Source organism: Mauremys reevesii, unplaced genomic scaffold (assembly GCF_016161935.1).
Source record: "Mauremys reevesii isolate NIE-2019 unplaced genomic scaffold, ASM1616193v1 Contig88, whole genome shotgun sequence".
NCBI lineage: Eukaryota > Metazoa > Chordata > Testudines > Geoemydidae > Mauremys > Mauremys reevesii.
In genome coordinates, this window is record NW_024100904.1 from 217661 (window position 1) to 288328 (window position 70668).

At 51.7% G+C, this 70668-nt stretch overlaps 1 protein-coding gene and 1 long non-coding RNA gene across 2 annotated transcripts; one reads left to right on the top strand and one right to left on the bottom strand.

The window, feature by feature from the left end:
- Nucleotides 1–4755: 4755 nt before the first annotated feature.
- On the bottom strand, nt 4756–36302 carry LOC120394990 (C-type lectin domain family 4 member F-like). Its single transcript, XM_039519166.1, has 5 exons — nt 36199–36302; nt 35146–35328; nt 34217–34368; nt 33227–33345; nt 4756–4951 (listed from the first exon to the last, which is right to left on the bottom strand). The coding sequence occupies exons 3-5, from the start codon at nt 34361–34363 to the stop codon at nt 4801–4803; spliced, it is 417 nt and encodes a 138-aa protein (XP_039375100.1). The 5' UTR covers nt 34364–34368; nt 35146–35328; nt 36199–36302; the 3' UTR covers nt 4756–4800.
- Nucleotides 36303–60013: 23711 nt separating this feature from the next.
- On the top strand, nt 60014–63101 carry LOC120394988. Its single transcript, XR_005592453.1, has 2 exons — nt 60014–60051; nt 62913–63101. It is a non-coding gene; the product is annotated as an uncharacterized LOC120394988 (long non-coding RNA).
- The last annotated feature ends 7567 nt before the right edge of the window (nt 63102–70668 follow it).

The window sequence follows — 70668 nt, forward strand, 5'->3', positions numbered from 1 at the left end:
CCCATGTCCCTTGGCTAGCAAGTACTATTTAATGTAGGTTGAGTCATTTTTGTCATAAAGCAGTCTCATAGTTCCTCATTCACATAATTAAGGTAACAGCCCCTTTTTTTCCTTCCTGCCCCAATAACAAAGAAATTGGGGATTCCACAGTGTGAAAATAACCATCCCATGCTGCTGTGTGTTATGCTAAGTGGAGTGGGTTTTCCAATGCAAATGCACATTCCTAAAATTCCTTTGCCCACTCCTTATAATGTACCACCAGATGTCAGGGTAGAGCTCATCCTGACTCTGCTTACATAGACTAACGGATGTATTGGAGCATGAGCTTTTGTGGGTGAATACTCACTTTGTCAGACACATGTAATGGAAATTTCCAGAGGCAGGTATAAATATGGAGGCAAGAATCAGTCTGGAGATAACGAAGTTGTTAGTTCAATCAGGGAGGGTGAGAACACCAAGGCAGCAGAAACTGCTTTTGTAGTTGGCTGGCCATTCACAGTCTTTGTTTAATCCTGAGCTGATGGTGTCAAATTTGCAGATGAACTGAAGCTCAGCAGTTTCTCTTTGAAGTCTGGTCCTGAAGTTTTTTTTGCTGCAGGATGGCTACCTTTAAATCTGCTATAGTGTGTCCAGGGAGGTTGAAGTGTCTCCTACAGGTTTTTGTATATTGCCATTCCTAATATCTGACTTGTGTCCATTTATCCTTTTATGTAGGGATTGTCCAGCTTGGCTGATGTACATAGCAGAGGGGCATTGCTGGCATATGATGGCGTATATTACATTGGTGGACGTGCAGGTGAATGAACTGGTGATGGTGTGGCTGATCTGGTTAGGTCCTGTGATGGTGTCGCTGGTGTAGATATGTGGGCAGAGTTGGCATCGAGGTTTGTTGCATGGATTGGTTCCTGAGTTAGAGTTACTATGGTGCGGTGTGTGGTTGCTGGTGAGAATATGCTACAGGTTGGCAGGTTGTCTGTGGGCGAGGACTGGCCTGCCACCCAAGGCCTGTGAAAGTGTGGGATCATTGTCCAGGATGGGTTGTAGATCCCTGATGATGCGTTGGAGGGGTTTGAGCTGGGGACTGTATGTGATGGCCACTGGAGTTCTGTTGGTTTCTTTCTTGGGTTTGTCTTGCAGCAGGAGGCTTCTGGGTACACGTCTGGCTCTGTTGATCTGTTTCCTTATTTCCTCGTGCGGGTATCGTAGTTTTGAGAACGTTTGGTGAAGATCTTGTAGGTGCTGGTCTCTGTCTGAGGGGTTGGAGCAGATACGGTTGTACCTCAGTGCTTGGCTGTAGACCAGGGGTCGGCAACCCACGGCACACGTGCCGAACACGGCACACAAGCAGATTTTGAGGGGCACGCAGCTGCCTGCCGCTATCCCGGCCCCCCGCCCCACTCAGCCCCCCGCCCACCACTCTCCCCAGCGGGGGCAGGAGGCAGAAGATTGGTTCTGCGGCAGCCAAGCTTCCCCCTCCCCCGCTTCTTCCCCCAGCGTGGTGCTTTCCTGCCCCCCCCGTCCCTGCGCCGATCAGCTGATGGCCCTAGCGAGGGGGGGGGGAAGAGCGGCAGCGTGTACACAGCTCGGTAGGGACGCAGCCTGGGGGAAGGGGGTGGAACAGGGCACATCCCTTCCAGCCCCCTGCCATGAGCCGCTCAGGACAGGGGGCTGGGAGCACCCCCACAAGCCGAGAACCCCAGCCCTCTGCCCTGACCCCCCCACACCCAGCCCTCTGCCCTGCACCCCCACAGCCCCATCCCTCTGCCCTGAACCCCCCAGCCTTCTGCCCTGCACCCCCCCACACGACCCAGCCCTCTGCCCTAAACCCCCCCAGCCTTCTGCCCTGCACCCCCCCACCCCAACACACACCCAGCCTTCTGCCCTGCACCCCCACTGCCCCCATCCCTCTGTTCTGACCCCTGAATCCCCCCCCCACAGCCTAGCCTTCTGCCCTGAACTCCCCCAGGTCTGGGGTCCCGGCCGCAGGCCCTGCTCAGCCTGCTGCCGGCCTAGGTGAACAGAACCCCAGGCTGGCAGCGAGCTGAGCAGGCTGGCGGCATAAGAGCAGCATTTTAATTTAATTTTAAATGACGCTTCTTAAACATTTTGAAAACCTTGTTTACTTTACATACAATACAATAGTTTAGTTATATAGTATAGACTTATAGAAAGAGACCGTCTAAAAATATTAAAATGTATTATTGGTGTGCGAAACCTTCAATTAGAGTGAATAAATGAAGACTCGGCACACCACTTCTGAAAGGTTGCCGACCTCTGCTGTAGACGATGGATCGTGTGGTGTGCCCGGTGTGGATGCTGGAGGCATGAAGGTAGGCATAGCGGTCGGTGGGTTTTCGGTATAGGGTGGTGTTAATGTGACCGTCCCTTATTTGCATAGTGGTGTCTAGAAAGTGGACCTCCCGTGTAGATTGGTCCAGGCTGGGGTGGATGGTGGGGTGGAAGCTGTTGAAATCGTGGTGGAATTTTTCCAGAGTCTTCTTCCCATGGGTTCAGTTGATGAAGATGTCATCAGTGTAGTGTAGGTAGAGAAGGGACATGAGTGGATGAGAGCTGAGGAAGTGTTGTTCCAGGTCAGCCATAAAAATGTTGGCATATTGTGGGGCCATGCGGGTACCCATAGTGGTGACACTGGTCTGGAGGTATATATTGTCACCAAATTTGAAATAATTGTGTGTGAGGATAAAGTGACAGAGCTCAGCAACCAGTTGTGCTGTGGCATCATCAGGGATACTGTTCCTGACAGCTTGTATTCCATCTGTGTGTGGGATGTTTGTGTAGAGAGCCTCCACATCCATGGTGGCCAGGATGGTGTTTTCTGGGAGATCACCAATGCATTGTAGTTTTCTCAGGAAATCAGTGGTGTCACAGAGATAGCTGGGAGTGCTGGTGGCATGGGGTCTGAGTAGAGAGTCCACATATCCAGACAGTCCTTCAGTGAGAGTGCCAATGCCCGAGATGATGGGGCGTCCAGGATTTCCAGGTTTGTGGATCTTGGGTAGCAGATAGAATAACCCCGGTCGGGGCTCTAAGGGTGTGTTGATTTGTTCCGGTGTTAGTGTAGGGAGTGTCCTGAGTAGATGGTGCAGTTTCTTAGTATATTCCTCAGTGGGATCTGAGGAAAGTGGCCTGTAGAATTTGGTTTTGGAGAGTTGTCTGTCAGCCTCCTTCTGGTAGACTCCTGAGGGTCACAATGACAGTCTGGACCTATACATAGAATGCTTCTGCCGACATGCACAGGCAGAAATTGTGGAAAAACAACATTGCTTGCCTCATAACCTAAGTTGCGCAGAACGCAGTGCCACCCACAGCCTCTGAAATAACCCTGACATTACAATTAAAGAGACTGATAATGGAGGTGCTGTTGTCATCATGAACAGGTGTGACGTTATTGATATAAATGGGGACCATATAGAACATGGGTTGCAACCAAGGTCCTGTAGTGGCACCAAATCCTAAGTAAAGGGGGTCATATAAGGTGTCTAAGACCAGGTTCCGGGTTGCTGGTTATAATTATGCTGTCTGTATGTCTGTGTATCATTTTTAGTTGAAGTTATGAATGTTGGCTCTATGCTGTCAGTATTTCAAGTTTGTGCTGTGCTTCTGGGGGAAGCCTCCCAGACAAGCTGGTGTTAGCTCTGCCTAGCCTGTTTGATGGCCCATTAAGGACCATTAAGGACACAATGGACCCATGGAGAGAAGGCAGACACGCCTTGTGACTCAGCAAAGTATGCAGGGACTGGCCCATGTGACTCCAGGCTCCATGTTGCTGTGATTTTCCACAGTGAGAACAAAGAGATTCTTACACCTGGAAAAGCCTATATAAGCCTAATGCCTCATCTCCATCTTGTCTTCAATCCTGCTTCTGACCTCTGGAGGAACTTTGCTACAAACTGAAGCTCTACACCAGGGACTGAGGACCCATCCCAGCGGGGGATGCATTCCAGAGACTTAAATTGAACCTGCAGTTTACTCCAGCACTGCTGCAAGCCTGAACTAAGAACTTTGCCATTACTGTATGTAATTGATTCAATTTAACCAATTCTACCTCTCATCTCTACCTTTTTCCCTTTGTAAATAAACCTTTAGATTTTAGATTCTAAAGGATTGGCAACAGCATGATTTGTGGGTAAGATCTGATGTGTATATTGACCTGGGTCTGGGGCTTGGTCCTTTGAGATCGAGGGAACCTTTTTCTTTTATTGGGGTGTTGGTTTTCATAACCATTTATCCCCAGGACGAGTGCACTGGTGGTGATACTGGGAGACTGGAGTGTCTAAGGAAATTGCTTGTGTGACTTGTGGTAAGCCAGTGGGGTGAGACCAAAGTCCTTTTTGTCTGGCTGGTTTGGTTTGCCTTAGAGGTGGAAAAACCCCAGCCTAGGGCTGTAACTGCCCTGTTTGAGCAATTGGTCCTGATTTGGCACTCTCAGTTGGGTCCCGCCAGAATCGCTCCGTAACAACAGGTCTGACTACCAAAAGTCAAGAAAATCATTATTTATTGGGTGATTGTGAAACAATAACTCCACGATCCAAGGATTTTATTCAGTGACAGACCTGAAAACATACAAATTACAGAGCCAGCCACACTGAGCGGCATAAGGGCAGCTGTCGCTGCTAAAGCCAGAAACATCACACCAAGAGAAAGCATCCCTGCGATGCACATCCCATGCGGCCCCCTCCAGTGCCCAGGGCTCCTCATCAGCAGGTGGCTGGGAAATATTCTAGCTTGGAAATTAAGACGGCTTTCTGAGGTGCTGGGACCTGCATGTCACAGCCCAGCCTATCCATGGGCCTCCTTACAAATCCACCTCAAAGGCTCAGTGCACTTGTAATCATTCCACAAATTCCGGAATCTTGGCTCGGTGTGAACACAGTCTTCTCCACCATCTATCTCCGGATTGTAATTGTTTGGCTCATTCTCCCCCCAGAACCTACGGATCAGAGTGTTAATGTCTCAGGGGAGAACCACAGCCAATTCCTGAGCTCAGTTCTGCTCTGTGGACTCTGCTGTTGGCAGGGGACCAAGACACCCAGCAATGACGCGGTGAAGTGATGCACCCCCCGGCCACCCCTCACAGTTCTCCACAGCTCTTGTGGCCATGGTAACGAAGGGCTTCTGACGGCCGGGGGTAGCACCTGCCCTGCGCCTGACAGGCCAGCAAAGAGCCAAAGTCAGTGTGTGGCTCCAAATGCTGAGCAGCAGCAACTCGGATCTCAGTGCCCAGCACCAGAGCAGGTGGCACAGCACGTCCCAGGCACCCCCGAGATGGGAACGCAGGAACGGGAAGAGAGGGCAGCGGGGGCCAGTCATTAACTTCTCCCTGGCCCTGCTTATGGGCCCCGCCCACAGCCCCCTGAGGTCACTGCACCGACTGCAGCTGGCTCCTGCCATGCCCCCGGCCCCACAGCCTCCCCGTGCCCAGCCTGACCGAGGGGAGAGCGCAGCGCAATCCCAAGGAGAGCGGGAACCTGCCGCTCACTCCAGACTCCCCTGGCTGCACTGAGTCGACTTGGGGCCAGACCCTCAGCTGGTGTAAATCCCTGTGGTTCATTCAAGTCAATACCGAGTTACCCAGGGGAGGCTCTGGCCCTGGGTCTCAGCGGGCACTGAACACACACTCCGTGTTGAGGCTCCTGCTCTAAGCAAAGGGGCATTAGCAGGAATTCCTGAGGGGATTCACTACTATCGTGGCAGCACCCGGGGGCCTCCCTCAGGATCGGGCCCGCTGTGCCGGGTGCTGCATAGACACCAGGGGCCGCACAGACACTGCCCGAAAGAGCTTGTGACCAATCGTGTAATAAATAATCACGTCTCTCAAGCTTTACTCACTCCCTGCTTGCGTCTGCTCTGTATTCTGTGCCATCCACCCAGCGCCAGCTGCCTTCTGTCTCCCGGTCGGTGAGTCCAATCCAGTGAGCTTCTCCCTGGGTCTCCTTGGAGAGAAACTCCTGCACAACACAGTTTGCAGCATGTGCAGGTCACCCAAGAGAGGCTGCAGGATGCAGCCGCAGCTGCCTGGGCTGAACAGATTTTGGGGGAGAGGAAAGGGCGTCTGGTGGTGTGAGCAGGGCACTGGGCAGCGGGAGACGCGGTGTCCTGCCCCCAATGCTGACAGTGACTAGCTGGGAGACCCTGAGGGAGCCCTGGAGCAGCTCTGTGTCTGTGTCTGCATCTGTATCTGCCTGGGGCTAACAGCAGGGACCTGTCTCAGAACACTTCCCCCATTGCCCCCTCAGAGCTGGGCTGCGGCAGGTACTGACGGGCACCTCAGAGTTCACACCAGCCCCTGCCCTTGCAGGAGGCAAAGCTCGGAGCAAAGAACTGTGTGCAAAGTCTGGCCCTGTCGGAGGGTGGCATTTTCCGCCTCCGAAAGTGCCACAGAGGCCTGGGGTGAGGGCTGCAGTGGGCACGTGGGGAGCGAGGATTCTCTGAGAGGTGCATGGCCCCTTGCACAACAGCCTTCCAGATACAGGCTTCTAGATTGTCCAGCAGGAGCTCAGACCTGGGGAGAGGGATCAAAGGGGCCCTCACTGGGAAAGGCCATTGGTTTGCAGGAAATGCTACATTGGAAGTAGTGAAAATCAGAAATGAGCCTGACCCCAAATCTCCCTACCTCCCCTCGGCACCCCAGATCCTGGCTCTGTTCCTCTGCCCATCTCTGCTTTTAAACTGATGGGTGAACACCCTGAGTCAGGTATCCTCTCCGATAGTTCACCAAAAGGCACATCGCAGAATTGGAACCTCAGCTGATCCCTCCCAGCTCCTTCTGGTATGAAACAAGGCACTGACCCATTATCCAAGCCCCTTGGAGCTTCCTGCGCTCACCTGTTCCGCCTGGGAGGAGACAGAGGTCAGGTGCGAGTCCTGAGACACACAGAACTGCTCGGCCTCGTCCCACGGCTTTTTTTCATGTGAAAAGTAATAGAGGTTCCCATTGAAAAACGTCCAGCCCCTGGAGAGCTTTGTCAGCACATCACCTAGGAGCAGAGACTGAGGTGAGAAGCCCAGGCTAACGTCACAGGGACACACACAGGGAGTCCAGAGATTCTAGTGCTGCATTTCCCCTGCCCTTCAGCTGCCCCAAGGCCAGGGAACTTCTGAGTGGGTGCTCGCATTAGGCTAACGAGGCCTAGGGTGTAATTTAACTCCACACAGATCACCATGGTATGGGCGCAGGTGCAGCCACTGGTGATTTTCAATGGAAGAGAACTCGGTGCTGGAGAAAGTTGCTGCGCTGTCAGCCTGGGAGCCTGAAATCCTCCGTTCATCCTCAGCACCAGTAGAAATGGCACCAGCCAGCACTGCAGCTAGTACTTACTGTAGCGACCTTGCACTGCTGCTCGCGCTGCACTGACGTTGTCCAGTCGGAACTGGATTTCTCCATACGCTGCACTGATGTTACCCAGCTGGGCTTTCAGCAGCCGGACTCCTGCCTGCGCTTCATCCAATAGCTGCAGACCTAGAAGAAAGTCACAGCGACATCAGTGGAGATGCAGAACACTTGATTATCAGCACGTGCAGTAGAGCAGCACCTGTCGGCCCCTGTGTGCCAGGCGCTGTACGGACAGGAGGGGACAGTTCCTGCTCTCAACAGCTCACAGCCAAAATAGGCGAGGTGGGAGAAATAAAGGATGATTTTCCTGCAGGGGAACTGAGGTGCAGGGAGAGGTGCCCAAGATCACACAGGAAGTTTGCAGCAGAGCTGGGAATTGACCCCAGCTCTCCTGAATTCTAGCCCTGTGCCCCCAATCTCCCCAGCCACCTCTTCCCAATCGCTTCCCCCTTGTGAGCAGTGATTGGGTCCCCTGCAGCCTGGGGCAGAGCTGGGGCTGCAAGAACATCCATGGCCCCAAGCCCTGGCCCCGGGCTCCAGGCCGGGATTTTGAACAGCCCAGCGTTCAGGCGAGTTCTGTGCTGGGGTTTAGTTCAGGCCCATTTTCTGACTGGACTCTGAATAACCTGATCCATGGACGGGTTTGTATATGCAGCCCTGAGCCAGACAGACAGACAGTTGTGAGACGTGGCCACAAGGGGGCGCTCTGCCTCCAGCAATGGGACTGTGGCAGGTACCCAAATTATTGGAGCTGCACAGGGAGGGCTCAGGGACTGGGGGGCAAATGGAGACCCACGAGTGCAGCTCCACTGACGTCCTGCTTACACCAGGGTCTGAATTCGGCCCCTGTGTGTCTCATGAGCTGCATCCGTCTTTCCCGCCAATGCAACCCTGACAATACAGGGGCCAAGGTGAAAACTATGGAGCGAAGGGAGCAACAGTGAAAGGACGGAAGATGGTGACCACTAGGCATCCTGCGCAGGAGCCTGGGGCGGATGCAGCCAGCCTGCCACTGCCAGGAAGGGAGCTAGGAGCAGGGGTGAAAGGAACTTACAGGACTTACCGGTACTGATTTACCAGGGTCTCCCAGCTGCAGAGGTAGCTGGGAGCCCCCCGGGGCTCATGGGCAAATTAAAGGGCCCGGGGCTCCGGCTACCAGGGGGAAGCCTGAGCTTTGCGGGGATGCACAGAGATTTAAAGGGCCTAGAGCTCCTGCCCCTGAGGGGAGCCCCGAGCCCTTTAAATCCTGGCTCCAGCCCAGCCCCCGGAGCCGCGGCTGGGATTCAAAGGGCTCTGGGCTGCCTGCAGCCACGGGGAGCCCAGAGTCCTTTCAATCCCCGCCGTGGAAGCCGGTGCGGTCCGGCACGGCGTACTGGCTCTTGCCGATATGCCGGACCGGACCGGACTGGCTTACTTTCACCTCTGGCTAGGAGGGAGCCTGGAGCAGCCACCCATCCCTGGGAACAGAGCCTCCGCTGACAGAGGAAGGTGCAGAGCAGCAGCTCGTTAGATGGGGGATGGGACCTCCTGGCAGTGAAGTGTATGGAGGGGAGCAGGAGGATGCCAGGCACCCACCATCCCTGTAGGCAGGAGAGTGCTCAGCGTCCAGGCCAAGGGACGGGAGCTGACCCACCCTGATGCCTAAGACCCTCGTCCTACAACTTACTGTCCGATCCCTTTGCTGATGCGTCTGAAGCGTTGTCAGGCTGCAGAGAGACTTGGAGCTTCTGCACCGCTTCTTCAACCGCTTGCAGCTTGCTCTGTGCCCGGAGATCTAGAAATCACACATCTGCAGGTCAGCGACCGAACCGAACTGCAGCTGGAGACCAGCCGCGCCCAGAGAAGGAACATGCCCCGAGCGTGAGGCTGTTCTGTATGACGTCTTTTATTTTAATCTTGGACAGCTTCCCTCCCGAGGAGGGACACCGGCACAGCCAAGGCCCCGTTCGGGGCTGTCTCCTGGTGTATGTTACACCGTCTTAACGTAGGGCATCAGCTCCTTGGAGCAGGGAGCTACAAACTCCAGCAGAGCCGACTGAGAGTAAATCTCAGGAACAGATGCCTCGGGAGGTTGTGGAAGCTCTTTCATGGGAGGTTTTCAAAAGGAGGCTGGAGCCGTCTGTCTGGGATGGGTCAGACACAACAAATCCTGCATCTTGGCAGGGGTTAGACTAGATGCCCCTGCGGTCCCTTCTCACCCGATGGTTCTGGGATTCTGTGACCTCATTTTACTGTGTGTTTGTGCATCACCTAGCACTATGGAAAGCAGGACCTGGGTGCAGCTTCTGGGCACTATGGCCGGCCAGGTGCCGATCCTGACAGCTCCACTCCTGGTGTGTCTCAGGGGCATGTCTGCTAACTGGAGGCCCAGACCCTTAGAAGTGTTCAGGCACCAAACTACCAGTGATTTCAATGGAAACCAGGAGCCCAAATGCCTCTGAGGATCTGGGTTTGCAGACTAATGTCCAGCTGCTCAGATAGTGTCAATCTGACTTCAGAGGAGCTACTTCAATTTACACCTGCAGAGCATCTGTCCCTAAAAATCAGCCTTTCACTCCCTTAGCACTGCAGGGCCAACACAGCGATGCCCCAGGGAGCCAGCTTCTCTTCCAGCTTGTGCACCATCAACAGACTTGTGATCTAGCTGCTGCCTGTGGAATCTTTCCCACAATCCATCGTATGTCTCTGGCTCCTTCCACGGCAGGATCTGAGCAGCTCACAGTCTTTAATATATTATTTAATGTCGCACGACACCCTTGTGAAGTAGGGAAGTCTCCTCCCCCCGTTTTACAGGTGGAGAACTGAGGCAGAGACAGGTCTCATAGACCTTACAGCCAGAAGGGCCCATCATGATCATAATCTGACCTCCTGCAGGCCACAGAACCTCACCCACCCAGTCCTGTAATAGTCCCATAACCTTTGGCTGAGCTACTGAACTCCTCAAACCATGATCTAAAGACTTAAAGTTACAGAGAATCCACCATTTACACTAGTTCAAACCTGCAAGTGACCCATGCCCCAGGCTGCAGAGGACGACAAAAAAACTCAGAGACTCTGCCAATCTGATTTGGGGGAAAATTCCTTCCTGACCCCATTGAAAGGTGGATAAGGATCCAGTTAAATGGGAGACTACAACCGATCAAGCTCAAAGGTGAACTGTCAGGGTGGAGGGAGGTTACTCATGGAGTCCGTCGGGGATCACTCTTGGGACAAATCTTAGGCCTGGTCTACACTAGGCGTTTAAATCGGTTTTAGGAGCGTAAAACCGATTTAACGCCAAAACCGTCCACACTAGGAGGCACCTTATATCGATTTTAATGGCTCTTTAAACCGGTTTCTGTACTCCTCCCTAACGAGAGAATGCGCTAGTATCGGTATTAACATATCGGATTAGGGTTAGTGTGGACGCTGATCGACGGTATTGGCCTCCGGGAGCTATCCCACAGTGCACCAGTGACCGCTCTGGACCGCAATCTGAACTCGGATGCATTGGTCAGGTAAACAGGAAAAGCCCCGCGAACTTTTGAATATTTCCTGTTTGCCCAGCGTGGAGCTCCGATCAGCACGGGTGGCGATGCAGTCCGAAATCAAATTAAAAAAAGAGCTCCCGCATGGACCATGCGGATGTGATCGCTGTAAGGGCAGGCAAATCCGTTCTATCAGCGCTCCGTTACAGAAGATGAAATTCAGAATCCTTTTTTAAAAATCTCCAGACAGACGCCATAGCAGGGACTCAGCGCACTGCAGCGTGACAAGCGTAACGGAAAGCCAAAGAATCAAATGGATGCGCATGGACTGGAGGACTGAAGCTATCCCACAGTTCCTGCAGCCTCCGAAAATTATTTGCATTCTTGGCTGAGCTCCAAATGCTTCTAGGGTCAAACACAGTGTCCGCGGGTCAGGGCATAGCTTGGCAATCTACTCACCCACCCCCCACACCCCCCCAGAAGCGAAAGGTAAAACAATCCACAGGCTCTTTTACATGTCACCCTATCATTACTGAATGCAGCAGAAAGGCGCGGTCGTGCAGCCCACAACACCAACATCCTTGCTCCCCCCCCCCCGCCATGGGCGGCTGATGGTACAATATGATGGAAATCCATCCTCATCATCAGCATAAGCTGATTGTACAAAAAGCTGGAAATCCATCCTCATCATCAGCCTCAGCTGATGGTACAAAAGGACTGGTAACCGTCCTCGTCATCAGCCTATTGGCCCTAATTTTTTCTGGTGGATGGATGGTGCAATATGGCTGGTAACCATCCTCATCATAGCAACAGGGGGCTGAGCTCCATCAGCCCCCACCCTTCATGTGTAAAGAAAAGATTCAGTTGCCCCTGGACTAGCAGTGAGATGCTGGGCTTCTCTCCTACACACTGCTTAATGTCCTGTCTGGACTATCATAGCAGCTGGAGGCTGCCTTCCACTCATTTCTCACTAACAAGTCAGTGTGTCTTATTCCTGCATTCTTTATTAATTCATCACACAAGTGGGGACAATGCTACAGTAGCCAAGAAAGGCTGGGGAAGAACGGAATCAACAGGTGGGGTTGTTACAGGAGCACCCCCTGTGAATAGCATACAGATAATAATTTCTGCAGGCTCTGACACAGAGCAGCTGTGCTCTCTGGTTCTATGATACGGTGGTTCTCTAGTACACTTGCCTATATTAGGCAGCACTGATTCTATTTTTAGATACCAAAAAGGAGGAATTGACTCAGGGAGTCATTCCCAATTTTTGCTTTTGCGCCCCTGGCTGATCGGCCAGGGGCACATATGACAGCAGCTAATGGTACAAAACGATGGAAGGTGCAATATGGCTAGTAACCAATCTTGGCTTTGCGCTGGCTGATTGGCCAGGGCACTAGCAGCAAATGGTACAAAAGGACTGGTAGCCATGATCATCCTCAGTTCCAATTTATGGAAGGGTTTGGATGGTGCAATATGGCTAGTAGCCATCTCTGCTGTCATGCAAAAGCAAAAGCATGCTTCTGTGTAGCGCTGCTGAACCGCCTCTGTGAGCGGCATCTAGTACACATACGGTGAGAGTCACAAATGGCAAAACAAGCTCCATGATTGCCATGCTATGGCATCTGCCAGGGCAATCCAGGGGAAAAAGGCGCGAAATGCTTGTCTGCCGTTGCTTTCCCAGACGAAGGAGTGACTGATGACATTTACCCAGAACCACCCGCGACAATGATTTTTGCCCCATCAGGCACTGGGATCTCAACCCGGAAGTTCCAAGGGGCGGGGGAGGCTGCGGGAACTATGGGATAGCTACCCACAGTGCAACGCTCCAGAAATCGACGCTAGCCACGGACCATGGACGCACACCACCGATTTAATGTGCTTAGTATGGCCGCGCTCCACCCGATTTTATAAATTCTGTTTTACAAAACCGGTTTATGCAAATTCGGAATAATCCCGTAGTGTAGACGTACCCTTATTTAACGTTTTCATTAAAGACCTTGGCACAAAAAGAAGAGTGTACTAATGAAATCAAGAGATGACACAGAGTTGAGAGGTATTGCCAGCATGGAGGAGAACCGGAATATCATACGAATAGAGCTGGACGACCTTGAAATCTGGAGTATTAGAAATGGGATGAAATTCAGTAGTGCAAAGTGCAAGGTCATTCACATAGGGATTAACAGCAATATTAATCCCCAATTTCTCCAAATTGACTAATAATTTCCCTTGTGGAACTGTATCAAATGTCACTGCAATCCAGAGAGAGGAGATCTACTGCATTTCCTGTCTCTAAAAGATGAGTTATCAGTTATCTTCTCAAAGAAAAGGAAGGTTGGTCTGGCACGATCTACCTTTTGTAAAACCATGTCATCTTTTATCCTTATTACCCTGAACCTCTATGCCCCTAATTATTTTCTCCTTCCAAATTTGTTTGAAGACCTAGCATACAATTGAGGTCAAATTAGTCATAGGGTCTGACCCCTGAGTTTTTGGATTCATTAAAAATCCTTGCTGGTGGGCTTGCAACTTCACATACCAGTTCCTTTAATATTCTTGGATGGAGATTATCCAGGCCCCCCAGTTTGGTCCTATTAAGTTGTTTGAGTTTGACTTCCACCTCAGATGTGGTAATTTCTACTTCCTTATCCTCGTTCCCATTAGCCAGCCTGCCACAAGCCCAAAACTCCCAATTCCCTTTAATAAGATCGGAGGCAAAATATTTGTTTAGGCATTTGCCCATGCCTAGATTATCTTCAATCTCCACACACCCTCCGTGTCGGGCAGTCCCTTTGTGTTTATATGGCTATAGAACCCTTTACTGTTGGTTTTAATTCCCTTTGCAAGGTCCAGCTCTGCTTGGCTCTCAGCAGTTCTCACTTTTCCCTGCACCTTCTGACCTCCAAGAGGTGGCTTTTCTTCCTGATCCATCCCATCTTCCATTCCTTGTAGGATTTCTGCTGTCTCCTAATCACCTGTGTGAGACACTTGTTCATCCAGCCTGGCCATAGCGCTTCCTAGGAAGGATTTCCCCTTGCTTGGGATACAGGCTTCAGAGAGCTTCTGCAACTTTGACAAAGTAATTCCAAGCCATTCTCCGGCCTTCCTCCCATTCCTTCTGCATGAAACTCCTCTTGTCTTTTGTTCTCCCTTGCGATCTACTGCAAGTCATCCTCTGTCCTCCCGGGGCTCCGAACTCTGGGTATGTACATTGACTCTTCCCCTCTTCTTGTAGGACTAGCTGCTCTTCTCTTCTCCCTGGCCCTCCCACCTTCTGCTACTCCCTGCTGCAGCCTTCTTCACTTTCCAACTCAGCAAACCTGTTCCTGAGCTCTACTTCTCCTTCTCTAGCTGGTCTTTTCCTCTGCCTGGTTCTCATCATCACGTTTCCACTGGCCACTTTACTCAACCAGCAGTCTCCCCTCCACGTTCTCCAGTCCAGCTTGGATCTGCCAGTCTTGAGTTTTCCCCTCAGCCTCCTCTCGCCTTCCCTCCATCATTCGCTCGAATCCCCTTCAAAACTCAACCATAGTTTCCACCTCCATCTCCAAACCTCAGCTCTTCTCTTCCATCAGCTCTATCAGGCGGCGCATCATACAAACAAGCTCTTTTCAGGTAGATGCACCAGGAACATGTACATCCCGCAGCTTCCACATCCGGTCATCTTCACTGTCTCTTCCATTGCTTGGGTCACTACCACTGCTGCCTCTGTGTCTGTCACACCCTTTCTGCCTAAGCGCCTGCCAAGGAGAAAGGAAACCCCACCGAACACAAAAACAGAACGTCACCCCCCAAAAAAACTCTCCTTACAATCGCGCATGCTAACTTGACCATCGTTAGCATTAGAAAGTTTGTGCTAGTATCAAACCAGTAGGGCAAGATCTTACAGCTCCATTCGAACTCCCTGGAGTAGGAGATTTATTTGGAGGGACAGACTGGAAACGTGGTCGATATTCTGCTGAAATGTGGAGGTGCCCCCCCAACCCCCCCAGTCGAGCCAGCTGGCCTGTATGGAAGCTGGCAAACGTTGGGCTTGGAGCTGCAGCTGAACTTACATAGAAGTGTCACAGCAATGAGGGACATGGTCAGGGCCAGACCCAGGAGGAGAAGGACAGGAATGACGATGCTCCGCGCCCTGTGCCGCCAAGGGACAGATGTCTCGGGAGGATTTCCTTGAAGGAGAAGAAGAAACATATCCATGGAAAGTTACAGCTCAAATGCCACTGACCGAGGAAACTCCACCCCCAAATCCAATACCTGCTCAGCCTCCTAGTCCCTGACTGTGGTTAACAGCAACAGCGGAATGAGGTCAAATAAGGTCAGAACCGACCAGAAATCGAATGTGAAAAGCGACCCTCCCTAAATCAGGAGTGACTCTAGTGCCAGGCAGGTGTCCTGTGAGAGAGATCTGGGAGCAGGATTTCCCCCCTGCCTAAGCAATTCTTGAGAGGGAAGTTCAGGGCTTGTGCAGTCCATGCCCAAAGGAGTATTTTTAAGTGAGGAAAGGAACCTGAAACAACTTATGAAATATGAACTCAACGAGGCAGTGAAATGAGGGGAAATGATTCTGTGCAGGAGAAAAGTGGGGCTGACAGCAGCAGTGTGCTCAGAAGGGCCTTTCTACAGCATCCCTGTCTGATAACCCATCCCGGGATGCTGGGCTCCTCCTGCAAGGCAGCCAAGGGGCGAATCACAGGGCAAAGCCTGAAGACTGTGTCTCCCCTGCACATTAAAGGGAGAAGACTAGAGCTGCATTCGAGCCAGGATCTATGTGTAGACAGAAGTAAGGGTGCTCGGTGTGCTCTGGATTTGGTCTCCCCAAGGTGAACGGCAGCTGCTTGGAGACGCAAGACTGTCAGATTCTCCTCTCCCTGAAAGTCTCAGCCTGCCCCAACCCCTCCCTGTCTGATCTGGGCCTCAGCCATTAGCTCGCGCCGCTCCCCCATGGGGTGTGGGTCCTGGAACCAGCAGACAACACTCAGATGCCCAGATAATCCCCTTACATTGCAGAAGTGGCTTCTCTCACGCTAACCAAAGGGTGAATCTGCCTCTCACTAATGTACTGAGTTTGCAGTTCTCAGCCTTTCCTGAAACAGATTCTGGGAGGAGCCTCTCTGTCACCCAGCGCAGGCTACATTCCCCTTGTGTTTTCCTTTGTCGTTGCAGAGAGCCTAGCTGAGCTTGGTGCGGAGCTGCAGCTGCCTACGGCCACACCCTCCACTTCCGTCAGTCCCGTCTCCCTGCCTGTCTCCTGACCCTTCCTGGGCGTCTTTCATGTGTTCAAATCCAGAACAGCTGCCACACGGCATCTGGATTGCACTGAAACCAAAGGGGATAAACAACCCCCGGAGCAGGCCTCTGTTCAGCTGACACCTGCCCAACCAAACACAAGAACATAAGAACGGCCAGACTGGGTCAGACCAAAGGTCCATCTAGCCCAGTGTCCTGTCTGCCGACAGTGACCAGTGCGAGGTGCCCCAGAGGGAATGAACAGAACAGTGAATCATCAAGTGATCCAGCCCCTGTCGCCCATTCCCAGCTTCTGGCAAACAGAGGCTAGAGACACCATCCCTGCCCAGCCTGGCTAATAGCCATTGATGGACCAGTCCTCCATGAGCTTATCTAGGTCTTTTTTGAACCCAGCTAGAATTCCTGGGAGAGGCTGACGGTGGCAGTGAGCTGGGGAGGGGGAGCCTGGCTGGCTTTTATGGCCAGCCCGGCTTTTATGGCCAGCCCATGGCAATGCGCTGCCCGGCAGGAGGCTGGGATGCTGGGCAGGGACTCCCATCTCTCCCCCTGTGCCCTTCTCCCACTGGGGACTGGCAGGGTAGAGAACGCACTGGGAAGCACTGACCGAGCACCCTCGCCCACTGCCCGTGGTGCTGTCTGGTCAGCACAAGGCTGAGCTCTGGGGACCTGGTCAGTGGAGCAAGCAATCGCTGCCCAGGACGCTCATGCAGACACCACAAAGCCAAGGAGAGGCCAGTGGGAGTCCAGCCTCTTGTGTTTACCTTTTGGGAGGGGAGCAGTTTCTGCCAACTCCATGTTCTCATAGATATTCTCCCTCGACATTTTCCTGCCTTCGCGCTGAGCCGAGCCCCTGATCACTGGCCTGTGGGTCCTTTCTGTAGCTTGCTGGGTTAGAGCCTCCCTCTGACAGCAGCCTGGCACAGAAATAGAAATGGGAAGTGGTGCCTGGTGGTGAGAGCCACCCTGTTACCAACTGGGCCATGTGTGGTCAGCGCTAGTGGTGGAAGCGAGATTTCAGCCAATGGGCTAGAGCTGTGTCCAGTGTGGGCAGCCTCCGGGAAATGGGCCCAGGGTCAGACGCCAAATGGCAGAGCCAGGGTGGGGGGCACAGAGGCAGAGCCCGGGATCAGTACCAGCGAGACAGACGCCCAAGCCAGAAGTGGGGACCAAGCAGTGAGTGAGGCAGGGGCAGGGCTGGGCATCAAACCGGACGTCTGAAGCCGAAGGGGAGCAGGGGCTGGAGCAGAGCAGGAGCAGGGCCTGGCAGCCGGCCGGAGCAGGGTCTGGACAAAGAGGAAGCACAGCTGCAGCAGCAAGATCCACATTGAGTAGCCACTGATCTCAGCTGGGTGCCAGGCTTCTAAGCAGGCTGGTGAGAGTCGGCCAGCAGCTGTCCCCGCTGGTCTGGTCCCTGACAAGACCTGGCAATAGGGACTCCCGGTTTCTATTCCTTGCTCTGCTCCTGACTCACTGGGAGACCGTGGGCAAGTTACCTGACCTGTCTGTGCCTCCGTTTCCCCCCCCCCCATTTACCATTCTAAGGAAATAGGAGGGGGGATCAGAGGGATCAGGGCTTTGGTAAGGGCCTACAGAGCCTTTCACCTCAAGGCAGACGGGTAAAGCCAGCCAAAGTTGCCACGTCTCACGAGATAAATATGCGACCCTGCCCTTCAAAAACAAGCCCAACCCCCCAAACCAAGCAGGTCGGTCAGAGGTGACATGAGCTGCCCCGGGGCTGGCCAGCCGCCCCCGGGTTCCTGGTCCCAACTTCCACCCCCGGCCAGCGTCCCCTGTTGTTCTCCTCTGTGACGGAGCGGTTCTGGCGGGACCCAACTGAGAGTGCCAAATCAGGACCAATTGCTTAAACAGGGCAGTTACAGCCCTAGGCTGGGGTTTTTCCACCTCTAAGGCAAACCAAACCAGCCAGACAAAAAGGACTTTGGTCTCACCCCACTGGCTAACCACAAGTCACACAAGCAATTTCCTTAGACACTCCAGTCTCCCAGTATCACCACCAGTGCACTCGTCCTGGGGATAAATGGTTATGAAAACCAACACCCCAATAAAAGAAAAAGGTTCTCTCGATCCCAAAAGACCAAGCCCCAGACCCAGGTCAATATACACATCAGATCTTGCCCACAAATCACGCTGTTGCCAATCCTTTAGAATCTAAAATCTAAAGGTTTATTTACAAAGGGAAAAAGGTAGAGAAGAGAGGTAGAATTGGTTAAATGGAATCAATTACATACAGTAATGGCAAAGTTCTTAGTTCAGGCTTGCAGCAGTGATGGAGTAAACTGCAGGTTCAATTTAAGTCTCTGGAATACATCCCCCACTGGGATGGGTCAGTCAGTCCCTTGAGTAGAGCTTCAGTTTGTAGCAAAGTCCCTCCAGAGGTCAGAAGCAGGATTGAAGACAAGATGGAGATGAGGCATTAGCCTTATATAGACTTTTCCAGGTGTAAGAATCCCTTTGTCTTCACTGTGGAAAATTACAGCAAAATGGAGCCTGGAGTCACATGGGCCAGTCCCTGCATACTTTGCTGAGTCACAAGGCGTGTCTGCCTTCTCTCCATGGGTCAATTGTAGCCGATGGCCCTTAATGGGCCATCAAGCCAGCTAGGCAGGGCTAACATCAGCTTGTCTGGGATCTTTCCCAGAAGCAGAGCATAATACAAAATACAGCCAGTACAGAGCCAATACTTATAACTTCGACTACAAAATGATACACAGACATACAGACAGCATAATCATAACCAGCAACCCAGAACCTGGTCTTAGACACCTTATATGACCACCTTCACTTAAGATTTGGTGCCACTACAGGACCTTGGTTGCAACCCATGTTCTATATGGTCCCAATTTATATCAATAACGTCACAAGAGCCTTTCACCTCAAGGCAGACGGGTAAAAGCCAGCCAAAGTTGCCACGTCTCATGAGATAAATATGCGACCCTGCCCTTCAAAAACAAGCCCAACCCCCCAAAACAAGCAGGTCGGTCAGAGGTGACATGAGCTGCCCTGGGGCTGGCCAGCCGTCCCCGGGTTCCTGGTCCCAACTTCCACCCCCGGCCAGCGTCCCCTATTGTTCTCCTCCGACAGCCCTGAACCCCCGCCCTCTCGGGAACCCTGGGGGAGGGGCAGGAGGTGAGCTGAGGAAGGGCGGGAAGCAGGGGAGGAAGGATGGGGGTGGAGGAGAGATGGTTGGAGGAAGCAGGGGTGGAGGAGAGGCGGGGATAGGGAAGGAGGAAGGAAGTGGAGGGGTGGATGGGGAAGGAGGAGTGGAGAGGTGGTTGTTTGAGGAAGGAGCAGGCAGGGCGTGGAGGGGATGGATGGGTTGATGGGGAAGGAAGGGGCAGGGGGAGGGGAGGGGAGGGGAGGGGAGAGACGGTTGGATGGAGAAGTAGGGAGTGGAGGTGGGAGGCGGTTGAATGGGGAAGGAGGGGGAGGGGAGGGGAGTGGATTGGAGGGCAGAGGCGGGTGGATGGGGGAAGGAGGCGTGAGGGAAGCGGATGACAGCGCTCTGTCGGCAGTGCCTGGCCATAGGTGCTGGATCTAGGGGGCTGCCGCACCCCCTGGCTGGAGGCGGTTTCCATCACATGCAGGGTTACAGTTCGGTTCAGTGGCTCTCAGCACCCCACTATTCACATTGTTCCAGCCCCCTGGGCCCAGCCTTTCATGGCCCCCTCTTGTGGGTGGGGCTCTGGTGAGAGCGTAAAGGCATCATCCCCGTGCACAGCGCGTGCTGTTGGCTGTCGGAGGTCGTGCAGCGGAGGGGCTGGGCCTGAGGAAGCCTGGGCCCTCTCCCCTCCTGGGATACCCCCAGCTCCGCCCCAGCCATGGCATCCTGCTCTGTGTCCTGGCCCACTTGTGTTGTGGGGCCTCCAGCATCATCCCACTGAAGCACGGTGAGGGGCAGGCTGGGGGCTGTGTGGGGCCAGGCCTGTGTCCTGCTCCTTGTCTCCGGACCATGCCCCCTCCCCCCTGACCGTGGCGCCCTGGTCAGTCACCCACATCGCCCGTCCCGAAGGCCGGCCCTATCCTGGGGCATCCACGACTGTCCAAACCTGCATCTTTTTCCTATGTGTGACCATCCACGGGTGGGAGTTCTGCTGTCCAAAGAGACAGACTCTGCTCACTGCTCCGGTGGTAACATGGGATGAGAGGGGGCACGTGTGGAATCAAAGGTTAGCGTGTTACACAAGCACTCCTGGTGAGTACAAGCAGCACTGGTACAAGCAGCCAAATGGGCACACGCCCAGCGATACACAACGTTGGTGGCTGAACGCCGACATGACTTTGTAGCGTGACACGGCCTCGGTCGCCATCTCTGGGGCAGTACAGGAGGTTTCGAGGAAGGACAAGCAGCGTTGCAGGTTCCACATTCACCAGGAGCTGAGCCGGTCAGAGCTCAGGGGGAAGGTTACAAACATGGGAGCTAGAGACCGTCCTGGGGGCCTGGTGACTGATCCATGTGGGACCAAGGGCTGTGTCTGCTGTGAAGGCTGCATCCCAGTTCCTGAGCCACCTTGGAAACAGGCCCCTGATTCCCCATCTCACTGAACAACGAGGAGATGCTTGTCTGTTAGCTGTGGGATGGGTGTAACCCCACGGAGATGACCGAGATTCCTGGGGCTCTGTCTGCTGGCAGCTCATGGGGAGCCAAGGCAAACTCAGAGTCTGCCCGGCAATGACTCGGGAGTGAGATGCCCTCCCAGGGAACTGTGGAGAGGGGAGAAGCCATTTTGAGTCAGTCTGGAGCCAGTCAGGGCAAGGGCAGGACTGTCTGTGTGGGGAGCTGGGGAGTCCCAGGTCTGCAGGCAGGTTCCCCCTGAGAACTGGCCTCAAGGGACCGCACAGCAGATCCCTCAGCTGGGTTTTCCTTCTCCACTGATGATTCCCCGTTTGTAGAGTTTTCCCCAGCCAGGCGGAATTCACCCTCCAGCTCCCTAGGTGAGACCAGTCCCCACATGCTCAGCTCTGCTCTGGCTGCGAGTCCAGGGCTGCTGCCTGCTGGGGGTGTGTCTGGGCACTGGGCTAGGAGACGACAGTTTGGAGTTTAGTGTAGTTGTGTAACCTGCACCTTGAGCCCTGCACCCCTTTGTGGGGAGGGGAAATCATGGGACCGACGCAGCCTGACTCCTGCCTGAGGAGGATCCCGGCCAGCAGAGACCAGCCCCTCTGCAGTGACCGAGGAGTCCAGAGTCAGCTCTGAATCTGAGGATCATTAATGGAGTTTGTGAGGGCACCATCTGTTAGTTAATCAGTCAGGGAATTTGTTTTGGGAACCCCCTGCTCCCTGAACTGTGTCCTCAAGCCAGGGAGTGACGGTTTGGGGATTTTATAACCTGCTGCTTATTAAACCTGTGGAGGGACTTACCACCTCCTCCCACTTGTGAGTCCTTGGGGCTGTACTGAACCCAGCCAGCCACACGGCTAAACCACTGCAGAGAAGAGATCGTGGTCATAGGTCATCAAAGGCCCCAACAAGGTACACGTACCAATGGGACACTAATCGTATATTTGCTGCATCAGGTCCCGTGACTGGGGAAAGTCACGGGTATTAGCAGTGTTTTACCCTGTTACGGTATGTTTGTCTCCTGTTTAATACAATTACTGTACTGAATACATAGTATGTGTTTGTGTTATTTCTTGGGAGTCTCCAACGATCTGGCAAGTAAGTGGGAGTTCCCCTGTGTTAAGAATTTTCTGCCCAAGCTGCCCTGGTGACCCTGCCAGGAAGGAGCGAGGGGGGTGGAGGCACCGCCAAATAAATTCCTAGGGAAAACTAGAGAAGATTCACCCTGCTGAGGGGGTGGCGGGATCCAGAAGAACCCAGACCTGTCCATCAACTCCTGTAAGCCAACTGGCATTAAAGAAGGTAACCGGGTGGAGCGGGGGCGCTACATATACATCAGAAGCTAGAAATTGTAGGGCACAAGAAGAGGTACGGTGCAGTCCCCTTACTCCCTGCAGAAAGCCTTGGCATCTGGGCTGCAGCCCTCTCTCCCAGCTTCTGCCCTGCCTGCACATTCCAGTGCTTCCTGCCCTGGCCAGAGTCTCGCCACCTGCCTTCCGCTTATTGGCAACTGCCAGGTACTAGCAATGTTGTGCTGGTGGCTGAGGAGGGGCGAATAAGCATAATCTACTTGTAACCCTTCTGCCGGGCTGAAACAATAGCAGCAAGGGCCGGGTTCAATACATAGGGGTCCCTTCCCCACAACATAATGCAAAACCAGCTCAAGCCCCCACCCAGTGACCTGGGAAAATCTTATACACACCCCTGGGTGCCTCGAGGAGACAATAGTTCCCCTCTCGCAAGCACAGAGTCTTGATGTAGCAGAAAAGGTTTAATAACATGAGAAACAACAAGCATTAAATTGGGAAAATACCTCAGCTAGAGTTCATAGGTGAAACCGTGAGCAAAGACCCACCCCAGCAAATTGGGCTGTGTCCTTTTCTCTGGGCCCTTGAGTCCAGCAACCCCCAAATCACCCACAGTCCCAAAAGTCCCACAATCCAAAAGTCTCTGTCCTGGGTCAGTGCAGCCCCAGAGTTCAAGAGTCTCTCTGCAGAGGTTCCCCCCCCCCAGCCTGGGTAGAAAGGGGCACCTTACGTGGTTCGGGGCCAACTGCCCTGCCTCTTCATGGGGTTCTGCTTCCACTAGTCATCCCCGCAAACAGCTCAGCTCCGCTTGCTCTGTGGGCTGCTCCGCTCTGCCAGCTGCTCTGGTCCACCAGCTGTCCTGTGATCCACTCCAGCCGTCCTCGCGAGCTGCTTGGCTCCACTCACCCAGTGGCTGCACAAACTGCTCCACTCTGCTCTGCCAGCTGCTCTGCTCCACAGTATTGCTTCAGGCTCTCCCACTCATTAGCACAGTACTTAGTGCTCTCAGCTCAGCAAGTCCAGCTCGTCAATGAGTCCAGCTCGTCAGTGATTCCAGCTCACAGTAGGAGAGCCCCACTGCCAGTGAGTTCAGGTCAGTAACCTGTATCCAGACTCTTAAGGGAATCAAACATTAACTCTGACATTCCACAGTGGAGAGAGGCATAGGTGGAACTGGTGCTTCTGGCTCACACAAAGAGCCTGCACCACCCAGTACAGATATCTGTCCCCAGCCTCTCTCCCTTGACTGGGTTTGGAACCCATGTCCCTTGTCTAGCAAGTGCTATTTAGTTGATAATGAAACCCTCTATCATAAGACAGTTTTGTAGTTCCTCATTTACTTAATCGGGGTGACAACATTTTATTGCTCCTGCCCCAATAACAACGAAATTGGGGCTCCCACAGCTGTGAAAATAACCATCCCAGGCTGCTGTGCGGTATGCTAAGTGCCAATGCAAATAACTAAAATGCTAATGCGAATACTCGAAACTTCTTTCTGCACTCCCCATAATTTACCACCAGATGTCAGAGTAGAGCTCATCCTGACTCTGCTTACATCCTCCCCCCAGCCGAGAATTTGTCGTCCCGACAAATCACGTTCCCTACTATACCAACTTACTGGTTCCCTCCAAAGGGCCTCAGATAGCCCACTTTAGCTTTCACAAACCTGTGTGCTAAATGTATTGGCTCCTCACTAATCACCCCAGGTGCATCGTAAGTTAACCGTTTCACTGGTCTTATTACCCTGTCTCGCCTATTGAGAATCTCTGTTGCTGTGGTAGGGGGGACATCCTCTGGAGTGACAGATGGGGAAGTTTCCCGTGAGTTCCCCTCGGATACCGGCATAGGCCCCTGCATTTCTAGTTCTAACAGTGGAGGGTCGAAGGTGCTTGGGACATCTTCCATCTCTATGTCGCCACTGTCCAATAATCTGTGTAAGTCATCACACGGGGGTTCCACCAGTGGCTCAGGGATGTCAGGAATGGGCCTAAATACTTCTGCCATGGGGTTTAGGGCGGAAGAGGAGGTGCTCTGTTTTGATTCAGCTGATCGAAACTGAAGTCTTGTCTTCATCCTAGGATACACCCTGGTTGTGTCTTCCTCCTCAGACTCACTCTCAGATGTGCTGAGTAGGGGTAGGTTAGCTGCAGGGGGCTGGCTGTCCACGTTGGAAGGTGGCTTTGGTACGGCACCTTCGTTCGGCCCAGTTGCCCTGTTGTGGCCTATCTCATAAGGGCTGCCCACCAATTCCCCCACCGGGAGCAAAAGGTTTCTATGCACAGTCTTTGTCTGCCCTGGACCCTCTTCAGGTTTGATTTTGTAGACCGGCAGGTCTCTAGCTTTTCCATCACCAAGTCCGGTATTGCCTTCCATCTGTCAGCTATCTTGTGTTTGCCAGCAATACCCAAATTTCGCAGCAGGACTCTGTCCCCTGGCTGGAGCTCTTGCAGACGTACCCTAGCATCATATCGATGTTTGTTGCGGTCTGCGTTCTTCCGAGCTGCAGATGTAACTAAGTGGTAAGCATCCCGCAGCTTTTCTCATAGTTGGGATACATATTGCTGATGAGTTTCGTAGCTATCTCCATCCTCTGATACACCAAAGCACAGGTCTATGGGTAATCTTGGTTCTCGCCCAAACATCAAGAAATACGGGGTGAATCCCGTAGCGTCGTTCTTTGTGGCGTTGTAGGCGTGCACCAGAAATGCAACATGTTGGCTCCAGGTTGCTTTCTGTTCTGGCCAAAGTCCCCAACATATCTAATAGGGTTCGGTTGAACCTCTCTGGCTGAGGATCACCTTGCGGGTGATAAGGCGTTGTCCTCGACTTTTTAATTCCTGCTATCCTTAGCACCGCCTTTAGAAGGTGACTTTCAAAGTCCCGCCCCTGATCTGAGTGTATCCGGGCTGGGAATCCATAAAATGAGAAATATTTTTCCCACAGTACTTGAGCGACAGTAGTGGCCTTCTGATCACGTGTGGGATATGCCTGCGCATATCGCGTATAAGGGTCGGTCACGACTAGAATGTTCCCAATATTCCTCTTGTCTACTTCTAAGGACAAGAAATCAATGCAAACCAGCTCCAGAGGTTTGTTGCTGGTGATGTTTTTCAGATATGCAGCCCTTGTTGGCAGAGTTTTCCTTTGAACACATTGAGTGCAGGTCTCACATTTTCTGCGAACATCTTCGGCCATCCGGGGCCAATAGAACCTACTGCAAATAAGTTCCAGGGTCCTCTCCATTCCTAAATGTCCAATGTCATCATGCAGGGCCCTCATAGCCAGGGCTCTGTACTCTTTTGGCAGCACTAGTTGGGTCCGTTGTTTTTGTAAAGGATCTGTGATCACACGGGGTAGCACTCCCTGAATCAGTTTTAGTTTGGTCCATTCTCTCAATAGCAGCTTACCTTCTGGGTTGGACAGGACAACCGCAGCTGGGCTTCGCCCCTCCCTTTTGGCAAGTAGTGTATCAAGGATGTCAGTATCTTGCAGCTGGGCTTCCTGCCAGTCAGCCACATTGAGCACGGGCAAGGGAGATTGGTCCAATGCAATATAGTTCACTGAAGCAGAAGGCACGCCTTCAGGGGGAAGGCCCAAAGCTTCAGCAACACATCCATGAAGGCTCTCATGGGCCTCCAGCTCTCTGCGACTCACGCTGCAAATAGCTCTCACTCCATCTGTGGGTATCACAGCAACTTCAGGTGTCTGTGGATGTCTGGACAATTCATCTGCATCTACATTGCTTCTCCCGGATCGGTATTGAATGCTGAACTCATAGCTAGCCAAGGCAGCCACCCATCTCTGCCCTGTAGCATCCAACTTAGCACTTGTTAGCACATAAGTCAGTGGGTTGTTGTCTGTCCACACCTGGAACTGAGCACCATACAAGTAGTCTCGAAATTTCTCAGTGATGGCCCATTTCAAAGCCAAGAATTCCAGCTTGTGGATGGGATAGCGAGTTTCACTGTCAGACAGTCCTCGGCTGGCAAAGGCTACAGGTTTGTGGTTGCCTCCCTCTTCCTGATACAGTACTGCTCCCAGACCCTCCAAACTGGCATCAGTATGCAGGATAAATGGTTTGCTTGGATCAGCAAAGACTAGGATGGGAGCATGAGTTAGGCGAGTAATGATTTCCCGAAAAGCCCTCTCACATCTCTCATCCCACCGTGGCCCAAATGGTTCAAAGGGGCCATAGTGTCTCTGCACAGGAGGCTTTGGAGGCCTCCTCTTATTCCGGGTCTTAGATTTGTACTTGTTGCACTGGTATCCCCTGGTGAGATCATTCAGAGGTTTTACAATTGTGGCATAGTTCTTCACAAATCTGCGGTAGTAGCCACTAAATCCAAGAAAGGTCTTGAGTTCTCTGTAGTTAGTGGGACGTGGCCAGGAGTGAGTGCTTCTATTTTATCGGGATCAGTACTCACGCCCTCTTGGGACACGATGTGACCGACATACTTTACTGAGGTTTGGCAGAACTGGCATTTGTCAATTGAAAGCTTCAAACCATATGCCTCCAACCTATCGAGCACTTTAAGAAGTCTTTCTTCATGTTCCTCCAAGGTTCTTCCAAACACAATCAGGTCGTCCAAGTAAACTAACACTTGCAGTAAATTCATGTCTCCACAACTTTCTCCATAAGTCGTTGAAATGTGGCAGGGGCCCCAGAAATCCCTTGCGGCATGCGTTCAAACTGGTAGAACCCTAACGGGAAGATGAAGGCTGTCTTCTCCTTATCCTCTTCTCCCAGAGGATCTGGTAGTATCCACCCCGAAGATCCAACACAGAGAACCACTGGCTACCTAGCAAACAGTCCAAGGCATCTTGTACTCGAGGCATGGTGTATTGATCAACTGTAGTGCGCCTGTTTAGGGTGCGATAGTCAATAAACATCCGGATTTTTCCACTTTTTTACGAACGACCACAATGGGTGAAGCATAGGGGCTTCGGGACTCTGTAATGATACCAGCCGCGATCAGCTCTTCAAGATGATGGCGTACGTCTTCCATCTCAGAGAGGGCAATCCTCCTAGACCGCTCCCTGAAGGGTCGGGGATCTTGTAGCCTGATGTGGTGTTCCACTTCTTTGGCACATCCCACGTCCCACTCATGTAGTGAGAACACCTTGGATCTCTCACAAAGCTTTTTCCTAAGGCGATCTTTCCACTCCTCAGACAGTGGTGAGTCCCCGAAGTCAAACTTTGCAGGATCTATCATTGGAACTTCAGCTTCACGCTGGGGTCTCACAATGCTTTCAGGCTCAAAGATGTCTGCAATCTTCTGCCCTGGTTTTACAAACACATCACGGCGTGTTTCATTAGCAACCAGGATAGTCACCTCCTCCTGGGCTTCAGCAGGTAGGGTTATGACTCCACTGAGAACCAGCACTCCCTCTGGGAGCCCTCCCTCGGTTGGCTGCTCGGCCACAGCTAATGTTCCCTTACTACCTTTTAGGCAGGTACTCCTGACAATCACCTCCTTTTCTGACATTGCTGGCACCACCAAAGGGACCAGGCCTGCATACCTCAGTGCTCCTACTGGCAAATCAGGCATCACTTTTCTTGTGTCCTCAATTTTCCTGTAGGCCGTGGCACAGTGTGTGTGTATCACCAAGGTATTCAGATATTGGTCTCCTGCTTGCTGTCTGCAGTAATCGGCAAGGATCCTAAAGAGGCTAGAGTTGGTCCCTATTAGCACAGACACATCAGAGGCTCCTTTGGGGTCAGGGCATATTAAAGCAGCAGTGTCCACCTCCTGTCTTACCCCAGCAATCTCTTCTGGGAATTCCAGGTGCACTATGACATACCCTTGGTAGGGGTATTCATCCATGCTGAGGCCACACAGACCAATGCCAGTCAGTGGCTGTATAGGCAGGTGCCTAAGCATCTGTTGGTAGAATGACTGAAATATAATAGTCACTTGAGATCCAGTGTCAAGCACGGCTTTACACTCCACCCCTTCAATCCTCACCATGACCTCTGCTCGCGGACCTATCAGTCCTGCAGGGATCCCAGCTGGACGGTCTCTTTTGGGGGAATCTTCAAATCCTGTAGGTCTAGGTGGTCTCCGTCCCCAGACCTTCTGGCAGATACTGGGTCTCTCCCAACTGCTCCTCAGCTTTTCATACACTAAGGAGGGGTTCTCTTCCTTATGGCAGTTAGCAGCACTGTGCCCCTCCTGGCCACACCGGTAGCAAAAGTATTACCCTTTCCTGCTTCGCCGGAGTGGGACAGTGGCTCTAGGTACTGACTTCTCCATTGCCACAGTCTGAGGCTCCTTATTCCTGGAAACCTTAGCTCGGTCAATGATGATTTGCAGCTCAGCTATCCGTTTCGTCAGGACCTGCATTTGTTGGGCAAGTTCCTCTGTGGTGCTCACCATCAGTACACTGGCCATTTGCAGTGGCGTTGTGCTGCCTGGTTCCAATGTTTGGGCTTCCCAACACTCGCTGGCAGCCTGCCTTTCTTCCTCTTCCCTGACCTCCTTTATCAGCTGGGAGTAACTTGGGGGATGATCCTGCCATTCTCTTAGTCGGAGATGAAGTAGGATCGGGTTCTGATACTGAGTCCCTCTTACAACTTGAGCCAGTCTGGTCTGATCCATCTGTTCAGCAGTCACTGCTCCCCTCATAACAGCTCTCTGAAGCAGTCTCTCCAGCCTCTGTATATAGGCTGAAGTTTTCTCACCCCTTTGCTGTCGGGAATCAAGGAATTTACAGTAACTGTCTTCAGGGCTCTCTACACTCCCAAAGGTATTATCAAGGGCCTTTAGGCAGTCCTGCACACTAACCCCAGGGTCAATTAGCTTCAGGGTGCGAATTACATCTAGTGCTGGGCCACTAAGGCTCTCTATTAGACATCTTTGCATTTCTACATCGGGTACGGCCCACTCCCGCAGCATTTCAGTGGTATGCTCCAACCAGGGTTCAAACTCCTCTTCCCCATCAAATAATCTTAACTTACGACACGAGTTTGACGTAGCATAAGCCAGCACAATCTTTTCTAATATGTGCCCCAGTGCTTTTGCCCAATCATAGGCTGCGGCTGCCACCCCTGAGCTAGAGGCTGCAGGACTGGGGCCCATCAGACCCGACATATTAGCCATTACACAAACAGTAATTTCCTCAAAATATAAACACAATTATTTCCCAATACAGTGGAACACTCAACACGTGCTTGCGAGGGGTACTGACCCAGGCATCCCGGACGAGCCCCCAAAAATGTAACCCTTCTGCCGGGCCGAAACGACAGCAGCAAGGGCCGGGTTCAATACGTAGGGGTCCCTTATCCACAACATAATGCAAAACCAGCTCAAGCCCCCACCCAGTGACCTAGGAAAATCTTACACACACCCCTGGGTGCCTCGAAGAGGCAATACTTCCCCTCTCACAAGCACAGAGTCTTGGTGTAGCAGAAAAGGTTTAATTACATGACAAACAACAAGCATTAAATTGGGAAAATACCTCAGCTAGAGTTCATAGGTCAAACTGTGAGCAAAGACCCACTCCAGCAAATTGGGCCATGTCCTTCTCTCGGGGCCCTTGAGTCCAGCAATCCCCAAATCACCCACAGTCCCAAAAGTCCCACAATCCAAAAGTCTCTGTCCCGGGTCAGTGCAGCCCCAGAGTTCAAGAGTCTCTCTGCAGAGGTCCCCCCCCCCAGCCTGGGTAGAAAGGGGCACCTTACGTGGTCCGGGGCCAACTGCCCTGCCTCTTCGTGGGGTTCTGCTTCCACTAGTCATCCCCGCAAACAGCTCAGCTCCGCTTGCTCTGTGGGCTGCTCCGCTCTGCCAGCTGCTCTGGTCCACCAGCTGTCCTGTGATCCACTCCAGCCGTCCTCACGAGCTGCTTGGCTCCACTCACCCAGTGGCTGCACAAACTGCTCCACTCCGCTCTGCCAGCTGCTCTGCTCCACAGTATTGCTTCAGGCTCTCCCACTCATTAGCACAGTACTCAGTACTCTCAGCTCAGCAAGTCCAGCTCTTCAGTGATTCCAGCTCATTGTAGGGGAGCCCCAGTGCCAGTGAATTCAGCTCAGTAACCTGTATCTAGACTCTTAAGAGAATCAAACATTAACTCTGACATTCCCCAGTGGAGAGAGGCACAGGTGGAACTGGTGCTTCTGGCTCACACAAAGAGGCTGCACCACCCAGTACAGATCTCTGTCCCCAGCCTCTCTTCTTTCAATGGGTATTGGAACCCATGTCCCTTGTCTAGCAAGTGCTATTTAGTTGATAATGAAACCCTCTATCATAAGACAGTTTTGTAGTTCCTCATTTACTTAATCAGGGTGACAACATTTCGTTCCTCCTGCCCCAATAACAACGAAATTGGGGGTCCCACAGCTGTGAAAATAACCATCCCATGCTGCTTTGCGGTATGCTAAGTGGGGTGGGAGTGCCCATGCAAATAACAAATGCCAATGCAAACACTCGAAACTTCTTCCTGCACTCCCCATAATTTACCACCAGATGTCAGGGTAGAGCTCATCCTGACTCTGCTTACAAATTATTTAGCAGTTTCTCTTTGAAGTCTGGTCCTGAAGGTTTTTTTGCTGCAGGATGGCCACCTTATGATCTGCTATGGTGTGGCCAGGGGGATTGAAGTGTCTCCTACAGGTTTTTGTATATTGCCATTCCTGATATCTGACTTGTGTCCATTTATCCTTTTCCGAAGGGACTGTCCAGTTTGGCCAATGTACATAGCAGAGGGGCATTGCTGGCATATGATGGCATATATTACATTGGTGGATGTGCAGGTGAATGAACTGGCGATGTTGTGGCTGATCTGGTTGGTCCTGTGCTGGTGTCGCTGGTGTAGATATGTGGGCAGAGTTGGCATCGAGGTTTGTTGCATGGATTGGTTCCTGAGTTAGAGTTACTATGGTGCGGTGTGCAGTTACTGGTGAGAATATGCTTCAGGTTGGAGGTTGTCTGTGGACGAGGACTGGCCTGCCACCCAAGGCCTGTGAAAGTGTGGGATCATTGTCCAGGATGGGTTGTAGATCCCTGATGATGCGCTGGAGGGGTTTGAGCTGGGGACTGTATGTGATGGCCAGTGGAGTCCTGTTGGTTTCTTTCTTGGGTTTGTCTTGCAGTAGGAGGCTTCTGGGTACACGTCTGGCTCTGTTGATTTGTTTCCTTATTTCCTCGTGCGGGTATCGTAGTTTTGAGAACGTTTGGTGAAGATCTTGTAGGTGTTGGTCTCTGTCTGAGGGGTTGGAGCAGATACGGTTGTACCTCAGGGCTTGGCTGTAGACCAGGGGTCGGCAACCCACAGCACACGTGCCGAACACGGCACACAAGCAGATTTTGAGGGGCACGCAGCTGCCTGCCGCTATCTCGGCCCCCCGTCCCACTCAGCCCCCCCGCCCACCGCTCTCCCCTGTGGGGGCAGGAGGCAGAAGCTTGGTCCTGCGGCAGCCAAGCTTCCCCCTCCCCCACATCTTCCCCCAGCGTGGTGCTTTCCTGCCCCCCCCCATCCCTGTGCCAATGAGCTGATGGCCCTAGCGAAGGGGAGGGGGAAGAGCGGCAGCGTGTACACAGCTCCGTAGGGACGCAGCCTGGGGGAAGGGGGTGGAACAGGGCACCTCCCTTCCAGCCCCCTGCCATGAGCCGCTCTGGGCAGGGGGCTGGGAGCACCCCCACGAGCCGAGCCTGTAGAATTTGGTATTGGAGAGTTGTCTGGCAGCCTCCTTCTGGTAGACTCCTGAGGGTCACAACGACAGTCTGGACCTATACATAGAATGCTTCTGCCGACATGCACAGGCAGAAATTGTGGAAAAACAACATTGCTTGCCTCATAACCTAAGTCGTGCAGAACGCAATGCCATCCACAGCCTCAGAAATAACCCTGACATGATAATCAAAGAGGCTGATAACGGAGGTGCTGTTGTCATCATGAACAGGTCTGACTACCAGAAGTGAAGAAAATCATTATTTATTGGGTGATTGTGAAACAATAACTCCATGATCCAAGGATGTTATTCAGTGACAGACCTGGAAACATACAAATTACAGAGCCAGCCACACTGAGTGGCATAAGGGCAGCTGTTGCTGCCACAGCCGGAAATATCACAGCAAGACAAAGCGTCCCTGCGATGCACATCCCATGCGGCCCCCTCCAGTGCCCAGGGCGCCTCATCGGCAGGTGGCTGGGAAATATTCTAGCTCGAAAATTAAGGTGGCTTTCTGAGGTGCTGGGACCTGCATGTCAGATCCCAGCTGGTCCATGGGCCTGCTTACAAATCCACCTGAAAGGCTCAGTGCAGTTGATATCATTCCACAAATTCCGGTTGATTGGATTGATGTGAACACAGTCTTCTCTGCCTCCAATCCCCTGATCCCAGTTGTCTGGCTGATTCTCCGCCCAGAACCTACGGATCAGAGTGTTAATGTCTCAGTGGAGAACCACAGCCAATTCCTGAGCTCAGTTCTGCTCTGTGGACTCTGTTGTTGGCAGGGGACCAAGACACCCAGCAATGACGCGGTGAAGCGATGCACCCCCCTGGCCACCCCTCAGAGTTCTCCACAGCTCTTGTGGCCATGGTGACGAAGGGCTTCTGATGGCCGGGGGTAGCACCTGCCCTGCGCCTGACAGGCCAGCAAAGAGCCAAAGTCAGTGTGTGGCTCCAAACGCTGAGCAGCAGCAACTCGGATCTCAGTGCCCAGAACCAGAGCAGGTGGCACAGCACGTCCCAGGCACCCCCGAGATGGGAACGCAGGAACGGCAAGAGAGGGCAGCGGGGGTCAGTCATTAACTGCTCCCTGGCCCTGCTTATGGGACCCGCCCACAGCCCTCTGAGGTCACTGCACCGACTGCAGCTGGCTCCGGCCATGGCCCCGGCCCCAAAGCTTCCCCGTGCCCAGCCTGACCTAGGGGAGAGCGCAGCGCAATCCCAAGGAGAGCGGGAACCTGCCGCTCACTCCAGACTCCCCTGGCTGCACTGAGTCGACTTGGGGCCAGACCCTCAGCTGGTGTAAATCCCTGTGGTTCATTCAAGTCAATGCCGAGTTACCCCAGGGGAGGCTCTGGCCTGGGTCTCAGTGGGCACTGAACACACACTCCGGGTTGAGGCTCCTGCTCTAAGCAAAGGGGCATTAGCAGAAATTCCTGAGAGGATTCACTGCTGTTGTGGCAGCGCCCGGGGGCCTCCCTCAGGATCAGGCCCGCTGTGCCGGGTGCTGCATAGACACCAGGGGCCGTACAGACGCTGCCTGAAAGAGCTTGTGACCAAAAGTGTAATAAATAATCACGTCTCTCAAGCTTTACTCACCCCCTGCTTGCGTCTGCTCTGTATTCTGTGCCATCCACCCAGCGCCAGCTGCCTTCTGTCTCCCGGTCGGTGAGTCCAATCCAGTGATCTTGTCCCTTGGTCTCCTTGGAGATAAACTCCTGCAGAACACAGTTTGCAGCATGTGCAGGTCACCCAAGAGAGGCTGCAGGATGCAGCCGCAGCTGCCTGGGCTGAACAGATTTTGGGGGAGAGGAAAGGGCGTCTGGTGGTGTGAGCAGGGCACTGGGCAGCGGGAGACGCGGTGTCCTGCCTCCAACGCTGACAGTGACTAGCTGGGAGACCCTGAGGGAGCCCTGGAGCAGCTCTGTCTGCATCTGCATCTGTATCTGCCTGGGGCTAACAGCACCGACCTGTCTCAGAACACTCCCCCCACGGCCCCCTCAGAGCTGGGCTGTGGCAGGTACTGACGGGCACCTCAGAGTTCACACCAGCCCCCTGCCCTTGCAGGAGGCAAAGCTCGGAGCAGAGAACTGGGTGCAAAGTCTGGCCCTGCCGGAGGGTGGGATTTTCCTCCTCTGAAAGTGCCGCAGAGGCCTGGGGCGAGGGCTGCAGTGGGCACGTGGGGAGCGAGGATTCTCTGAGAGGTGCATGGCCCCTTGCACACAAGCCTTCCAGATACAGGCTTCTAGATTGTCCAGCAGGAGCTCAGGACTGGGGAGAGGGATCAAAGGGGTCCTCACTGGGAAAGGCCATTGGGTTTGCAGGAAATGCTACATGGGAAGAAGGGGAAATCAGAAATGAGCCTGATCCCAAATCCCCCTCCCCCGGCACCCCAGACTCTGGGAAGTCCAGATCCTGGCTCTGTTCCTCTGCCGCATCTCTACTGATGGGTGAATCCCTTGAGTCAGGTTCCAAGGCTTGGCATCCTCTCCGATGGTTTCCAACCTCAGCTGCCACCTTCCACCTCCTTCTGGTGTGAAACAAGGCACTGACCCATTATCCAAGCCCCTAGGAGGTTCCTGCACTCACCTGTTCCGCCTGGGAGGAGACAGAGGTCAGGTGCGAGTCCTGAGACACACAGAACCGCTCGGCCTCGTCCCACAACTTCCTTTCTTGTGAAAAGTAATAGAGGTTCCCACTGTAAAACCTCCAGCCCCTGGAGAGCTTTGTCAGCATGTCACCTAGGAGCAGAGACTGAGGTGAGACGCCCGGGCTAAAGTCACAGGGACACACGCAGGGAGCTCAGGGTTTCTAGTGCTGCATTTCCCCTGCCCTTCAGCTGCCCCCAGCCCAGGGAGCTTCTGAATCCTGATTCTCCAGCATCACAATAAGTAGCTTTTGTGGCCACATGATGGATCCCAAAGAGCGCTGCAGAAAGCAGACACCACGGGGTCACTCCCCCAGCACTGAAATACAGCTGCATCTGGGCTGGAGCATGGCCGCTGGTCCCAGTGCAGAGCAGCACGGCTGTAATGGGAAAGGGGAGACTCACTGTGCAGCTGAGCTGGCAGGGGGAATTCAGGAGGGGGAATGTAGCTGCTCGAGGTGGAACATCCCCTGGTTCTGCATCAAACATTTTCATTGATCATAAGTGGTGAAGGTCTCAGGTATTTGCACTTTGGCACCTCCCCCAACACCCTGCCAGGGGCACTGGCTCAGGGATGGTTCTGAAAGTAACGCCCCATAGGCTGAAATGCCAGGGTCACTTTCTGCCTGTGACCTGACGGGTTTGGAGCATCTAAGAAGAGCTCCCATTAGGCTAACGAGGCCTAGGGTGTAATTTAACTCCACACCAATCACCACAGTGTGGGCCCAGGTGCAGCCACCAGTGATTTTTAATGGAAGAGAACTCGGTGCTGGAGAAAGTCGCTGTGTTGTCAGCCTGGGAGCCTGAAATCCTCCATTCATCCTCAGCACCAACAGAAACGGCACCAGCCAGCACTGCAGCTAGTACTTACTGCAGTGACCTTGCACTGCTACTCGCGCTGCACTGACATTGTCCAGCCAGATCTGGATTTCTCCATATGCTGCACTGAAGTGGTCCAGACGGATCTGGATTTCTCCATACTCTGCACTGACATTACCCAGCTGGGCTTTCAGCAGCCGGACTCCTGCCTGCGCTTCATCCAATAGCTGCAGACCTAGAAGAAAGTCACAGCGACGTCAGTGGAGATGCAGAACACTTGATTATCAGCACGTGCAGTAGAGCAGCACCTGCCGGCCCCTGTGTGCCAGGCGCTGAACGGACAGGAGGGGACAGTCCCTGCTCTCAACAGCTCACAGTCAAAATAGACGCGAGGTGGGAGAAATAAAGGATGATTTTCCTGCAGGGGAACTGAGGTGCAGGGAGAGGTACCCAAGATCACACAGGAAGTTTGCAGCAGAGCTGGGAATTGACCCCAGCTCTCCTGAATTCTAGCCCTGTCCCCCCAATCTCCCCAGCCACCTCTTCCCAATCGCTCCCCCCTTGTGAGCTGTGAGCTGGTCCCCTGCAGCATGGGGCAGAGCTGGGGCTGCAAGAACATCCATGGCCCCGAGCCCTGGCCCCGGGCTCCAGGCCGGGATTTTGAACAGCCCAGCGTTCAGGCGAGTTCTGTGCCGGGGTTTAGTTCAGGCCCATTTTCTGACTGGACACTGAATAACCTGATCCATGGACGGGTTTGTATGTGCAGCCCTGTGCCAGACAGACAGACAGTTGTGAGACGTGGCCACAAGGGGGCGCTCTGCCTCCAGCAATGGGACTGTGGCAGGTACCCAAATTATTGGAGCTGCACAGGGAGGGCTCAGGGACTGGGGGGAGGGGGCCACCCGTCCCTGGGAACAGAGCCTCCGCTGGCAGAGGAAGGTGCAGAGCAGCAGCTCGTTAGACAGGGGACGAGACCACCTGGCAGGGAAGTCTATGGAGGGGAGCAGGAGGATGCCAGGCACCCACCATCCCTATAGGCAGGAGAGTGCTCAGCTTCCAGGCCAAGGGAGGGGAACTGACCCTGATGCCTGGTCCTGCAACTTACTGTCCGATCCTTTTGCTGATGCGTCCGAGGCGTTGTCAGGCTGCAGAGAGACTTGGAGCTTCTGCACCGCTTCTTCAACCGCTTGCAGCTTGCTCTGTGCCCGGAGATCTAGAAATCACACGTCTGCAGGTCAGCGACTGAACCGAACTGCGGCTGGAGACCAGCCACGCCCAGAGAAGGAACATGCTCCGAGCGCGAGGCTGTTCTCTATGACGTCTTTTATTTTAATCTTGGACAGCTTCCCTCCCGAGGAGGGACACCGGCACAGCCAAGGCCCCGTTCGGGGCTCTCTCCTGGTGTATGTTACACCGTCTTAACGTAGGGCGTCAGCTCCTTGGAGCAGGGAGCTACAAACTCCAGGATAACAGATTGAGATTAAATCTCAGGACAAACTTCCTGACTGTGAGACCAGCAGGACGATGGAACAGACACCTCAGGGGATCGTGGAAGCTACTTCACGGGAGATTTTCAAAAGGAGGCCGGAGCCGTCTGTCTGGGATGGGTCAGACACAACAAATCCTGCATCTTGCCATGGGTTAGAGTAGATGCCTCTGCGGTCCCTTCTCACCCGATGGTTCTGTGATTCTATGATCTCATTTTTCTGTGTGGTTGTGCAGCACCTAGCGCTATGGAAAGCAGGACCTGGGTGCAGCTTCTAGGCACTGTGGCCGGCCAAGTACTTATTAACAACCCTGACAGCTCCGCTCCTGTTGTGTCTCACGGGCCTGTCTGCTAACTGGAGGCCCAGACCCTTAGAGGTGTTCAGGCCCCAAACTCCCAGTGATTTCTATGGAAACCAGGAGCCCAAATGCCTTTGAGGATCTGGGCTTGCAGACTAATGGCCAGCTGCTCAGATGGTGTCAATCTGACTTCAGAGGAGCTACTTCGATTTACACCTGCAGAGCATCTGTCCCTAAAAATCAGCCTTCACTCCCCTTAGTGCTGCAGGGCCAACACAGCGATGCCCCAGGGAGCCAGCTTCTCTTCCAGCTTGTGCATCATCAACAGACCTGTGATCTAAGTGCTGCCTGTGGAATCTTTCCCACTATCCATCATACGTCTCTGGCTCCTTTCATGGCAGGATCTGAGCACCTCACAATCTTGAATACAGGGCCGGCTCTAGGCACCAGCAAAACAAGCAGGTGCTTGGGGCAGCACATTTGCAGAGGGTGGCATTCGAGCCATCCTTTCTTCTTTTTTTTAAACTCACGTCCTCCCCTCTCACAACCCTGCAGAAGCAGTGCCACGGAGCAGCTTGGGATCCAGCATGGGAGCTGAGAATCCACGGGACCCTGGGAGCTGTAGTTCCTTGCCTAGCTCCCTGTCAATAGAGTCAGCCCTGGAGCAGGGAAAGAACTACATTTCCCAGCAATCCCTTGGTCGCTGTCAACAGGAAAGGGAGGGGTAGGGAGTTAGGTAGCTGAGCCGTGCTGTAGCTTGCTGTGAGTCGAGAGCTGCTAGAAGGGGTGGCAGTGTGAATGGGGAACAAGTGTGCCCAAGGAGTAGAAGGCTTTGCCCCAGATATCCCCTTCAGAAGACTTCCCCAGACTGGATTGGGATACTGGTGTGACCTCACCTGGCAGCCCCCAAAGAAGGAATTAGGTGGACTAAATGTACAGTGCCCCTCTCTATCTGAAGCCTAGCAAGGGAGATATGTGGATCCCACTAGAATTAAAAATGAAAAGTAAGGGAGGGGAGGCTCTGGACCTGGTCAGCTTTAGATACAGTACCAGGCACGTAGGAGGATTTTCACTTCTGAGCCATGGAAGCAGAAATTGACTTTCACTTTCTAGATTTATCCAATATTCAGAAAGGGAATCTAGCACCTGCCTTCCAGATTTGAACACCCTCAAAATTCATGAGTGCTCAAGCTCAATTTGGGCAGCTGTTACTTCATTTCTCCCAAATCAAATATACTGATCCACTATAATTTGCTGTAGAAAAAGTAGGATAAAATTGAGCAAGAAATGCTTCCCAGTGGTTTTTAGGACTGAAATTGCTATTTTCAACAGCCATTGCCTTTTGTTTGTTTGTTTAAAAGGAAGACAGTGATATTGCATTGGCAAATTCCCCATAGAAACAAAGAGTGGAACAAAAGAATAACAAAGGCATCTCAACTTTTCCTCAATTATGGTTGACAGTCTTAGAATATGCATCCAGATATCCTCCAATCACACAAGCTGAAAATTGTTCCACTTTACTGCAGTTCTGTAACCATATGGGAATCAATCCTGTCCGTGTTCTGTGCACATCCAAAATTCCTGTTGAATGACCTGCCCTGGGAGCGAGTTACCAGTGACCCAGGGCTGGGACAGCAAGAGGGTGCAAGTTAGGGGGAGAGCCCAGGGCAGCAGGGGGGTGCAGGTGGGGGGAGGGCACTGGTAGGGGACAGGAGGGAGCCCAGCGCTGGGGCGGCAGGGGATGTGGGTGTGGGGGGGAGACCAGGGCTGGGGTGGGGGGCAGCCAAAATTTTTTTTGCTTGGGGCAGCAAAAAACCTAGAACCGGCCCTGCTTGAATATATTATTTAATGTCGCACGACACTCCTGTGAAGTAGGGAAGTCTCCTCCCCATATTTTACAGGTGGAGAACTGAGGCAGAGACAGGTCTCATAGACCTTACAGCTAGAAGGGCCCATCATGATCATAATCTGACCTCCTGCAGGCCACAGAACCTCACCCACCCAGTCCTGTAATAGGCCCATAACCTTTGGCTGAGTTACTGAAGCCCTCAAACCATGATCTAAAGACTTCAAGTTACAGAGAATCCACCATTTACACTAGTTCAAACCTACAAGTGACCCGTGCCCCAGGCTGCAGAGTACGACAAAAAACCTCAGCGTCTCTGCCAATCTGATTTGGGGGAAAATTCCTTCCCAGCCCCATTGAAAGGTGGATAAGGACCCAGTTAAATGGGAGACTACAACAGGTCATGCTCAAAGGTGAACTGTCAGGCTGGAGGGAGGTTACTTGTGGAGTTCCTCAGGAACCGGTCTTAGAACAAATCTTATTTAGTGTTTTCATTAAAGACCTTGGCACAAAAAGGGGGAGTGCGCTAATGAAATCAAGAGATGACACATAGTTGGAAGGTATTGCCAGCGTGGAGGAGAACCGGAATATCATACAAGTAGAGCTGGACGACCTTGAAATATGGAGTATTAGAAATGGGATGAAATTCAGTAGTGCAAAGTGAAAGGTCATTCACGTAGGGATTAACAGCAATATTAATCCCCATCTTCTCCAATTTGACTCATAATTTCCCATGTGGAACTGTATCAAATGCCCTGAAATCCAGATAGATGAGATCTACTGCATTTCCTTTCTCTAAAAAATCAGTTATCTTCTCAAAGAAAGAGAAGGTTCATTTGGCATGATCTACCTTTTGTAAAACCATGTTGTATTTTATCCCAATTACTGTTAACCTCTATGCCCCTAACTACTTTTTCTTTCCTAATTTGTTCGAAGACCTAGCATACAACTGAGGTCAAACTAAAAGGTCTGTAGTTTCCTGAATTACTTATAGCTGTTTCTAAAATATAGGAACTCCATTAGCAATTCTCCAGTTATAGGGTCTGACCCATGAGTTTATGGATTCATTAAAAATCCTTGCTGGTGGGCTTGCAACTTCATGTGCCAGTTCCTTTAATATTCTTGGATGGAGATTATCCAGGCCCCCCAGTTTGGTCCTATTAAGATGTTTGAGTTTGACTTCCACCTCAGATGTGGTAATTTCTACTTCCATATCCTTGTTCCCATTAGCCAGCCTGCCACTACCCATAAACTCCTCATTCCATTTATTAAAAATGGAGGCAAAATGTTTCTTTAGCATTCACCCATGGCTAGATTATCTCCAATCTCCAACACACCTTCCGTTTCGGGCAGTCCCTTTTTGTTTATATAGCAATAGAACCATTTACTGTTGGTTTTAATTCCTTTTGCAAGGTCCAGCTCTGCTTGGTTCTCAGCAGTTCTCACTTTTCCCTGCACTTTCTGATCTCCAAGACGTGGCTTTCTTTGCTGATCCATCCCATCTTCCATCCCGTGTAGGATTTCTGCTTTCTCTTAATCACCTGTGTGAGACACTTGTTCATCCAGCCTGGTCCGCAACCCTTCCCTAGGAAGTTTTCCCCCTTGCTTGGGATGCAGGCGTCAGAGAGCTTCTGCAACTTGGACTGAAAGTAACTCCAAGCCTCCCCCACTTTCAGATCCTTGAGTTCATCAGCCCAGTCCATTTCCCTAGTTAATTGCCTTAATATTTTAAAGTTTCCCCTTTTGAAATGAAGGCCCCTAGTTGCAGACCTAGTTTTGTTTATCCTTCCATTTAGTTGATACTGAATCAGCTCATGATCACGTGAACCAAGGTTGTCCCCTGCAGCCAGTTCTTCTCTGGAGGTCCTCCCGACTCACCAACACTCAATCGAAAATGGCATCACCTCTTGTTAGTTTGGTGACTATGTGGTGAAGAAATCTGTCAGCTCTCACAGCCAGGAAAGTGTGGGCACTATCATGATGATTAGCACCTGTCCTCCAATCAATATCCGGGAAATTAAAGTCTCCCATAATCACACAGCTCCCAGGAGTTTATATTTCATTAAAGGTATTCCAGAGGTCTCTATCCATATCTACATAGGATCCTGGGGTCTGTAGCAGACCCCAGGCACTATCTCAGGGGAGCCTCTGGTAGCTTTCTTCCGCAAAGTGATTTTGACCCAAACAGACTCTGTTTTAGCCGTTCCAGCACTTCTAATGTCTTTACAGTCAGTCTATCTCCTCATCAATATACAATGCTACTGCACCACCTTCACCTTCATTTCTGTCTTTCCTGAGCAGCACATACTCTCCATTGTCTGTACTCCAGTCCTGGCTACTATTCCACCATGTTTCTGTTATCCCCGTAACATCTGGTTTCACTTCCTGCACCAGTAGATCTACTTCCTCCATTTTGTCCGCCAGGCTTCTTGCATTGGTGTATAGATACCTTAGTAGTTTAAGAACATAAGAACGGCTGTACCGGGTCAGACCAAAGGTCCATCTAGCCCAGTATCTGTCTACCGACAGTGGCCACTGCCAGGTGCCCCAGAGAGAGTGAACCTAACAGCCAATGATCAAGTGATCTCTCTCCTGCCATCCATCTCCATCCTCTGACAAACAGAGGCTAGGGACACCATTCTTACCCATCCTGGCTAATAGCCATTAATGGACTTAACCTCCATGAATTTATCCAGTTCTCTTTTAAACACTGTTATAGTCCTAGCCTTCACAACCTCCTCAGGTAAGGAGTTCCACAAGTTGCATGAAGAAGAACTTCCTCTTATTTGTTTTAAACCTGCTGCCTATTAAGGTAATAAGGTAATAATTGGAGATATACCAATCTCCTAGAACTGGAAGGGACCTTGAAAGGTCATTGAGTCCAGCCCCCTGCCTTCACTAGCAGGACCAATTTTTTTGCCCCAGATCCCTAAGTGGCCTCTTCAAGGATTGAACTCACAACCCTGGGTTTAGCAGGCCAATGCTCAAGCCACTGAGCTATCCCTCCCCCCTGTTTCATTTGGTGGCCCCTAGTTCTTGTATTATGGGAATAAGTAAATAACTTTTCTTTACCCACTTTCTCCACATCACTCATGATTTTATAGACCTCTATCATATCCCCCCTTAGTCTCCTCTTTTCCAAGCTGAAGAGTCCTAGCCTCTTTAATTTTTCCTCGTATGGGACCCTCTCTAAACCCCTAATCATTTTAGATGACCTTTTCTGAACCTTTTCTAGTGCCAGTATATCTTTTTCGAGGGGAGGAGACCAATCTGAACACAGTATTCGAGATGTGGGTGTACCATGGATTTATATAAGGGCAATAAGATATTCGCAGTCTTATTCTCTATCCTCTTTTTAATGATTCCTAACATCCTGTTTCCGCTTGGCTTCGCCAGGGCTCCTCACGCGATTAGGCACAGTCATGCTACTGCCAGTATCACCTACTACTTGGTTGTTAGCATCATTGGTTTGGGAACTGTCTTTCCTCTTGATGTCCATTCTTCTTCCCTCTGCTGGTCCTTTCTCCTTTGCTGTGTCTGCTCTTACTTGATTTTCTCCTGCTCAATATTAGAATCAGAAGTGGAGATTACATGAGCATCTCTCAACTGTCTCCCCTGAATTCCAAGCTTAAAGCTCTTTTAACTAGTTGTGCCACCCTCCATCCCAGAATCTATTTCCCGCCCTACTCAGGGGGAGTCTGTCCCATGAGAACAGTCCTTTGTCCATGAATGCCTCCCAGTGGTCGAACACCCCAGAGACCTCCTTAGAGCTCCACTGCCTGAGCCAGGCATTGATCATCATCATCTTGTCTCACCTCCCTTCTCCTCCTCTAGGGACAGGTAGAATCCCATTGAAGATCACCTGAGCCTCCATTACTTTAAGCGTCTTCCCCAGCCTGGCATCATCTCCCTTGATCCGTTCCAGCAAGAATCTAGCAGTATCGTTTGTTCCCATGTGAAGGACAATCAGTGGATTCCTTCCTGGTCCCATTAGGATCCTCTTCAGCCTCAGGTCCACATCCCATAACTTAGCTCCCGGCAGACAGCTCACCCTTCTGTTCCCTGGATCAGCTCTGCTGCCAGGACTGTCCATTCCTCTTAGTAAGGAGTCACCAGTCTGTAGACCTGCCTCTTCCTGGTGTTGGTGCCATTCTCCAGCCTTCCTCTCGTTCTTTCTGAATGCAAGTCCTCTTGTCTTTTGTTCTCCCTTGTGATCTACTGCAAGTCATCCTCTGTCCTCTCAGGGCTCCGAACTCTGGGTATGTACATTGACTCTTCCCCTCTTCTTGTAGGACTAGCTGCTCTTCTCTGCTCCCTGGCCCTCCCACCTTCTGCTACTCCCTGCTGCAGCCTTCTTCACTTTCCAACTCAGCAAACCTGTTCCTGAGCTCTACTTCTCCTTCACTAGCTGGTCTTTTCCTATGCCCGGTTCTCATCATCACGTTTCCACTGGCCACTTTACTCACCCAGCAGTCTCCCCGCCGCATTCTCCAGTCCAGCTTGGATCTGCCAGTCCTGAGTTTTCCCTTCAGCCTCCTCTCACCTTCCCTCCATCATCTGCTCGAATCCCCTTCAAAACTCAACCATAGTTTCCACCTGCATCTCCAAACCTCGGCTCTTCTCTTCCATCAGCTCTCTCAGGCGGAGCTTCATACAAATAAGCTCTTTTCAGGTACCTGCACCAGGAACATTGTACATCCTGCAGCTTCCACATCCGGTCATCTTCACTGTCTGTTCCATTGCTTGGGTCACTACCACTGCTGCTTCTGTATCTGTCACACCCTTCCTGCCTAAGCGCCTGCCAAGGAGAGAGAAAACCCCACACCACACAAAAACAGAACGACGACGCCCCTCCCACAAACTCTCCTTACAATTCCGCACACTAACTCCCCTGTTCCCAGTTGTTTTCTGGCTTCTTTTCCATAGGCCCCCTAACCAGGGAAGCCCCGTCCCTGATGTGATGTGATCACAGGCTCTGCATCGCTCAGCGCACGGCCTGTACCAGCCTCTACAAACTGAACCCCACAAACCAGCAAACTCTCCAGAACCCACTCGCCAGAGGTGAGGCATAGGGAGTGTGTGCAGGGTGAAGCATCCCCCGCCCCCGATTTCTGCTTCGCATGGTGGGGGGTGAGAGGAAGAGCGGCTGTGTCCTTCTCCCGCTGACGCTGACCCCCGGCACGCTCGGCCCCATCCGTGACAGCCGGGCCCAGGCAGGGAGTGGAGGGGGCAGGACCAGCCACTTCTCATGTCGGCCGCTCAGGGTCTCTGCTCTGTGCAGCACAGCAGCAGCCTGAGAGCCTGGTGGGGAGGTGGCGGGAGCTACCCCATCAAGGCCAGGCTACCAGGCACAGGGGTCGAGCAAGCTGGAGTCCCCTGACCTCCCGGCATGTTTCCAGCTCATTCAGGCCCTGTCCCCAGCAGCAGGGCCCTTGTGGGGGTGTCCTGGCCCTGCGCCCCCAGCCAGGCTCTCAGGCAGCTGCTGCCCTGCACAGAGCAGTGACCTGGAGCGGCGGCTTCAGCTTCATGAGACGCGGCTCCCTCCTGCTCCTCGCCCGGGCCCGGCTGCCAGGGAGAGCGGCCGAATGTGCTGGGGGGAGGCACGGCGGGAGAAGGACAGAGCCCCCCGCAGGTAACTCTGGTGGGGTGGGGAGTGCATGGTGGCCCTGGACTGAGCGCGGGGGGTCGCTAGGCAGAGGAGACATGTGGGGCGGTCATGTGTCCTCCCCTTTAGATTGTGACCCCCCAGCACGGGGAGGCACCAGTCGTCTTTGCCACTCACTGACCCTAAGGAACAGGGGCTTGTCTCCCCTCTCCTCCAAGAGATCTCCACTCCAGCTCCCTGCTTTCAGCTGTTCACTGGCTCCAGGGCAGGGACTCTTTGGCAGAGCAGGGAATTAAACCCAGCAGTCAGAGCCCCAGACAAGTGCCCAAACCACTGGACCGTCCGGTCTCTCCGTAGGGCATTTCAATGGTGCCATGAGGACGCCTGGGGCTGAGGCTCGTGCTGGTGATATGTGGTCAGGAACGGACCCAGCGTGACCCTCTGAGCGCAGGTTGAGCATGTGGGGCTGCCACATGTGATCTGAAGTCCTGAGGTGATGCTCAGGCAGGATGAAGTTCACCCAGCCCATCCCTGACAGGTGGTTGTCTAACCTGTCCTTAAAAACCTCCCGTGATGGGGGTTCCACAGCCTCCCCCGGTGACCTGTGCCAGTGCTGGGCCATCGTTAGACTTAGAAAGTTTATGCCAGTATCAAACCAGCAGGGCAAGATCTTACAGCTCCATTCGAACTCCCTGGAGCAGGAGATTTATTTGGAGGCACAGACTGAAACCTGATCAATATTCTGCTGAAATATTTTCCCCTCCCCTGCCTAGTCGAGCCAGCTGGCCTGTATGGAAGTTGGCAAACGTTGGGCTTGGAGCTGCAGTTGAACTTACATAGAAGCATCACAGCAAGGAGGGACGTGGCCAGGGCCAGACCCAGGAGGAGAAGGACAGCAGTGACGATGCCCCCTGCCCTGTGCCGCCAAGGGACCGATGTCTTGGGAGGGTTTCCTTGAAGGAGAAAAAGAAACGTATCCATGGAAAGTTACAGCTCAACTGCCACTGACTGAGGAAACTACATCCCCAAAATCTAATACCTGCTCAGCCTCCTATTCCCTGAGTGTGCTTAACAGCAACAGCGGAATGAGGCCAAATAAGGTCAGAACTGACCTGAACTCTAATATGAAAAGCGACCCTCCCTAAATCAGGAGTGACTCTAGTGCCAGGCAGGCATCCTGTGAGAGAGATCTGGGAGCAGGATTTCCCCCCTGCCTAAGCATTTCTTGAGAGGGAAGTTTAGGGGTTGTGCAGTCCAGGCCCAAAGGAGTATTTTTAAGTGAGGAAAGGAACCTGAAACAACTTATGAAATATGAACTCAACGAGGCAGTGAAATGAGGGGAAATGATTCTATGCAGGAGAAAAGTGGGGCTGACAGCAGCAGTGTGCTCAGAAGGGCCTTTCTACAGCATCCCTGTCTGATAACCCATCCCCAGGATGCTGGGCTCTCCCGTGCAAGGCAGCCAAGGGGTGAATCACAGGGCAAAGCCCGAAGACTGTATCTCCCCTGCACATTAAAGGGAGAAGACTAGAGCTGCATTCGAGCCAGGATCTATGTGTAGACAGAAGTAAGTGTGCTCGGTGTGCTCTGGATTTGGTCTCCCCAAGGTGAACGGCAGCTGCTTGGAGACGCAAGACTGTCAGATTCTCCTCTCCCTGATAGTCTCAGCCTGCCGCACCCCCTCCCTGTCTGATCTGGGCCTCAGCCATTAGCTCGCGCCGCTCCCCCATGGGGTGTGGTTCCTGGAACCAGCAGACAACACACAGATGCCCAGATAATCCCCTTACATTGCAGAAGTGGCTTCTCTCACAGTAACCAAAGGGTGAGGCTGCCTCTCACTAATGTACTGAGTTTACAGTTCTCAGCCTTTCCTGAAACAGATTCTGGGAGGAGCTTCTCTGTCAATGAGCGCAGACTACATTTTTCCTTATGTTTTCATAGAATCACAGAATATCAGGGTTGGAAGGGACCTCAGGAGGTATCTAGTCCAACCCTCTGCTCAAAGCAGGGCCAATCCCCAACTAAATCATCCCAGCCAGGGCTTTGTCAAGCTGGGCCTTAAACATCTCTAAGGAAGGAGATTCCACCACCTCCCTAGGTAACCCATTCCAGTGCTTCACCACCCTCCTAGTGAAATAGTGTTTCCTAATATCCAACCTAAACCTCCCCCACTGCAATTTGAGACCATTGCTCCTTGTTCTGTCATCTGCCACCACTGTGAACAGTCTAGGTCCATCTGTGATGAAGGGGAACTGCAAAAAACGGCTGCCCCAAAAGCAGAACTACGCGGCCTCAAAAAAAAAAATGCCCAGCCATGGTGCAGGCCCTTAGAAAGCTGCAGCACAACTCCCCTGCACCCTTCCCAGGTCAATACTCCCCTCTCAGCATTCACAGAACCCAGCAAGAACATTCCCACTTCCTCACACCTGCCTGGGCAGACTCGCGTGGGAAGCGCACAAAGGGGCATATGCTACATGCTCCCAGAAGAGACCCAGGAGGTGAAGCCGTATGAGCTTCTTGGCCTGAAGACAGTCTGCTCTATGGGAGAGGAGGCTCCCCAAAGTCCTGAGTGGCTTTGTGGGGAGCAGTTCCAGAGCATCGCCCGGGGACTCCGTAACTCCGTCCTCTTTGGAACCCCCTTTCAGGGAGTTGAAGGCTGCTATCAAATCCCCCCCTCACTCTTCTCTTCTGCAGACTAAACAATCCCAGCTCCCTCAGCCTCTCCTCATAAGTCATGTGCTCCAGCCCCCTAATCATTTTTGTTGTCCTCCGCGGGACTCTTTCCAATATTTCCACATCCTTCTTGTAGTGTGGGGCCCAAAATTGGACACAGTACTCCAGATGAGGCCTCACCAATGACGAATAGAGGGGAATGACCATGATCCTCGATCTGCTGGCAATGCTCCTACTTATACAGCCCAAAATGCCGTTAGCCTTCTTGGCAACAAGGGCACCCTGCTGACTCATAGCCAGCTTTTTCTTTGTCGCTGCAGAGAGCCTAGCTGAGCTCGGTGCATAGCTGCAGCTGCCCACTGAACCTCACATCCTCACCCGCAGACTCCACTTCCCTCAGCCCCGTCTCCCTGCCTGTCTCCAGACCATTCCTGGGCGTCTTTCATGTGTTCAATCCAGAACAGCTGCCACATGGCATCTGGATTGCACTGAAACCAAAGGGGATAAACAACCCCCGGAGCAGGCCCTTGTTCACCTGACACCTGCACAACCAAACATAAGAATGTGAGAACGTCCAGACTGGGTCAGACCAAAGGTCCATCTACCCCCGCATCCTGTCTGCTGACAGTGACCAGTGCCAGGTGCCCCAGAGGGAATAAACAGAACAGGGAATCCATCCCCAGTTGCCCATTCCCAGCTTCTGGCAAAGAGACTAGGGACACCATCCCTGCCCATCCTGGCTAATAGCCAATGATGGACCTGTCTTCCATGAACTTATCTAGGAACTCTGTTATGGTCCTGGCCTTCACAATATCCCCTGACAAGGAGTTCCACAGGTTAACTGTGAAGAAATACTTCCTTTTGTTTGTTTTGTTTGTTTGTTTTAAACCTTCACTTGGTGACCCCTAGTTCTTGTGTTATGAGAAGGAGTAAATAACACTTCCTTATTTACTTTCTCCACACCAGTCATGATTTTATAGATCTCAGTCACATCTCCCCTTAGTCGTCTCTTTTCCAAGCTGAAAAGTCCCAGTTTTATTAATCTCTCCTCATATGGCAGCCGTTCCATACCCCTAATCCCTTTTCTGAACCTTTTCCAATTCCAATATATCTGTTTTGTGATGGGGCAACCACATCTGCACGCAGTATTCAAGACGTGGGTGTACCATGGATTTATATAGAGGCAATAGGATATTTTCTGTCCCTTTCTTAATGATTCCGAACATTCTGTTCGCTTTTTTGAAGCTGCTGCACACTGAGTGGATGTTTTCAGAGAACTGTCCATAGTGACTCCAAGATCCCTCTCTTGAGTGGAAACAGCTAATTCAGACCCCATCGTGTTATAAGTACAGTTGGGATTATGTTTTCCAATGGGTGTTACTTTGCATTAATCAACATTGAATTTCATTTGCCATTTTGTTGCCCAGTCACCCAGCCAAAGCCCTGAGAGGGACCCCTTGTGCTGGGAGCTTTAGGAAAACAGCCTGGTCGTTATCTCAGCACTTTAGCTCCATTTGCTCCTTGTCCTTGGAGGAACAGGTTCCCTTCCCTCCCCATCCCCGAGCCCTGGGGAAAACCCTTCTCTGCTAACACAGCTACATCTCCCTGCCCCTGCTCACGGTTAGATGCGTGTGCTCGGGCAGGGAAGGGGCAGAGGGTAAGGAAAGGAGGTGTCACTGTGAAATGGGGGGATGAGAGGGAGCTGGTCCCCAGAGATGGGGGCTGTGAGGATTCGACCCTGGTGATCTCCTCCTGGGAGAGGCTGACGGTGGCAGTGAGCTGGGGAGGGGGAGCCTGGCTGGCTTTTATGGCCAGCCCATGGCACTGCTCTGCCCGGCAGGAGGCTGGGATGCTGGGCAGGGACTCCCATCTCTCCCCCTGTGCCCTTCTCCCGTTGGGGACTGGCAGGGGAGAGAACGCACTGGGAAGCACTGACCGAGCACCCTCGCCCACTGCCCGTGGTGCTGTCTGGCCAGCACAAGGCTGAGCTCTGGGTTCGTGGTCAGTGGAGCAAGCGGTCGCTGCCCAGGATGCTCTGCAGAGACCACAAAGCCAAGGAGAGGCCAGCGGGAGTCCAGGGTCCGGTGCAGCCTCTTGTGCTTACCTTTGAGCTGGGGAGCAGCTTCCGTCATCGGCATGTTCTCATAGCTAGTGTCCCTCACCATTGTCCTGCCTTCGCGCTGAGCCGAGCCCCTGATCACTGGCCTGTGGGTCCTTTCTTCAGCCTGCTGGGTTAGAGCCTCCCTCCGACAGCAGCCCTGGCCCAGAAATAGAAATGGGAAGTGATGCCTGGTGGTTGGATGAGGGAAGGAGGGGTAGTGGGAGGTCTGGAGATAAGAGATGGTTGCACGGGGGAGGGAGGTGGAGGGGGAGGGCATGGAGGGGAGAGACGGGTGGATGGGGGAAGGAGGCGTGAGGGAAGTGGATGACAGCGCTCTGTCGGCAGCGCCTGGCCATAGGTGCTGGATCTAGGGGGGCTGCCGCACCCCCTGGCTGGAGGCGGTTTCCATCACATGCAGGGTTACAGTTCGGTTCAGTGGCTCTCAGCACCCCACTATTCACATTGTTTCAGCCCCCTGGGCCCAACCTTTCATGGCCCCCTCTTGCGGGTGGGGCTCTGGTGAGAGCGTAAAGGCATCATCCCCGTGTGCGGCGCTTGCGATTGGCTGTCGGAGGTCGTGCAGCGGAGGGGCTGGGCCTGGGACAGCCTGGGCCCTCTTCCCTCCTGGGATACCCCCAGCTCCACCCAGCCATGGCATCCTGCTCTGTGTCCTGGGCCTGCTTGTGTTGTGGGGCCTCCAGCGTCATCCCACTGAAGCACGGTGAGGGGCAGGCTGGGGGCAGTGTGGGGCCAGGCCTGTGTCCTGCTCCTTGCCTCCGGACCATGTCCTCTTCCCCCCGACCGTGGCACCCTGGGCAGTCACCCACATCGCCCGCCCCGAAGGCCGGCCCTATCCTGGGGCATCCACGACTGTCCAAATCTGCATCTTTTTCCTACGTGTGACCATCCACGGGTGGGAGTTCTGCTGTCCAAAGAGACAGACCCTGCTCACTGCTCTGGCGGTAACATGGGATGAGAGGGGGCACGTGTGGAATCAAAGGTTAGCGTGTTACACAAGCATCCTGGTGAGTACGAGCAGCACTGGCACAAGCAGCCAAGTGGGCACACGCCCAGCGATACACAAACATTGGTGGCTGAACGCCGACATGACTTTGTAGCGTAGACACGGCCTCGGTCGCCATCTCTGGGGTTGTACAGGAGGTTTCCAGGAAGGACAAGCAGCCTTGCTGGCTTTTTCCTCTCCACTGATCACTCCCAGTTTGTCAAGTTTTGCTGGGAAACTTCCCCAGCCAGGCTGAGTTCAGTCTCCAGCTCCCTGAGTGAGACCAGTCCCCACATGGTCAGCTCTGCTCTGGCTGCGAGTCCAGGGCTGCTGCCTGCTGGGAGTGTGTCTGGACGCTGGGCGAGGAGACGACAGTTTGGATGTTAGTGTAGTTGTGTAACCTGCACCTTGAGCCCTGCACCCCTTTGTGGGGAGGGGAAATCCTGGGACCGACGCAGCCTGACTCCTGCCTGAGGAGGATCCCGGCCAGCAGAGACCAGCCCCTCTGCAGTGACCGAGGGGTCCAGAGTCAGCTCTGACCCTGAGGATCATTCATGGAGTTTGTGAGGGCACCAGGGAATTTGTTTTGGGGACCCCCTACTCCCTGAACTGTGTCCTCAAGCCAGGGAGTGACGGTTTGGGGATTTTATAACCTGCTGCTTATTAAACCTGTGGAGGGACTTACCACCTCCTCCCACTTGTGAGTCCTTTGGGTTGTACTGAACCCAGCCAGCCACACGGCTAAACCACTGCAGAGACGATCTTGTGGTCATAGGTCATCAAAGGCCCCAACAAAGTACGGTACCGACGGGACACTGATCTTACATTTCATACATCAGGTCCCGTGACTGGGGAAAGTCATGGGTATTAGCAGTGTTTTACCCTGTTATGGTATGTTTGTCTCCTGCTTAATACAATTACTGTGTTGAATACATTGGATGTGTTTGTGTTATTTCTTTGGAGTCTCCAACGATCTGGCAAGTAAGTGGGAATTCCCCTGTGGTAAGAATTTTCCGCCCAAGCTGCCCTGGTGACCCTGCCAGGAAGGAGCGAGGGGGGTGGAGGCACCGCCAAATAAATTCCTAGGGGAAAATAAAGAAGATTCACCCTGCTGACGGGGTGGCAGGATCCAGAAGAACCCAGACCTGTCCATCAACTCCTGTAAGCCAACTGGCATTAAAGAAGGTGACCAGGTGGAGCGGGGGCGCTACATGGAAATTGCTGCTGGCCGGACGGGGCTTTGGGCTGGTGTTTGCTGAGGAGATTCTGAGGTGCTGGGCGGGGACGGAGAGGCCGCCATTCTCCTCAGGCCCCGGAGAATCCAGAGGGGGGACACATACATTTGGAACCCCCACCCCCACAGAGACTGGGACACGATCAGTGTGAGGTCAGAGGGGAATGCTCGGAAGGTGTGGCCCAAACTCCACAAGTGTGTGTTGTGTTGTTACCTTGCACTGAAATACATGCAACAGCAACAGCACCGGGAGTCTCTGTAAGGAAGCCCACAGATTTACTGCCGAACCGCGCTGCTGAGGGGACTGAAAAGTGTCCCGCATATTGTCTGCGAGGGGCTGTGTGTGTGTTAAACGTTCGCTTACTAAGAAATTGTCTGGGACTCTGAGCTGACTGGCAGCTGTCGTTAACCCCTACAGGCAGGGGCTGGTACCGTAGCTCTGAGCTTCAGTTCTGTGCAATACGTTTCTTTTTTGAAGCCCTGAAAAGACAGAGCTCAGGCCTGCGCTTCAGCAGGGAGTTGTGCTGAGGGGCAGGGAAGGGGGATGTCACAGTTACACATAATTCTTCCTCCGCCTCCCCCAGCCCATTGCATCTCTGTGCCCTGCTGCAGCATCGCCACTGGTCCAGCCCGGCCTGACTCCTGGCAGCGGCTTCCCCCTCCCCTGCCAGGTGGGTGCTATTGGGGTGGGCTGGCGCTTTTAGGGGATTTGGGCTCAGCCCCATCAGTGTGCAGTTAGCCCCCACTCCAGGTGATGGGTTTGGGATGCTGGCTGGATCAGACATCACGTGATGGTAGCCTGGTGTAGGGGCAGGGCTGCTTGTAAAATGGAGCCTGCTGTCTCACAGAGGGGAGACAAGGTGTTATATCCTTGGGGCAGCCGGTGTAGGAAGCAATCACTTGAGGCCAAAGAGCAGACAGCTAACCAAAACCTCCATTTTATTTACAGAGACAGAGAGCTCACTCAGCCGGTTGAAACCGGCTGAGCTATCCCTTAATAGTCTAACTCAGTTGCCATAGTAACAAAACCCATGACAACCAAATACACAACATATTCCTCCCCCCCTAATAAGAACATCCCCTAAATAAAACACACACTAAACTAGAGAAGGAGGGTAGACTGCCTCCATTCCCGGCTAAACCCTGGGGATTATTTTGCCCCATAACCGTGGGTTCGCCCTAGCTAAAGATCCAGCCGATGAGGAGGCCTTCTGTCTCTAGGTGGATTACGGCGAACTTCTGGTGTTGTTGCACCCGAAAGTACTAGGGGCTCAGGGTTCGCAGCACGAATAGGTGAGGAGGTGGTATCAGCTCGTGCTGGGCAAAGGGGTATCTCAGCCGCCGGCAGTAATGGAGGAGAACAGTCAGGAACAGGTGACTCATGATTCGGTGTCTCACCAGGAGGGGTGAAGTCAGACCCCTCAACTGCAGATGGGTCCTGAAGACTGGCATGACCTGGCAACAGCTGATCTACATGTCGCCGCCAGGTAAGATTCTCTGCAGTCCGGACTGTATAGGAAACAGGTCCTGTTTGAGTGATGACTGTGGCCGGGACCCATTTAGCTCTGGAAGTATAATTCCGAGCCAAAACTGGCTCATTCATCATTCATTCATGCCCGTCACCCCAACCGGGGTATGGGCCGCCAACCACAGATCTCCAGAGTCTTCTATCCTGGGCCATTCGCTCTAGCTGGTTCCAGGTATAGCCCATTTTTTTGCTATCAACCTGAAGGTCGCGTCGCCAGGTATTTCTTGGGCGGCCTCTTTTCCGCTTGCCTTGGGGGTTCCACCGCAGTGCCTGTCTGGTGATGTTGGTTGGCTGCTTGCGTAGTGTATGTCCTATCCAGCCCCACCTTCTCCTTCTAATTTCTTCCTCTGCTGGGAGTTGACGGGTCCTCTCCAAGAGGTGGATGTTACTGATGGTGTCTGGCCAGCGGATCTGGAGAATCCTTCTGAGGCAGCTATTAATGAAGGTCTGGATCTTCCTGGTGGTTGTTTTGGTTGTCCTCCAGGTTTCAGCTCCATACAGTAGGACTGATTTCACGTTGGAGTTGAACAGTCGAATCTTTATTGCCAAAGACAGCTTTCTGGAGCTCCAGATGTTCTTGAGCTGTAAGAAGGCTGCTCTTGCCTTACCAATCCTTACTTTGATGTCTGCGTCTGTGCCACCCTGCTGGTCGATGATGCTACCTAGGTAGGTGAAGGACTGTACTTCTTCCAGGGGGCGTCCATTCAGTGTGACTGGGTCGTTGCTGATGGAATTGATCCTAAGGATCTTGGTCTTGTCCTTGTGGATGTTGAGGCCAACCTGTGATGACGTGGCTGCCACTACGTTGGTCTTCTCTTGCATCTGCTGTTTACTGTGTGAAAGGAGTGCAAGGTCGTCGGCAAAGTCCAGGTCATCAAGCTGGGTCCACAACGTCCACTGGATTCCGTTCCTACGCTCGTAAGTGGATGTCTTCATAATCCAATCAATGACGAGAAGAAAGAGAAGTGGTGACAACAAGCATCCTTGTCTGACTCCGGTTCGCACCTGGAAGCTGTTTGTGAGCTGCCCTCCATGGATCACTCTACAGTGTATGCCGTCGTATGAGTTCTTGATCAGGTTGACCACCTTTGCTGGGATGCCATAGTGCCGAAGGAGCTTCCAGAGGGTCTCTCGATCCACGCTATCGAACGCTTTCTCATAGTCAACAAAGTTGATGTACAACGAGGAGTTCCACTCCATAGACTGCTCGACTATGATGCGGAGCGTTGCTATCTGGTCCGTGCATGATCTGTTCTGCCGGAAACCTGCCTGTTCATCTCGTAGCTGTGGATCGACGGCATCCTTCATTCTCTCTAAGAGGACTCGGTTGAAGACCTTCCCTGGCACCGACAGGAGTGTGATTCCTCTATAGTTGGCACAGTTGCTGAGGTCTCCTTTCTTGGGGATTTTGATGAGATATCCCTCTTTCCAGTCAGCCGGAATCACTTCTTCTTCCCATATCTTCTCAAAGAGGGGGTACAGCATTTCCACTGAAGTATCCAGGTCTGCTTTCAGGGCCTCTGCTGGGATGTCGTCAGGTCCAGCCGCCTTACTGTTCTTCATCATGGTGATGGCTTTTCTGATCTCGGCTCTGCTTGGTTTATCGCAATTGATTGGGAGGTCCTCGTTGGCTGGGTCGATGTCTGGTGGATTTGGTGGTGCTGGTCTGTTCAGGAGTTCCTCAAAGTGCTCCGCCCATCTGTTCATCTGTTGTTCTATTCCTGTTATAGACTTTCCTGCTTGTCTTTAACGGGACGTTCTGGCTTGCTGAACTTTCCAGACAGTCGCTTGGTAGTATCGCATAGCTGTTTCATGTTACCGCTGTATGCTGCCTGCTCTGCTTCTGCAGCCAGTCCATCCACATAATCTCTCTTATCCTTCCTAATATTCCTCTTCACTGCTCTGTGGGCTTCAGCATACTCTTTTGAGCTTTGGCCTTTGCTGCTCTAGTCCTGCTGTTGTTGACTGCTGCCTTCTTCTTCTTTCTGTCTTCTATCTTAGTCAAGGACTCTGCTGTGATCCACTCTTTCTGCTGGTGTTTCTTAATTCCAAGCACTTCCTGGCATGCTGACCTAAGCGTGTCTCTCACTTTCTGCCATCTGTTGAGTACACTGTCTTCCTCTTCCTCAGACCGATCCTGTAGTACTGAAAACTTATTCTTCAGCGTCAATCCAAAATCTTCCTTGGTCTTATGGTCCTTCAGAAGGTTGACGTTGTACTTCGCTCTTCTGTCTGATGCGTCTATCCAGTTCTTCTTCAGCTTCAGCTTCAATCTGGCCACCACTAAGTGATGGTCGGACGCCACGTCTGCTCCTCTTCTAACTCTAACGTCCTGCAAGGATCTTCTGAACTTCTTGCTAATGCAGACATGGTCGATCTGGTTTTCTGTCATGCCTGCTGGCGATACCCAGGTACTCTTGTGGATCTGCTTGTGAGGAAAGATGCTGCCTCCTATGACCAGGTTGTTAAGTGCACACAGATCCACAAATCTCTCTCCATTCTCACTCATCTCTCCCAGAGCGTGGGTCCCCATGACTTGTTCGTATCCTGTGTTATCAGGTCCAATTTTGGCATTAAAGTCTCCCATAAGGATGGTAATGTCTTTGTCTGAGAGAGTCTCTAATATTTTCTGGAGTCTGTTGTAAAAGTAGTCTTTGTCCTCCTCTTCACTGTCATTGGTTGGAGCGTAGCACTGAACAACATTCATCTTAATCCTCTTCATTTTAGTTCTGAAGGATGCTGTGATGATCCTGGGACCATGTGCCTCCCAACCAATCAGTGCTCTCTGTGCCTGTTTGGACATCATGAAGCCTACTCCCTGTGTGTGGGGTGCGTTGCTCTCTTCATGTCCTGAATACAGCAACAGCTCTCCTGTCAACAGTCGTCTCTGTCCAGCTTGCGTCCATCTTGTCTCGCTAATGCCTAGTAGGGTCAGGTTGTTGCTCCTCATCTCTGCTGCAACCTGCGCCGTCTTTCCTGACTCGTACATGGTCCTCACGTTCCATGTGCCGATGGTAATCCTCCTGGTTGTAAGAAGGGTGATCGGCTTAGTGGCTTCCTCGCGACTTTCACCACCCAGCGTCATGCGTCTTCGAGTTGAAGACCCTTCTTTTTCCAGGCTAAAAGTCTCTGTTAACTCTATTGTTGGCGTTTCTGTAGCAAGCTGATTTTTACGGGGTGGAGTTGCTAGCCCCACGCCCAACCCTCCTCCTTTACCCTGACTTGGGACAGGCAGATGGCCCCAAAGGACCTCTCTGGTGGAGTTCAAAACTGGCTGCCCTGGGCTAAAGGTTCGGTCTTTTGCTCTGGGTGCCCGTCTGATGACTTGATATTGCTGCTGATGTTGCACAGTTTGTCTGGGTTCAGAAGGTTTCAGCAGATCAAAGCAAGTGCGCAGCTGTCGTCCCATCATTAGAAAGGCTGGGGAAGCCTGGGTCGTAGCATGAGGTGTGTTTCTATAGGAAAGTAAGAAGGTATCCAGATGCTTTTGAATCGAGTGTTGTCCCTTTGCTGATTTCAAAGTGTTTTTCATTGTCTGCACAAATCTTTCAGCTAATCCGTTGGTGAACGGATGATATGGTGCTGACGTGATGTGGTGTATCCCATTTGCCTTCATAAAATTTTGAAACTCCTGAGAGACGAACTGCGGTCCGTTGTCGCTCACAAGTTGTTCTGGCAGACCAAAACGACTAAAGAGTCCTCGTAGTTTTTGGATAGTACTCTCTGCAGTAGTGGACTGCATTATAGAGACTTCTGGCCATTTAGAATGGGCATCTACTGCCACCAAGAACATGCTTCCTTCAAGGGGGCCAGCAAAGTCAACGTGAATACGTTGCCACGGGTTTTCAGGCCAGTCCCATGGGTGTAGGGGTGCCCACTGGGGTGCATTTCTTACACCCTGACATGACATACAAGCTTTTGCCTTCTCTTCAATAGCACTGTCCAATCTAGGCCACCAAAAATAGCTTTGTGCAATTTCCTTCATGCGCACTATTCCACAGTGACCGGAATGTAGCTGTTCTAACATCTGTGATCTCAGGGGTGGTGGAATAATGACACGCCTCCCCCACAACAAACAACCAGATTGGACCGATAACTCCGTCCGCCTGGACATGTAGGGAACAAGGTCGGGTGAGACCGGAGAGGTTTGTCGAGATTTTCCATGCATCACCAGGTCCATAACTTGGGATAATACTGGGTCAACGCAGGTTGCCTTCTTTATCTGAGCAGCAGTGATGGGTGTATTCTCTACCTGTTCAAAGTAGAAGATTTCCTTTTGGGCACTATCTTGATGTTTGACCGGTAAAGGCAACCTTGAGAGGCCATCTGCATTGCTGTGCAGAGTGGATTTCCGATATTTGATTTCATATGTGTGTGCAGAAAGTATCAATGCCCAACGTTGCATACGACTAGCAGCTAATGGGGGAATGCCTGTGTAGGGTCCAAAAATTGATGTCAGAGGTCGATGGTCTGTAAGAAGAGTAAACTTTCGCCCAAACAGGTACTGATGAAACTTCCTAATTCCAAAAACAATTCCTAATGCCTCACGTTTGATTTGGGCGTAGTTAGTTTCTGCTTTGCTTAGAGTGCGTGAAGCAAAAGCAATAGGTCTTTCTTCTCCCGAAGGCATAATGTGTGACACGACTGCTCCCACTCCATAAGGGGAAGCATCGCAGGCCAATTGCAGGGGTAAGGATGGATCAAAGTGCGTTAGAACTTCAGAATTTAACAATGCATCTTTAGCTTTGTTAAATGCAACATCACAGGCTTCAGTCCACTTCCAGGCCTTGTTCTGCCCAAGGAGCTCATGAAGTGGTTTTAGCAGTGTGGCTAACTGTGAGATGAACTTTCCATAATAGTTCAGTAGTCCTAGAAATGAGCGTAGCTGGCTTACATTTCGAGGTGGGGGAGCTTCCACAATAGCTTTAACTTTTGCAGGGGCCTTATGAAGACCTGCAGAATCGATGATGTGTCCCAAATATTCAACAGAGGGCTTGAAGAATTCACACTTGTCTTTGCGAACTCGTAGGCCATACTCTTCCAGTCTTTGTAGGGTAGCCTCTAAATTCTTTAAGTGATCCTCTTCATTTCTTCCAGTGACCAGGATATCATCCAGATAGCACTGAACTTCTGACAAGCCACACAAGATCTGGTCCATAGCCCTCTGGAACAGGGCGGAGCCGATGTGATTCGAAGGGTAGGCGACAGTATCGATAAAGCCCCTTATGAGTCACAATAGTCAACAGCTCTTGGGACTTTTCATCGACATGCATCTGTAAATATGCTTGACTCAGATCAATCTTACTGAACTTTTGTCCCCCAGCCAGGCCTGCGAAGAGGTCATCGATGCGGGGAAGCGGGTATTGCTCTGCACACAACACTGGGTTGACAGTGACTTTAAAATCACCGCAAATCCGGAGAGAGCCATCTTTCTTCACTATTGGAACGATAGGAGTGGCCCATGAGCTATGGGTAACTGGTATTAGGACTCCATTGGTGACCAGGCGCTCCAGGTCTGCTTCAACTTTTGGCCTGATGGCATATGGCACAGTTCGGGCTTTCAGATATTTTGGTGGACTGCCAGGTTTAATGTTCAATGTCACAGTGATTCCCTTCATACTTCCCAAATCATCTCCAAAAACAGCAGCATGTTTCCTTAGTATAGGGTTAGACTGGTTTCTTCTTTAGTCATCCGGTGCACTTCTGCCCAGTTCAGCTGAATCTTCCCAAGCCAAGACCTACCCATTAAGGCTGGGTAGTCACCTCTCACCACAAACAGTGGCAATTTAGCCGCCTGTCCATTGAGCTCCACCTTAACATCAATAGTGCCCAACATGGGCACAGCTTCACCTGTATACGTCTTCAGAACAGTTTTTGTTGCCTTAAGCGGAAGATGCTGTAGCTTTTCCTTATACACAGTCTCCGGAACCAGTGAGACAGCTGCACCGGTGTCTAGTTCCATGCGTATAGGTTTGCCCTCCAATAAGGGGGTTACCCAGTATTCATGTGAGCCCGCTGCCAAAGACAAAACATGCAGTGGCACTTCCTCGTGTGAGGAGGTGTCACCTTGATCATCCTGGGTCTGCTCTAGGGTATGCAAGGTTCCTCTTTTGGTCGGCCAGACCACAGGCCTCTTTTTCTTTTGTTTACAGGCATACTCAATGTGTCCCTTTTGCCACAGTGTCGACACACCAGGTCCTTACACCAGCATTCTGATGCCTAGTGACCCAGCTTACCACAGCGGTAACATTCTTGACTCTGCACCGTTTTGTGGGTCAGTTCTTGTGACACTTTTTGCACCCTAGGGGATGCACCGATGTATTATGCCTCCCTTGTAGCCAGTTCCATGGAGACAGCAATATCAACAGCCTTCTGTAAGGTAAGCTGAGCCTCTGTCAGTAGGCGCTTCCGTATAGCTTCACTGCAGAGGCCACACACTAACCTGTCACGCAGGGCATCATTTAACATCTCTTTAACTTCACAGTGTTCTGCTAGCTTTTTTAAAATGGCTACAAATTGTACAACTGTTTCACCTTCCTTTTGGTCTCTTTTGTGGAGCCTATATCTTTCAGCAATTACCAGTGGTTTTGGGGAGAAATGAGACCCCAGGATTTCCACAATGTCACTGTAAGATTTAGTCTCAGGCTTAACAGGGTGTAGTAAGCTGCGTAGCAGAGAATAGGTTTTAGCCCCTACAACAGTTAAGAATATTGGCACCTTCTTCGCTTCTGTAATGTCATTTGCAATACCAAAAAGCTCAAAACGCTCAGTATACACATGCCACTGCTCTGTATTCTCATCAAAAGGCTCCAGGGGCCTGGTCAGAGTAGCCATGATTTTTAGTTTCACTTTCACAGTCAGTGCAAACAAGCAGCTTTTTTTCTTTGTTTGGTCTTTACCTTGACTTCTACTTCCTTCTGTTACTGGAGCAGCACCAGGATCCCACCCTCGTCGCCAGTGTTAAATCCTTGGGGCAGCCGGTGTAGGAAGCAATCACTTGAGGCCAGAGAGCAGACAGCTAACCAAAACCTCCATTTTATTTACAGACACAGAGAGCTCCCTCAGCCGGTCGAAACCGGTTGAGCTAACCCATAATAATCTAACTCAGTTGCCATAGCAACAAAAACCATGACAACCAAATACACAACAAAAGTAAGCTGGTACAGTCTGGTACTGCATACCGGTAAGAGCCAGTACACAGCCGACCATACCGGCAGGTGGCAGCTTCCCTGGGACCCAGACATTTAAAAGTGCCCGGGGCTCCCAGCAGCTACTGCAGCTGCCTCTACCTTGGGGCTCCAGCTTTGATTTAATGGGTCTGGGCTCCCAGCCGCTGCCACCAGCGCTACCTCAGAGCTCTGGCAGTGATTTAAAGGGCCATGGGTTCTCCATCATTGCCCCAGGGCTCTGGTGGTGATTTAAAGGGCCCGGGGCTCCCAGCCACTGCTCTCGTGGAGGTAGAGGTATTAGATGTTTTAGACTAACGTTGGTCATTTTTTTAGTAAGGCAATTAGAAGCAGTGTGCTTCTTCAGCAAAGCCACTGTTTGCAAAAACAGCATCTGTTAGTCAGCCAATCAGAGAGAAGAAGGCTGCTTCTTCCCCCACTTTTTAACAAAAACAAGTGAAAGTTAAATAAAGTTTTGTAAAGGAATAAAGACTTCAAAAGACAAGCCTATAAGAAAAGAGAGCCCTTTAGTTAACATTTTTACAGATGTGTTTCAATAAAATAAAGCCTGCAGAAACACCCCAGGTATAAAACCACAGGTCCTTAGTATCAGCCAGTTTATATTCCCCTTGCCCTGTAATCCAGTGCATCAGGGAGAAGTTTATTTTCCTCCCGATTTTTTAGCAAATCCATGTGAAAGTTATATTAAGCTTTCATTTTCATAGGACGCTGATATTTAAGTATGAATTTTTCTGTTGCCTTATCAGAATGTCTGTTTTTAAATGTTTGCAACCCGTGTGCTGAGACACAGGTACAAGCTCCGGTGTTTGGTTGGGTTCATAGATTTTATTAAAATAATACATCCCAGGCTGGAGCTGTGGCGTTCTCTGCATTTTAAAGCAGATCAGACTAGTAAGGGCAGCCAGTGATCCACGCACGATAGTCTGCCTTAGCAATGCTCTAGGGTCACCCCTTCGGTTTGCTTGGTTTTTTACACAGACGTCTTTCCTAGCCTTTTAAACACTGTTACAGTTGTAAGAAACGGTGAGATTGCAGTGAAAGACACTTTGTGAAAGTTATAACAAGTGTTTTATTCCATTTACTGATCGTAAAAGACAAAAACCGTCATTTTGAGACCGCATGAAGTTCAGAGATAGCCTGTCTGAAGAACTCCCCAACCCTTGACTTTCCCCCCATAGTTTTAACACTTGCTAAGCATGCAGTGTTTCATTATATGGAGGTTATTTTAAAATTTAACATGAAAATGCAGCATTGACTGAGATGTAACATAACATGCAGTGAGGCCTATTTGAAGCATGATGTTTGTTTTTTTCAAAGTTTAACATGAAAAAACAGTATTGACTGAGCTGTCACAAAACAAGGTCCCTCTTAGTGATATTTTTTAGAAGTTTAGTGAACTAAAATGGCTTAAGATACTAGCCTGTCCTTTTAAAAATAGTGTTTTTAAAGTACCAATACAGCAACTGGTTACAAATATGGAAACTGGCAATTGAGGGGAGTTTACAGATGTGTTCTAATAAAGAAACAAAATTAACAAAAAAATAAACAAGATTGCGTTCAAAAGTTTGGATGTATATAAAAAACACAAGAAAACATTAGTTAATGTAAATAAAGTTTGCTGGTTTTTTTACCAGAGATAAGGAGTCTGCCCTGCCCCAAAACACACCTTAGAATCATAGAATATCAGGGTTGGAAGGGACTTCAGGAGGTATCTAGTCCAACTCCCTGCTCAAAGCAGGACCAATTCCCAACTAATTCATCCCAGCCAGGGCTTTGTCAAGCCTGACCTTCTAAGGAAGGAGATTCTACCACCTCCACCTTCCTACTCCTCCTTCCCCCCTTCTTCTTTTTTAATGTATTTTTTTTTAATCTAAAAAGAGGACAAACAAAAAATTTTAAAAGCCGCAGCCATATAGATCAGGCACCCATGGGTGTAAGAAAGTTGTCCTGAGTTTTAGGGCTGTAGTAAGATGAGGCCCTGGAACAGAAACCCTTGGTATCAGGGGCCTGGTATGAGGCCTGAGGCCTGAACCAAAGGAATGGTCAAGACTTTGCTCACATAAAGCAACGTGAAGCTGTGAGCCAGAGGCAGGACCTGCTCACAGGAGCTGGCAAGAAGGCGGCTGCTAATTGGATGTATACACATAGCTAACGGGGATCAAGCACTAATAGGATAAACATGGACCAGGATGGCACCAGAACAGTCCAGTACAAACACATTCCACAGAGATAAGGAGGAACAGGCCGAGCCATCCTAAAACACAGAATCAAAAGAATAATATGATGGATAGACTTGTTCGAACCAACATGTACCAGGAGAGAGGCAGCACCCCAACACACAGAGGGGTTGCACCTCGATACGTCAGGAGAGGTGTAACTTGTTTGTACCAGTGTATAAGAACGCATCCCTGAGTGGACATCTTTGTCTGGCCTAGGGGGCAGTGGAGTGTCCCGCCACTGACTGAGCTGTGTCCATTGCCAGGTGGCACATATTCCTAGTATGTCCTGTAGAGTCTACAGGAAACTATTACTGTGCTTCAATAGACAATAAACCTGGCCGATGCCTTCAGACCTTATCAGAGTCTGTGGTCATTTGGGGTGCTCTCAGGGTCTGCTGTGTCAGCGATGTGCACAGATCCGCGGCAGGAACACACACACCCAGCCGACTGTTATCAACACTGAACAGAGCAGAGCACCACACCCTAGAGCTAAATGTTCCTGGGTTAAACAAAGGCACTGCCACACGTATCCCAATGTGATGATGATTGGTGACCCCAATCTGTGGATAAGGAAAGGGTGAAGTGTATTGTCAACCTCCCTATGCTGGTAGATACTAAAACTTTGCAATCTTTTTTAGGACTCACTATCTTCTGCAAAGGATTTATGGCTGGGTACGCAGAGAGAACAGGTCCCCTGTACGAAGTACTTAAAGACCACAGTGGACCTGGACAGAGGAGGAAACTAATGCATGGGAGAGCTGAAAAAAAGGGTTAATGGAGGCACCTACCACGGCCGCTCCTAACAACAAATTCCCCTTTGTATTGTACCCTAGTGTGAAGAATTTCTGTATTGTTAGTGTGCTTACACAGGATACTGGGGCTGGGGAGAGACCCCTTGCTTATTATAGCAGAGTGTTAACAGGTGCAGAAAGCAAACTGGGAAGTTGTGAGCAAACTGCTCTAGCTGCCAACTGGACACTACAAAAAGCTCAGGCAATTATCAGAGCAAGCAAGGTGATTGTAAAGAGTCACCAGGCACTGGGGAAGTTACTCGGTCAGGAAAATCTGTCTAAAGGACGTGTGAGAGTATAAGGCCATTCAATGGGTCTTTGCTCTCATGCCCGAGAATGTTCAATTGGTCCCATGGGTGGCAAGTTCTATGGGCCCGTGGTGCCCGGGCACCAGGAATATTCCTGGCCCATGGGCCTGGCTCCTGCCTGCCCCGCTCTGCACATTCCCCCCCGCATGTCCCCTGGCTCTGCCTGCCACACCCAGGCGATTTAAAGCCGCCCAAGGGTGCCCACTGGCACCCGGCAGCGCAGTGGGACTGAACAGCTTCCTGCACGCTTGTTCCACGTGGCTGCTGGAACGTCCTTGCAGCCCATTGTGGTGAGGCTGTGCCGCCGTGCGCTGTCCCTTCCCCGAATGCCCCTGCGGCCAACTGGAATCTGTGGGGGCTGTCCCTGGGGACAGCAGCGCGTGGAGACCCTCCGGGCCTGCCCTGCCTAGGAGCCGGTGCCGGAGGGGATGCCCCAGGTAAGCACCGAACCCCCCATCCACTTAGAATCATAGAATCATAGAATCTCAGGGCTGGAAGGGACCTCAGGAGTTCATCTAGTCCAACCCCCTGCTCAAAGCAGGACCAAACCCAACTAAATCATACCAGCCAGGGCTTTGTCAAGCCTGACCTTAAAAACCTCTAAGGAAGGAGAGTCCACCACCTCCCTAGGGAACCCATTCCAGTTCTTCACCACTCTACTAGTGAAAAAGTTTTTCCTAATGTCCAACCTAAACCTCCCCCTCTGCCACTTGAGACCATTACTCCTTGTTCTGTCATCTTCTACCACTGAGAACAGTCTAGATCCATCCTCTTTGGAACCCCCTTTCAGGTAGTTGAAAGCAGCTATCAAATCCCCCCTCAATCTTCTCTTCTGCAGACTAAACAATCCCAGTTCCCTCAGCCTCTCCTCATAAGTCATGTGCTCCAGCCCCCTAATCATTTTTGTTGCCTTCCGCTGGACTCTTTCCAATTTATCCACATCCTTCTTGTAGGGTGGGGCCCAAAACTGGACATAAGAACATAACATAAGAACATAAGAATTTCCATACCGGGTGAGACCAAAGGTCCATCTAGCCCAGTATCTGTCTACCGACAGTGGCCAATGCCAGGTGCCCCAGAGGGAGTGAACCTAACAGGCAATGATCAAGTGATCTCTCTCCTGCCATCCATCTCCATCCTCTGACAAACAGAGGCTAGGGACACCATTCTTACCCATACTGGCTAATGGCCATTTATGGACTTAGCCACCATGAACTTATCCAGTTCCCTTTTAAACATTGTTATAGTCCTAGCCTTCACAACCTCCTCAGGTAAGGAGTTCCACAAGTTGACTGTGTGCTGCGTGAAGAAGAACTTCCTTTTATTTGTTTTATACCTGCTGCCTATTAATTTCATTTGGTGACCCCTAGTTCTTGTATTATGGGAATAAGTAAATAACTTCTCCTTATCCACTTTCTCAACATCACTCATGATTTTATATACCTCTATCATATCCCCCCTTAGTCTTCTCTTTTCCAAGCTGAAGAGTCCTAGCCTCTTTAATCTTTCCTCGTATGGGACCCTCTCCAAACCCCTAATCATTTTAGTTGCCCTTTTCTGAACCTTTTCTAGTGCTAGAATATCTTTTTGAGGTGAGGAGACCACATCTGTACACAGTATTCCAGATGTGGGCGTACCATGGATTTATATAAGGGCAATAATATATTCTCAGTCTTATTTTCTATCCGCTTTTTAATGATTCCTAACATCCTGTTTGCTTTTTTGACCGCCTCTGCACACTGCGTGGACATCTTCAGAGAACTATCCACGATGACTCCAAGATCTTTTTCCTGATTCGTTGTAGCTAAATTAGCCCCCATCATGTTGTATGTATAGTTGGGGTTATTTTTTCCAATGTGCATTACTTTACATTTATCCACATGAAATTTCATTTGCCATTTTGTTGCCCAATCACTTAGTTTTGTGAGATCTTTTTGAAGTTCTTCACAATCTGCTTTGGTCTTAACTATCTTGAGAAGTTTAGTATCATCTGCAAACTTTGCCACCTCACTCTTTACCCCTTTCTCCAGATCATTTATGAATAAATTGAATAGGATTGGTCCTAGGACTGACCCTTCGGAAACATCACTAGTTACCCCTCTCCATTCTGAGAATTTACCATTAATTCCAACCCTTTGTTCCCTGTCCTTTAGCCAGTTCTCAATCCATAAAGGACCTTCCTTTATCCCATGACAGCTTAATTTACGTAAGAGCCTTTGGTGAGGGACCTTGTCAAAGGCTTTCTGGAAATCTAAGTACACTATGTCCACCGGATCCCCCTTGTCCACATGTTTGTTGACCCCTTCAAAGAACTCTAATAGATTAGTAAGACATGATTTCCCTTTACAGAAACTGTGTTGACTATTGCTCAACAGTTTATGTTTTTCTATGTGTCTGACAATTTTATTCTTAACTATTGTTTCGACTAATTTGCCCGGTACCGACGTTAGACTTACCGGTCTGTAATTGCCGGGATCACCCCTAGAGCCCTTTTTCAATATTGGCGTTACATTAGCTAACTTCCAGTCATTGGGTACCAAAGCCGATTTAAAGGTCAGGTTACATACCTTAGTTAATTGTTCCGCAACTTCACATTTGAGTTCTTTCAGAACTCTTGGGTGAATGCCATCTGGTCCTGGTGACTTGTTAATGTTGAGTTTATCAATTAATTCCAAAACCTCCTCTAGTGACACTTCAGTCTGTGACAGTTCCTCAGATTTGTCACCTACAAAAGCCAGCTCAGGTTTGGGAATCTCCCTAACATCCTCAGCCGTGAAGACTGAAGCAAAGAATCCATTTAGATTCTCCGCAATGACTTTATTGTCTTTAAGCGCTCCTTTTGTATCTCGATCATCAAGGGGCCCCACTGGTTATTTAGCAAGCTTCCTGCTTCTGATGTACTTAAAAACCATTTTGTTATTACCTTTAGAGTTTTTGGCTAGTCGTTCTTCAAACTCCTCTTTGGCTTTTCTTATTACACTCTTGCACTTAAGTTGGCAGTGTTTGTGTTCCTTTCTATTTGCCTCACTAGGATGTGACTTCCACCTTTTAAAGGAAGTCTTTTTATCTCTCACTGCTTCTTTTACATGGTTGTTTAGCCATGGAGTCTCTTTTTTAGTTCTTTTACTGTTTTTCTTAATTTGGGGTATACATTGAAGTTGGGCCTCTATTATGGTGTCTTTAAAAAGGGCCCATGCAACTTGCAGGATTTCACTTTAGTCACTGTACCTTTTAACTTTTGTCTAACTAACCTCCTCATTTTTGTATAGTTCCCCTTTGAAATTAAATGCCACAGTGTTGGGCAGTTGAGATGTTCTTCCCACCACAGGGATGTTGAATGTTATTGTATTATGGTCACTATTTCCAAGCGGTCCTGCTATGGTTACCTCTTGGACCAGCTCCTGCGCCACTCAGGATTAAATCTAGAGTTGCCTCTCCCCTTGTGGGTTCCTGTACCAGCTGCTCCATGAAGCAGTCATTTAAAGTATAGAGAAATTTTATCTCTACATTTTGTCCTGAAGTGAAATGTTCCCAGTCAATATGGGGATAATTGTACTCCAAATGAGGCCTCACCAGTGCTGAATAGAGGGGAATGATCACATCCCTCGATCTGCTGGAAATGCCCCTACTTATACAACCCAAAATGCCATTAGCCTTCTTGGCAACAAGGGCACACTGTTGACTCATATTCAGCTTTTCTTCCACCGTAACCCCTAGGGCATTTTCTGCAGAACTGCTGCCCAGCCATTTGGTCCCTAGTCTGTAGCAGTGCTTGGGATTCTTCCGTCCTAAGTGCAGGACTCTGCACTTGTCCTTGTTGAACCTCATCATATTTCTTTTGGCCCAATCCTCTAATTTGTCTAGGTCCCTCTGTATCCTATCCCTACCTTCCAGCGTATCAACCACTCCTCCAAGTTTATTGTCATGTGCAAACTTGCTAAGGGTGCAGTCCACACCATCCTCCAGATCGTTAATGAAGATATTGAACAAAACCGGCCCCAGCACCGACCCTTGGGGCACTCCACTTGATACCGGCTGCCAACTAGACCCATTGATCACTAGCCATTGAGCCCAACCATCTAGACAGTTTTCTATCCACCTTACCGTCCATTCATCCAGCCCAGACTTCTCTAACTTGCTGGCAAGAATACTGTGGGAGACTGTATCAAAAGCTTTGCTAAAGTCCAGAAATAGCACATCCACTGCTTTCCCCTCATCCACAGAGCCGGTTATCTCATCATAGAAGGCAATTAGGTTATTCAGGCATGACTTGCACTTGGTGAATCCATGCTGACTGTTCCTGATCACTTTCCCCTCCTTTAAGTGGTTCAGAATTGATTCCTTGAGGACCTGTTCCATGATTTTTCCAGGGATTGAGGTGAGACTGACTGGCCTGTAGTTCCCTGGATCATCCTTCTTCCCTTTTTTAAAGATGGGCACTACATTAGCTTTTTTCCAGTCATCCGGGACCTTCCCCGATCGCCATGATTTTTCAAAGATAATGGCCAATGGCTCTGCAATCTCATCGGCCAACTCCTTCAGCACCCTTGGATGCAGTGTCCCAGTCTCGGTGTGTGGGGGGGAGACTCCAAACGTATGTGTCCCCCCTCTGGACTCTCCGGGGCCTGAGGAGAATGGCGGCCTCTCCGTCCCCGCCCAGCACCTCAGAATCTCCTCAGCAAACACCAGTCCAAAGCCCCATCCAGCCAGCAGCTGTTCCGGTCCCACAGCTAACAGACAAGCATCTCCTTGTTGTTCAGTGAGATGGGGAATCAGGGGCCTGTTTCCAAGGTGGCTCGGGAACTGGGATGAAGCCTTCACAGCAGACACAGCCCTTGGTCCCACATGGATCAATCACCAGGCCCCCAGGGCTGTCTCTAGCTCCCATGTTTGTAACCTTCCCCCTGGGCTCTGACCGGCTCAGCTCCCGGTGAATGTGGAACCTGCAAGGCTGCTTGTCCTTCCTGGAAACTTCCTGTACAGCCCCAGAGATGGCGACCGAGGCCGTGTCTACGCTACAAAGTCATGTCGGCGTTCAGCCACCAACGTTTGTGTATCGCTGGGCATGTGCCCACTTGGCTGCTTGTACCAGTGCTGCTCGTACTCACCAGGAGTGCTTGTGTAACACACTAACCTTTGATTCCACACGTGCCCCCTCTCATCCCATGTTACCACCGGAGCAGTGAGCAGGTTCTGTCTCTTTGGACAGCAGGACTCCCACCCGTGGATGGTCACACATAGGAAAAAGATGCAGATTTGTACAGTCGTGGATGCCCCAGGATAGGGCCGGCCTTCGGGGCGGGCAATGTGGGTGACTGCCCAGGGTGCCACGGTCAGGGGGGAGGGGGGGACATGGTCCGGAGGCAAGGAGCAGGACACAGGCCTGGCTCCACACTGCCCCCAGCCTGCCCCTCACCGTGCTTCAGCGGGATGACGCTGGAGGCCCCACAACACAACTGGGCCCAGGACACAGAGCAGGATGCCATGGCTGGGGCGGAGCTGGGGGTATCCCAGGAGGGGAGAGGGCCCAGGCTTCCCCAGGCCCAGCCCCTCCGCTGCACGAACTCCGACAGCCAATCGCACGCGCTGCGCATGGGGATGATGCCTTTACACTCTCACCAGAGCCCCACCCGCAAGAGGGGGCCATGAAAGGCTGGGCCCAGGGGGCTGGAACAATGTTAATAGTGGGGTGCTGAGAGCCACTGAACCGAACTGTAACCCTGAATGTGATGGAAACTGCTTCCAGCCAGGGGGTGCGGCAGCCCCACTAGGTCCAGCACCTATGGCCAGGTGCTGCCGACAGAGCACTGTCATCCGCTTCCCTCACGCCTCCTTCCCCCATCCACCTGCATCTGCCCTCCTCTCCTCCCCGTTCTGCTCCTTCCCCATACAACTGCCTCTCCTCCCCATCCTTCCCCATCCCCAACCAACCATTTCTCCCCACCCTCTCCTTCCCCATCCACCAGCTCTTCCCTCCATGCCCTCCCCTCCCGCTCCTTCCCCATCCAACCGCCTCCCCTTCACTTCCTCCCCGTCCCTCCCCAACCAAACGTCTCTCCCTTCCCCTCTCTTTCTCTCCTCCCACTCCCTTCCTTCCCCATCCAAATGCCACCCCTCACTCCCCATCCACCCACCTCTCCCTTCCCGCCTCCCCTCCCCTTCTTCCGCATGCAACAGCCCCTCCTCCTTCCTCCATCTAACTGCCTCTCCCATCCACCCACCTCTCCCCTCCACCTCTCCCCTCCTTCCCCATCCAATGGCCACTTCACTCCACCCCTTCACCTCCTCCCCACCCCTTTCCCCATCTAAACACCTCTCCCCTCCACCCCACCCCATCCTTCCTCCCTCACTTCCCTGCCCCTCCCCCAGGGCTGCTGTCAGAGGGAGGCTCTAACGCAGCAGGCTGCTGAAAGGACCCACAGACCAGTGATCAGGGGCTCGGCTCAGCGCGAAGGCAGGACAATGGCGGATGAGGATATCTATGAGAACGTGGAGGTGGCAGAAGCTGCTCGCCAGCCCAAAGGTAAGCACAAGAGGCTGCACCAGACCCTGGACTCCCGCTGGCCTCTCCTTGGCTTTGTGGTCTCTGCAGAACGTCCTGGGCAGCGACCGCTTGCTCCACTGACCACGTCCCCAGAGCTCAGCCTTGTGCTGGCCAGACAGCACCACGGGCAGTGGGCGAGGGTGCTCGGTCAGTGCTTCCCAGTGCGTTCTCTCCCCTGCCAGTCCCCAACGGGAGAAGGGCACAGGGGGAGAGATGGGAGTCCCTGCCCAGCATCCCAGCCTCCTGCCGGGCAGCGCAGTGCCATGGGCTGGCCATAAAAGGCAGCCAGGCTCCCCTCCCAGCTCACTGCCACCATCAGCCTCTCCCAGGAGGAGATCACCAGGGTCGAATCCTCACAGCCCCCATCTCTGGGGACCAGCTCCCTCTTATCCCCATTTCACAGTGACACCTCCTTTCCTTACCCTCTGCCCCTTCCTGCCCGAGCACACGCTGTCTAACCATGAGCAGGGGCAGGGAGATGTAGCTGTGTTAGCAGAGAAGGGTTTTCCCCAGGGCTCAGGGACGGGGGACAAGGAATAAATGGAGCAAGTTCTGAGATAAGGACCAGGCTGTTTTCCTAAAGCTCCCAGCACAAGGGGCCCCTCTTAGTACTTTGGCTGGGTGACTGGGCAAAAAAATTGCAGCTAAAATTCAGTGTTGATAAATGCAAAGTAACGCACATTGGAAAACATAATCCCAACTATACCTATAACATGATGGGATGTGAATTGGTTGTTTCCACTCAAGAGAG

Excerpts from the sequence above, each read along its gene's own strand:
- LOC120394990 (XM_039519166.1), bottom strand. The coding sequence starts at position 34,363 with ATGCTGACAAAGCTCTCCAGGGGCTGGAGGTTTTACAGTGGGAACCTC. Across the intron at positions 33,346-34,216 it reads TCTCCTCCCAGGCGGAACAG|GAGTTTATCTCCAAGGAGAC; the intron begins GTGAGTGCAGGA and ends TGTGTTCTGCAG. Across the intron at positions 4,952-33,226 it reads AGAGCAGACGCAAGCAGGGG|GTTCTGGGGGGAGAATGAGC; the intron begins GTGAGTAAAGCT and ends TCTGATCCGTAG.